This window comes from Erpetoichthys calabaricus, chromosome 5 (genome assembly GCF_900747795.2).
Source record: "Erpetoichthys calabaricus chromosome 5, fErpCal1.3, whole genome shotgun sequence".
In the NCBI taxonomy this organism is placed as follows: Eukaryota; Metazoa; Chordata; class Cladistia; order Polypteriformes; family Polypteridae; genus Erpetoichthys; species Erpetoichthys calabaricus.
In genome coordinates, this window is record NC_041398.2 from 21181175 (window position 1) to 21253263 (window position 72089).

At 43.4% G+C, this 72089-nt stretch overlaps 1 protein-coding gene across 2 annotated transcripts; it reads right to left on the bottom strand.

Annotated features, from left to right (window-relative positions):
• Nucleotides 1-15001: 15001 nt before the first annotated feature.
• LOC114644363 (zinc finger protein 845-like) lies at nucleotides 15002-53086 on the bottom strand. Of its 2 annotated transcripts, XM_028792498.2 has the most exons (3): nucleotides 35842-36240; nucleotides 27454-28001; nucleotides 15002-17879 (listed from the first exon to the last, which is right to left on the bottom strand). In XM_028792498.2, the coding sequence occupies exons 2-3, from the start codon at nucleotides 27860-27862 to the stop codon at nucleotides 16651-16653; spliced, it is 1638 nt and encodes a 545-aa protein (XP_028648331.1). In that variant the 5' UTR covers nucleotides 27863-28001; nucleotides 35842-36240; the 3' UTR covers nucleotides 15002-16650. The 2 variants fall into 2 exon arrangements, with proteins under 2 accessions (XP_028648331.1, XP_051783435.1); XM_051927475.1 differs by lacking the exons at nucleotides 27454-28001; nucleotides 35842-36240 and adding an exon at nucleotides 51646-53086 and having other exon boundaries at nucleotides 15002-17542.
• Nucleotides 53087-72089: the final 19003 nt, after the last annotated feature.

Below are 72089 nucleotides of genomic sequence, written 5' to 3' on the forward strand. Positions count from 1 at the left end.
ATTCAACTGACCAATCATTATTGATAATTGTAAATATTTCTTGAAATTGTTGCACAATTTATATTGAATAATTATTAATAAAATCTTGTTTTTGGTAGTGATAATACTGAGTGTTCTGTTTTAGTGGCGCTGGTCCAATCACCTTGCGTATTAACACTGTTAGAACTGACAGATATGACCAGAGCCTCCATGTATCCACAGGGTTACAAATGGTGTGCACTTTGCTAGAAATCCCACAAGATAAAAGAGCTTGGAAACTGAGCGTCCTGATCAAGGCTTTGCTGTTCTCTTACAAACACACTCTACAATAATATGGTTCTTACTTATCTTTTATTAGGAGTCACATTTTCAATAACACTTGCATTTTTAACTTAAAATACAGGTTTTACATATGGGAACAAAATGAAAAGAAAAAGATTGTATACGCCTGATAAATAGTCAAAACTTTTGAAGCTCCGTATTCTAAAACCATGACTCACAGCTAGGACCTTGTTGTTCTAAGGTCTTGACATTATATATATAGATATAGATAGATATATCTTCTCAAAAAATGAAAGGAACCATTTTAATGAGAGTACAGCATCAAGTCAGTGACACTTGTGGGCTGTTGATCTGGTCAGTTAAGTAGCAGTGGGGCTTGTTCATCAGTTTCAGCTGCTTTGGGGTACTGGGGAGGGGGGGGGGGTGGGCAACAATGAGACGACCCACAAAACAGGAATGAATGGTTTAACAGGTGGAGGTCACTGACATTTTTCCCTCCTCGTCTGTTTTTTCACTTGTTTTCCATTTGTCTATGGTCAGTGTCGCTACTGGTGGCATGAGGCCATACCTGGACCCTACAGAGCTGGCACAGGTAGTCCATCTTCTCCAGGATGGCACATCAACACGTGCCATTGCCAGAAGGTTTGCCGTGTCTCCCTGCACAGTCTCAAGGTCATGGAGGAGATTCCAGGAGACAGGCAGGCAGTTACTTCAGGAGAGCTGGACAGGGCCCCTTGTAGAAGGTCCTTACCCCATCAGCAGGACTCACCAGTTTCTGATCCTTTGGCCAAGGAGGAACAGGATGAGCACTGCCAGAGCCTACAAAATGACCACCATCAGGCAGGCCACTGGTGTGAATGTCTCTGACCAAACAATCACAAACAGACTTGAGGAGGGTGGCCTGAAGGTGGCCCGACGTCCTCTAGTGAGCACCAGGGAGCTCGATTGGCATTTCCCATAGAATACCAGAATTGGCAGCTCTACCACTGGTGGGCACCCTGTGCTTTTCACAGATGAGAGCAGGTTCACACTGAGCACATGTGACAGATGTGAAAGGGTCTGGAGAAGCCATGGAGAATGTTATTCTGCCTGTGGTGTACTTCAGCATAACCGGTTTGGTGGTGGGTCAGTGATGGTCTATGGAGGCATATCCATGGAGGGACACACAGACCTCTACAGACTAGACAACAGTGGGCACCTTGACTGCCATTAGGTATCTGGATGAAATCCTTGGACCCATTGGCAGACCCTATGCTGGTGCAGTGGCTCCTGGGTTCATCCTGGTGCACCACAACGGCCGGCCTCATGTGGTCAGAGGATGAAGGAATTGATCCCATTGACTGCCCCCAAGAACACCTCTGGGTGGGACATTATGTTTCAGTCCATCTGACGCCACCAGGTTGCACCTCAGACTGTCCAGGAGTGATGCCCTGGTCCAGATCTGGGAGGAGATCCCCCAGGACACCATCCGTCATCTCATTAGCAGCATGCCACCAGCCCCCCAAATATTGAAATGAAATTACACCAAAATGGACTCGCCTGCCTGCCGCATTGTTTTTTCCCTTTGATTTTCAGGATGTCTTTGAATTCAGCCCTCTGTAGGTTCATACTTTTCATTTCCAACAAATGATGTGCCATCCTTTTGTTCCTAACACATCAGTCCATAGCAGTAGAGACAGCCAGCAAGATTTTTTTTCCCATTAAGATCTCATGTGCTTTCAAAGTGTTCCTTTATTTTTTTTTATATACTATATATTTAATACATACTATTGAAAACTACATTGATGTAAACCAGATTTTCAGTATAAACCAATGAGAAACGACAATATAAAAATGCCTTATCAGAAATATCATTGCCAAAATAAATTTCCAGCTGTTCAGATTGAATGATTTAATGGTTCAGACTTGACAGACTCAGTGCAGTGTGTGCTACATGACCAGTTAAGTGGTGTCGTGTACAGCTGTACAGGGTGTTATGTCAGGGCCATACTGGAGTATACAGACTCGGTGTGCTCTTAATATGTTGTTTGCTTGGATACTCATATAGGATTATGTCCAGCTCAAATATCTGTCATCTCTATCTTGTTACCAGTCGTGATGCTGATGCCCATCAGTGCCTGCTGTACAGTTGGACTCCTGGCCTCCTCCAGTCTCAGAGACCCTAAAGACAGGCTGACGTGTTCAGCACACCAGTAGGACCTGATGGAGTCAAATGGAGGATAAATGAGATATGAACTACAAACATCTGTCATGTTCTAATCTCTAAATGTAAGTAATATGTATTATAATAAACACATATTTGATGATCTTAAAGAGGTATTTAAAATCCCAAAAGTAATAAAGGTCCAATCAAGTCAAATAATTGAATACTCTGATTAATAGGTGCACAGTCACAAAAACAGCCAAATTATTAGTCTTTTGAAAGCATAATATTTGCTCTTCACAGATCGTTTAACATAGTAAACTTCATTGTAAAAATAATAATTGAAAGGTGACTATTAGCACTATGCAAACTGTGTTTCTTACATTTAACATTGATAGCATAGAGACAGCCAATGCATTCTTTAAAGTCACAATTTTATTGCAAACTTTCTTAACGTTTTATATTCCCTGATACCTGAACGTGAGAGTGTCAAGTATGTGATTTGTAATAATCTGTAATCATAATACAGCTAAAAAATAAACTTAAATACGTGATTCACAGGCAAGAAACTCACTAGAGCTGCTGGTATATTGAGAACAGACATGAAGACCGAAGAATATTGACATCAGCAAACAAAGAACAGATGGTGATCTGCAGGCAAGAAGGGGCTACAATGGAATATTAGGAACTCTGACAGTTTATTCAACGTTTAAAATTGTAATACGTTTATAGCCCGTCTTTAAGGTGACCCGTTAAATGTAGGCGGCTATTTCATTTGGACATTCGAGTAAACACCAACAGTCAAACATTTGTTTTAATCTGACTGATTTAATCAAGTAGAGCCCACATTTAAATCCACGTCAATCCATTAAAATTAGGCGGACACAAATTTGTATTGTTATGTTCATTTAAATTTTCTTCAGACGTTGTTCAGTAACTATAAATATCTCATATGCAAACTTTTATTATTATTTTTTCAGAACCGCTACTTCATAAATGACTGTGGTAAAAATACACTGCAGTCTTAATAATGCACTCGACAAAGTGCTATGGTGTATGATATTGACACTAGTAGACTATCGTCGCAGAGGTAGCCAATTTTATGAATACAGTATACACCCCGTCTCTTACAGTCACTTTATCTTGACCGTCCATCTTTAGAAATCATCTTACACGTCCACCTTTAGAAATTACACCCACCTTTCTTTTTACGTATCCAAAAGGCAATTGGCTAAAGTGGAGCATGAATGACAAATAACACCGATTGGCGATTTGTTGAATAAAACGGTGATTGACCGCGACGTTTAAATTTGCGATTGGCTGATCAGTGACTGACGTGCGCAAATTTAATATATGATTGGCTGAATTCGAAAATGATATTAACGCCCATTTTACTCCGGTCTGCAGCAATATCTACTTGGAATGCTGCCCTCTTGTCAGCATTGGCGTCCTCATTTTGGGAGAGAAACGGTATCTCTAAATGTTAATTCGGTTTGCCGTAGTATTAAGCAATTCACTATGATTAACATAATTAAAAAAGATATTAATTACAAAGAGGAATACACATTTTTAAATAGGCTTAAATTCACTACAAACCTATACAGTTTAAGGTTTCTTTTGTTTGCAGAGAATCTAAATGTCTACACACGCACTTCACCTTCCCGACATAAAGCAGAGTAAAGAAGTTTGTTATTGGAAGAATCTGCCCCCATGTACATCATATTGGGCCAATATTAATATCAGGTTAGTAATACGTGCCTGGTCTTGAGCACTTCTGTTGAAATACAGAAATTCAAACTGTGAAAGTTACTATACCATTTATCAGTAATAAACTTCGAGATATATTCCCACAGCTTTTTAGTGTACTGGCAATGCCAAAAGACATAGGGAACCGTTTTTAATTCCATACTACAGAATGAACAGTTAACAATCAAATCTTTGAATTTTGGAAGAAAGTTCTCTACAGGGAACATCTCAGGTATGATCTTAAAAGAAATTTCCCTTACTTTGTAATTAAATAGTTTTAAGATAACAAACAAAAGTGTCCCCAATAAGTAATATTATCAAAGTTGCTCCAATATAGGAGGCTGAAGTTGGGTCCTTATTCCCAAGGCTACTTATTCGCAACTCCTTATTCAGTTCCAGCCAGCTAATTCAGACGCTTTTGTACAAACTTTGTCAAGCTGCAGTTGAGCTTTTCCAGGCTCAATGTGGGTACCCAAGTCAAAAAGGACAGGCAATGCTGACACGCTCCTGTATCTAATGAATGGGTTTGATGTGATGTTTAAAGGGCACTGTACAGTGTTAAAAAAGCATTGGGCCACCCCAATTGTCACACTTTTGTAAAATGACAGATGCTTTTGTTAAGTTTAAGTTGAGTTTTTCCCGTCCCAATGTGGGTACCTGGGCCAACATGACTGGTATAGTTGGCAAACTCCTATAACTAATGAATGGGATGCACTGTGATGTTTGAATGGCATTTTAAAAGGTTAAAAAGCATTGGGCCACCCCAATTGTCACACTTTTGTAAAATGACAGATGCCTTTGTTAATTTTAAGTTGAGGTTTGCCTGTCCCAATGTGAATACCTGGGCCAAAATGACTGGCATAGTTGGCACTCTAATATATCTAATGAATGGGATTTGATGTGATGTTCAAAGGGCACTGTAAAGGGTTAAAAAGCACTGGGCCACCCCAATTGTCACACTTCTGTAAAATGACAGATGCCTTTGTTAAGTTTAAGTTGAGTTTTGCCCGTCCTAATGTGGGTGCCTGGGCCAACATAACTGGTATAGTTGGCACACTCCTATATCTAATGAATGGGATGCACTGTGATGTTTGAATGGCACTTTAAAGGGTTAAAAAGCATTGGGCCACCCCAATTGTCACACTTTTGTAAAATGACAGATGCCTTTGTTAAGTTTAAGTTGAGGTTTGCCTGTCCCAATGTGGGTACCTGGGACAAAATGACTGGCATAGTTGGCACAGTAATATATCTAATGAATGGAATTTGATGTGATGTTTAAAGGGCACTGTAAAGGGTTAAAAAGCACTGGGCCACCCCAATTGTCACACTTCTGTAAAATGACAGATGACTTTGTTAAGTTTCAGTTGAGTTTTGCCCGTCCTAATGTGGGTACCTGGGCCAACATAACTGGTATAGTTGGCACACTCCTATATCTAATGAATGGGATGCACTGTGATGTTTGAATGGCACTTTAAAGGGTTAAAAAGAATTGGGCCACCCCAATTGTCGCACTTTTGTAAAATGACAGATGCCTTTGTTAAGTTTAAGTTGAGGTTTGCCTGTCCCAATGTAAATACCTGGGCCAAAATGATTGGCATAGTTGGCACTCTAATATATCTAATGAATGGGATTTGATGTGATGTTCAAAGGGCACTGTAAAGGGTTAAAAAGCACTGGGCCACCCCAGTTGTCACACATTTGTAAAATGACAGATGCTTTTGTTAAGCTTCAGTTGAGTTTTGCCCGTCCTAATGTGGGTACCTGGGCCAACATAACTGGTATAGTTGGCACACTCCTATATCTAATGAATGGGATGCACTGTGATGTTTGAATGGCACTTTAAAGCGTTAAAAAGCATTGGGACACCCCAATTGTCACACTTTTGTAAAATGACAGATGCCTTTGTTAAGTTTAAGTTGAGGTTTGCCTGTCCCAATGTGGGTACCTGGGACAAAATGACTGGCATAGTTGGCACAGTAATATATCTAATGAATGGAATTTGATGTGATGTTTAAAGGGCACTGTAAAGGGTTAAAAAGCACTGGGCCACCCCAATTGTCACACTTCTGTAAAATGACAGATGACTTTGTTAAGTTTCAGTTGAGTTTTGCCCGTCCTAATGTGGGTACCTGGGCCAACATAACTGGTATAGTTGGCACACTCCTATATCTAATGAATGGGATGCACTGTGATGTTTGAATGGCACTTTAAAGGGTTAAAAAGAATTGGGCCACCCCAATTGTCGCACTTTTGTAAAATGACAGATGCCTTTGTTAAGTTTAAGTTGAGGTTTGCCTGTCCCAATGTAAATACCTGGGCCAAAATGATTGGCATAGTTGGCACTCTAATATATCTAATGAATGGAATTTGATGTGATGTTTAAAGGGCACTGTAAAGGGTTAAAAAGCATTGGGCCACCCCAATTGTCACACTTCTGTAAAATGACAGATGCCTTTGTTAAGTTTCAGTTGAGTTTTTCCCAACATGGGTACCTGAGTCAAAAGGAACGGCACAGTTGGCACAATACTATATCTAATGAATGGGGTGCAGTGTGACGTTTCAATGGTTCCCTTTGTCATTTATAGCCCTAAGCAAGCAGACAAAGTACCAGAACAAGTGTGAGAAAATTCAGTTGTGGATTATGGATAACTAGTATCCAACAAAGCAAACCAAATGTGGCTTTGCAAACCAGACCACACCACCTGATAATGCTAGATGTGTAGTCTCAGAAGGCACATAAACTTGTAGTTTCACTCGATTCAGTCTGTTCTGTTCTCTTCAGGATGAGAAATGGCAGAGACAGAGAGAGTCATGTGTGTCCAAGTCTCTTCTTATTGCACCGATGAAATGGCTCAAGCATAACCCCCTCATATTCACCAATGAAACTGCTCTGACAGTCTCATCCCCCCAGTCCAGCACTTTCTGTAGTTTCAAATAAAAAGAAAGAAAGGATTCAATTAAGTCTTAAAATTGGTCTTTATACTTCTCTTCTTATCAGTAAAACACTGGGCATGGAAAAAAATCTGTTTTCTCCAGTTTCCTTGGGCTATAAATGTTATACAAGTATAAGGTGTCACACACGTGCCCATGGGAGGCAGCTAAAGGGCTTGAGTGACGGCAGTTCCGAGGCATACCGGGATGTGGCAGACTGCACTGACTCTTTTTCTCCCTTTCCTGTAGACCATTCACGGGAGATTCCACCTGGCTCTCTTGACGTCACTAGGACCGAGCCTATGGAAGGAGACCTAGCCGGCTCCGGCCCCTGTGATGTCACGTCTGGGCTCGAACCAATGGCTGAAGACCTTCATGAACCTGACCCTTATGATCTCACTTCCTGTCTTCCCCTTTCAAAGCCTGCACCTTTTCCCTGTTCCCTTAGTTCTGTTTTGTGCACAGCAGTGCTGTATTTACTTGCTCAACTTTGCAGCCAGGAAATCAATTATACGGGTGACTGCCCCAAACCTTTCCATGACTCTGTGTCGAGTTTCTGACAAAGGCTAATTTTACAAATAAAGACACAGAAAATATTTATCAGCCTATATCTTACATATTGCTCTGTTTTTTACACTGCACAAGAATAAAAATGCTGTTATTCTGACTCGGTAGGAAAACAGATAACTAATTTCTTGAGTTAAACTGGGAGATGCATCCAAAAAGGCAAAACAAACAAAAAACAAAAAAATTACACAACTGAAACCATGACAAGCCATACAAATCACAGTCAAAATTTAGGAAAGAAGTCAAAAAACAGGCAAGACATGAAAATAAACCACAAAGAGAATAAATGAAAGGATCAGAAGGTCATATCCGCAGGTCAGATAAGACTCAGTGCAACCATTGACCTTTTATTCTGCCAACTGATGAATTCAAGCTTACAACCCATGGAGACCACGCCCCTAGAAACACAGGCCACGACCCTAACAACAGTACGCAAAATGGCTTCAATAGCAGGAAAAAGCTATAAGACGAGATGGGTCTAGCTGCACATGTCAGTAGCTCCACTGAATAGCCAATCAGATTGAAGGTTTCTGTCATATGGTTTACTTGATTTGAATCAGATAACCCTCAAAACTAATCTTAACCAGAGTGTAACCAGGTGTCATCACTGACGTATAGAAGAAAGCGACAACCTACTCAATGAAGTGGAGCTCTGGACTCTGCTGTACAAGACCCCAACATTCAGACCTGATCATGACAGCTGTAAAGAAAATTTTGTTTGTAGATGAGTTTCAAATTTCCCTCAGGGGACAAATAAACTTCTATCTATCTATCTATCTATCTATCTATCTATCTATCTATCTATCTATCTATCTATCTATCTATCTATCTATCTATCTATCTATCTATCTATCTATCTATCTATCTATCTATCTATCTATCTATTGCATGGTGCCTTTCACTAGCTGTCTATTTTTATATAGTGCCTTTCTCATCTATCTATCTATCTATCTATCTATCTATCTATCTATCTATCTATCTATCTATCTATCTATCTATCTATCTATTGCATGGTGCCTTTCACTAGCTGTCTATTTTTATATAGTGCCTTTCTCATCTATCTATCTATCTATCTATCTATCTATCTATCTATCTATCTATCTATCTATCTATCTATCTATCTATCTATCTATCTATCTATCTATGTATCTATCTATCTATCTATCTATCTATCGCATGGTGCCTTTCACTAGCTGTTTATTTTTATATAGTGCCTTTCTCATCTATCTATCTATCTATCTATCTATCTATCTATCTATCTATCTATCTATCTATCTATCTATCTATCTATCTATCTATCTATCTATCTATCTATCTATCTATCTATCTATCAAAAATAAAACTACTGCTTTGGTTATTCCATCCAGATCAGGAGTCATTTCAGCTATGGAAAACATCACGTGAGGTCCTAGCACCAAATTAAGGGAATTCTATTGACCCCAAGAATTTTAGACCAGCTGCTCCTACTTTATCCAACATGTAGACCATTGAGACACTTGACCTAAAACAGCTCTGATTCCTGGTAGCAGAACATCTGGATCCTCTGCAGTTTGCCTGTTAGACATACAGTATAAAGTTGTGGTGGTTGCTCTCATCTTCATGCTCCATTGAACCGACTCCCACCTGGACAAACCCATTGCTGCAGTCACAATCATTTTCTTTGAATTTTCCAGTGCCTTTAACACCATTCTGCCTCATCGATGGAGGAAAAAGCTCATGGCTTTGAATCTTGATGCCCCCGCAGCCACACCACATGCCCTTCAGATCAGGTCATCCACCTGAAGCTAAGCCTGCTCAGGCATGGCCAGTATTTGGATGGGAGAACATCTAGGAAAAACTTCGGTTTCTGCTGGAAGAGCAGTAGGTGAGACTAGCTGGGCACACTTAGCTTGTGGCCGGAATGAGGATCTCAATGTCCTTGTGCAGTGACGAGGACACCATGCTGTGAAAATGGTGATGTCCTTCAGATGAGACAGGTCCTGACTCTCCATGGTCATTAAAGATCCCTGGTAATCCTTCTTAAAGATCAGGGTGTATCCCGATGTCTTAGCTAAATTGCCCACCACAGCCTAGTCTTGCCTCTTAATCGTCCTCTGTCCCTAATTGGCTAATTATCTCTCAACCCTTCACCACTTAAGAGCTGATGTGTGGTGAGTGTATTGGCACCAAAATGGCTGCCCTCTCATCATCCAGGTGGATGCTGTACATTAGTACTGAAGTTGCTCCCCACTCACTATTAAAAGCACTTTCAGTTATGAGAAAAGCGTAATATAAATGTAAAGAATTATTATTATTAATCTCCTGGATCATGGAGTACATGACCAACAGACATCAGTTTGTGACACTGTGGGGACTGTGTGTGTCAGAAATGGTGGTGTGTGACACTTTTGCATCTCAGAGATCCATCCTGCACCCCCTTCATGTTCACCATCTACACAACAGACTTCCAAACATAATTCCAGTGCTTGCCATCTACAGAAATCATCCATTATAGGCTGCATTAAAAATGGAGGAGAGTCAAAGTCAAGAAACATCTTGTGGCGCAACCACTTGCAACTCAACATCAGCAAGAGCCGGTGGTGGACTTAGACATGCCAAGGAGCCTCTGAGATCAGCCACCATTTTACGGGGAGGATATGGAAGTGGTGCAGAGCTACAAGTACCTGGGGGTCCATGTGAACAGAAAACTGGACTGGTCTGACAACACGGTGGCATTTGACAAGAGCCAGAGCAGACAGGACTTCCTAAGGAGACTTTCTGGTCTTCTGATGTGCGCAGCAAGCTACTGGAAATGCTCTACCTGTTGACACCCATGTGCCATTAGGAGGCAGCCACAAGAACCAACTGATGGTAATTCCATGCCAGGCCAGAGGGTGGCGAGGTGTACTAATCCTTTCTCTGTTATCTCTGCAAATCAAAAACAGGAAATTCTGCCTGAATCTGGTTCCGGCCTTGAAGATGTCACTTCCTGGTGGTCACCTTAAAACCCACACCACATCCTATTTCTAGTCAATCAAATGTTGGACTTGAACCTATACAGATCTTTGCAACTTCATTTGCCTTTTTACAGCCAGGGCTCAAGTAATACGGGTGGCTGCCCCAGACCTTTTTTTGTGTGTTGAGGCTGTTTATTTTTCATTGTCCATAGTAGCCATGGTAGCCAGTGTGGTGGTCTACGCTGCAGCAAGTTGAGTTGAAAAGAAGCACAATGCCTGAAAAAACAAACTGTGGACCACCAGGTTGGCACAGCCAGCTTAACCTGACACAGACAAGCGTAGGGCACAAGTTCAAGGCCCACACATTTTTAATTTTCTTTTTCCTTGTGGGAAACGCCTTCCCCGTTTCCCACAGGCACAACACAGTCCAAAGCACAGCACAAACAATACTTTTTCTTTTTCAGTTCTCCTTTCCACTACTCCGGTCAAGCTTCATCCTCCTCTTCCCGACTCTGGCTCCCCGAGTAGTGGCTGCTGGCCCCTTTTATAACGCCCCCCCCAGAAGTGCTCCAGGCGCTTGATGACTCATTTCTTTTAGCACTTCCAGGTGTGGTGGAAGAACTGCCCATAAGGGCTCAGCAGCTCAGCACCTGGCGGTGCCCACGGATCCCACACTCCAACTCCCATGAAGCCCTGCGGGTGTCCGAGGCACGGCTGCAACCCGGGGTGAGGGGATTTGCCATCTAGTGTCCCAGGGGAGGTAATGCTCTGTCCACACTTGCTCCCCCAGTCCTCCCAGCATGGAGGCGTCCCGGCCACACGCTACAAAACATATCAGTAATGCCTGCTCCATCACAGTGCCAACCCCGCACACACTAGAAGCTGTTGTAGAAAAGAGGATGGTGGCAAAATCAGATACCATCATGAAAAATACCCTCCAGGTGGCGCTCTCTCTTCAAGCACATTTAGCCACAGGCTCATTCCATCCACGGTGTGCTAAGAAGCGTCTCTGGAGGTCTTTTCAGGCAATTCAATGCTTCCACCTGATGTACTCGTTAAGTTTATTTTTATTCATTTATCAATTGGTTGATTGATTGATTGGCTGTATCATCTGTCCTGAGCGTCTGCATTCTTGATTTTTTATGTTTCTGCTGCTGTATGCTTGTACATTTCCCCATTGAATTCATAAAGCTGATCTAATCTAATTGAAATTACGCCTATGAAGATAATGGCTAAACCAAAGCACTGATGGCCCCCCATTGTAAGTCCCACCTAAATAAACACAGCCAGTCTAAGAGTTGAATTTGAACCCAGGTCCGATGTGCACCTCATACGCTTCAAAGCTGATGCTGTTATTTTGTTATTCACTATCATAAAGGCATTTCTTGTTATTTTATATAGCCCCATAAGAGAGAATGTTACATATTACGGCATAATCATTTTTCTATATTTCCGTTTAGTACTAAGTTACCTCTGGGAAGCATGGTGGTGCAGTGGTAGTGCTAAGGTAAGTAAGGAGAACTGGGTTTGCTTCTTGGGTACTCCCTGCGTGGAGTTTGCATGTTCTCCCCGTGTCTTAATGGGTTTTCTCCCACAGTCCAAAGACATGCAGGTTAGGTGCATTGGCAATCCTAAATTGTCCCGTGTGTGTGCTTGGTGTGTGTGTGCCCTGTGGTGGGCTGGCGCCATCCCCGGGGTTTGTTTCCTGCTTTGCCTTCTATGCTGGCTGGGATTGGCTCCAGCAGACCCCTGTGACCCTGTGTTAGGATATAGCAGGTTGGAAAATGACTGACTGACTGACTTTCCTGTTTTTGAACCCAACTGCATCATAAAAAAAACGGGATCTTCTTCCTCTTTCTTTTAAAAAACAGGATGAATCTGGATGGAACTTGCATATCCCGTAAAATAGAATTAAAATAATGCATTTAAAATGTCACATACATCCTAAGCTAACAGGACTATCGATCAAATTGTGGTCATTTAATTTATCAACGTTTGTCATGTCCCGTTAGCAACTGGGGGTAACCAATCATGTTAAACGTTTTCTAATTCTGTAAAGACTTCCTTTTTTTTGAGTAGTGACTTTAATCAATAGCACAGAGAACACGTTCTTCTTTGCAACACTAACTAATATGACAAGTTTTTGCCTCTTGCGACATTTAGATAAAGAATAACGATTAACGTCTGTCTGTGTTTTATTGCTTAAATTGGGGCATTCCATTTGGGGGGGGGGGGGGGGTCTGTTTCAAATCCTTTTCTTCCATACCAGACAGTCAAATGCATGCTCCTAATTGTGGACCTGATTGTGAAGGCAGGCCCTGTGATGTTGTGGTTAAGGGCTTTGCCCCCTGAGGTTGTGGGTTCAGATCCCACTACTGACACCATGAGGCCCTGAGCAAGTCACGTGACCTGCCCGTGCTCCAATTGGAAAACCGAAAAGACAAGGAACCAAATGTGTTGTAAGTGGTGTAAGTCACCTTGGATAAAGACGTCAGCCAATCTAATTACAGTGAGGGGGTTGACTGGCCAATCAAGCTGTCTTTCTCGGCTTTTCTTTCTTGCTCTGTCTGTGCCCACCTACAGTGGGTATAGAAAAGAATCCCCCCCCCCACTTCGAAATATTCCTATTTTTTTTTTGCTTTACAGCCTTAAATGATAGCACACAAACTAATATTTTTTCCCAGCTTTACTTACTCAATGCAATTTCTAATATCCAATTGAAAGATATCACAGCTACAATTCAGAAAAATTTAAAAAAATCAAAAACAAGAAATACTGAGATGAATAAAGGACCCCCCCCCCCCCCCCCCCAAAACTCAATCAGGTGTAAGTGCCCCCCATTCCCATTGCAGATCCTGGTTACTGTCTTCCTCCCACCTGTGATCAGTTGTAATGAGTGGGATTAGTGAAGCTGTTCCTGGTCCATTCATCCCCTTCCTTGGTAGTGCAACTGACAGCAAACACCTGACTAGGGGTGGCCAGCCACTTTCAAAAGATCTCAGGGATAGAATTGTGGACAAAAATAAGGCAGGAGATGGTGACAAAAACATCTCAAAGGCTTTATCAGTCTCAAGGAACCCAGTAAAGTCCATCATAAAGAAGTGTTTGGTACTACTAGGACCCTCCAAACTGGATGGAAGAGCAAGGAGGACACTGGTAAGAGAGGCTACCGAGAGGCCAATGGCCACTTTGAAGGAGTTACAGGATTTGATGGCACAGAGTGGTCATTAATGGGGTGCATGTGACAACAATTTCACAAGTGCTCCACCATTGTGGCTTGTTCAGGAGGGTCGCACTTCTCAAGAAAGGCCACATGAAGTCTCGTTTGAGCTTTGCCAGAATGCACCTTGAGGATTCTGATGCCAAGTGGAAAAAAGGTCTTCTGGTCAGATGAGACCAAAATCAAACTATTTGGCCTCAACACCAAACGGTACACAAAATGCAGCTCACCATCCACAACACACCACACCTACAGTAAAGCATGGAGGGGGCAGAATCCTATTGTGGGGGGCCCGGGACTCTCGTTAAGGTAGGAGGAAAAATGGATGGGGCAAAATACCATCAAATTCTGGAGGAAAACCTGCTACCCTCTGCCAGAAAGTTGAAGACGGGCAGAATGTTCACCTTTCAACACAACAACAACCCGAAGCACACAGCAAAATGGACCACACGGTGGCTGAAGGAGCAAAAAAGTGAATGTGCTGGTGTGGCCAATCAGAGCCCAGACCTAAATCACACTGAAAATCTTAGGAAAGATCTGAAGATAGCAGACCAGCAACACTCACCACCCAATGTGAACGAACTTGAACAGTTCAACTGTAAAGAAGAGTGGGGGGCAAATATTACACAATCCAGGGGTGCAAAGCTGATAGAGGAGAATCTCAACAGACTCAAGGGTGTCATTAAAGCAAGCGGGGTCAACAAAATGACATTGACATGGGGGGGGGGGGTCCTTTATTCATCTCAGTAGGTCTTGGTTTTGAGTTTTTATCATTTTTCTGAACTGTAGCTGTGATATCTTTCACTCAGATGTTAGAGATTGCATTGAGTAAGTAAAGCTGGGAAGAAATATTACTTTGTGTGTTTTCATTTAACGCTGTAAAGCAAAAAAAAAGGGAATATTTCGAAGGGGGCGGGGATTCTTTTCTATACCCACTGTACCTTCAGGGTTACCAGATTGACATGGAGACTAAAAGTTGAAGTCCTCAGGAGAAGCAACACATTAAAGAGAGTAAAGTTTCTTTGTGCACACCCTGAAAACATACCTGTCACAGTACACACACACACACACACCTCTATACACATCCATACATGGCAGAGAAAAGGAATTTTGTTTTGGTATTTTCTTATATTTATCCTAACGGATGTTTTGAAATCTTCAAAGTAACTTAAATGACAAATAAAAGGGATATGGCGTGGATAAATAACAAGTTGTTGGTCTTTATTTGATCAGTTTAATAAAGTCAGTCACATACCATCTGAGGTGAGAAAGTAACTCCCTCGCTTTAGACTCAATACCTGCTTACCCCAGCTGTCACCATTGCACCCACACCATAATGTTCCTTGTCCACATTCCTACTCAGACTATTTAACACACAAGTGAGACTGGCATCTGCAGTCCCGTGTGCAGTTCTGGTCACCATGCAATAAAACAAAGACATAGCAGAACATGAAGCTTGGCAGAGGAGAGAAATCAAGCACATCCCAGGACTTGAGGAAAGGTCGTACCGTGACAGAGAATTAAACCTGTTTAGCCTTGCGCTGATGAACCTGCTAATCCGGGTCTTTGAGGATTTCAAAGGCGTTGATAAAGTCGATCCAGCAGAATTCCAAATCCCATATTCGGGGGGCACCAATGGAAATTAAAGGGGAGCGTATTTCAGACTGATGCCAGGAAACGCTTCTTTACATGGAGAGTTGTGGGAATCTGAAACAAACTACTGAGTCATGTGCCACCTTTAAGGAGCATCTGGGTGAGATACAAGGACAGCTTACATATGAGCTGAACAAACCAACTTAACTGAATGGGGTTTTCTCATTTGTTAAATTTCTTATGTTCTCAGTTTCCCACAGTCCAAAGGAGGAATTCTGGCCGACTTATCCTTGCAGAACTGCTTCGTCTCACTGATATGCTGGAATATTTTATCATAAAATAATGGCTTTGTATGGATGGATGGATGGAAACTTTATTAATGCTGAAGGATATCATAGCATCTCAGTGGGGTCTGGGTTGGCCCAGTATCTGCATCATTTCCAATAATGCTTCCCTTTGCACTTTGTATCGAGTTACGGTAATTTGTCTGAAGTCGATATGGACCTGAACATTTATTTTTATTAGCTCTACTGGTCCCAGCACAACTTATATCTGCTATTTTTTCCACATTTTGGCAGAATGTGGATTCTTGTGTAGCCCTGATGACTGTCTATTTGAATCCATTGCCACATGAGAGGGGTTTTCTTGTTGAGGGTTTTTGTAGACTTAAAGGGTTATTCTTTCCTCATACTCAAGTCAAGACTGAATCTCATTCTTGAACTGAGACTTTCTATGGCATTATTGTTGTTCAAAAGTTGTACAGCTGGTTTACTACCTGCGTAGTTCCCAGAAATCCCTCATTGTGTACTTTGTAGTGGATGATAGTAATTGTCAAAACATCTTGATGGGCTTTTGATGAGTTCTGTTGATCCCAGTAACACTTACACAAACTTCTCTTTGCTTCTCCTTATATTTCAATCAATCAATTTTCACTCCAGGGCAAGTTCTCTTGTGTTTATTAAGATTCCTTAATTAATTAATTAATTGATTTATTGATTAATTAATTTCTCTCCAGGGTAAGTTCTCCTGCATTTATTAAGATTCCTGCTGTGTGAGAAACACTTGCCACATTCAAAACAATTATGGGGTTTTCTACCAGTATGAAACTCTTTTATGATAGTAAAGGGCAATGTTTTCTGAGAATCCTTTGCCACATTTTGGGAGGAAAAGGTTTCTCTGCTGTACAAATCCTGATGTGACACTGATATTTCTGACAACGCTCTCTATCATTCAGAGCAACAATGAGGTTTTCCTCAAATGTGAATCCTTGTATGTTTATTAAGAGTACTCCTGTGTGAGAATTGTTTACCACAATCCAAGCAACAGTATGGCTTCTCCCCAGTGTGAATTCTGGTGTGGCTTTGAAGTTCACATGACCGTAAGAACCTTTTCCCACATTCAAAACAACTATAAGGTTTTTCTCCAGTATGATGTTTTGCATGTCTCTGAAGATAGCTCTTAAGTGAAAATTGTTTCCCACATTCTAGACAGCTATAAGGTTTTTCTCCAGTGTGATTTTTCACATGGTTCTGGAAGTTGCTTATATGGGAAAACCGTTTGCCACATTCAGAACAGCAATAAGGTTTTTCTCCAGTGTGAATTCTTGTATGGATCTGAAGATTTCTGATCTGTGAGAATCGTTTCCCACACTCTGGACAGCAATGGGGTTTTTCTCCAGTGTGAATTATTTTGTGCTTATGAAGGTGGATGTTTTGGGAGAATCTTTTCCCACATTCAGAACAGCAATAAGGCTTCTCTCCAGTGTGAATTCGTGTGTGCTGCTGAAGACTGCTGTTACGGGAGAATCGTCTGCCGCATTCAGAACAACAGTACGGTTTTTCTCCTGTGTGGACTCTTATGTGGCACTGAAGAGTGCTTATTTGTGAAAATCTTTTGTCACATTCAGAACAGCAGTGAGGTTTCTCTCCAGTGTGAATATTCATGTGTTTCTGAAGACTCCTCCTGTGGTAGAATCGTTTGCCACATTCGGAGCAGCAATGAGGTTTTTCGCCCGTGTGGATTCTCATGTGGCACTGAAGGCTGCTTTTTTGTGAAAATCGTTTGCCACATTCTAGACAGCAATAGGGTTTCTCTCCAGTGTGAATTCTTGTGTGTTTCAGAAGATTGTAGCTGCGTGAAAACTGCCTGCCACATTCTGAACAGGGATATGACTTTGGTTTTGTAGGACTCAACTTATGATCTTCACAGTCAGATTTGCTTTTCAAAGTTGTTCCACACTCTCGGTCGGCATGCACAGCCCCGTGACCTATAGTGTTCATTTGTTGTTGATCAGTACCAATGACTTCTATCTGTTTTGGATCAATGGCAGGTAGGGAATGACGCTGGAAAGATGCCGCTGTCAAATTCTCTGGTCCTCTTGTTGATTTCTTCCCCATTGGTTTGTCTTTTTTGTGCTGCAGTCTGCACTGAAGAGAGGTCTGAGCAAAGGAAGATGGGGAGAAGCTGTCATTTTCCTGGAAGCCTGTAAAAGCAAAAACAGTTAAAAAAGTTTTAAACTGAATAAACTATTAAAGAGATGTGCAGCAAACTGACTAGTCTCAGTGTGTCCTCAAATGGGTCCCCTACAGCCCTGCCCACTGTGTGCTTGAACTTTGCCCATTTACCTAATGTCTATTCAATTTCCTTTCATACCTCATAGATGTATCTGACATTTGAAATCACCGTCTGGTGTCACCAAGTGTGGATGTGTGTGCCAGTGTGCCCTGCGGAGGACAGGAATCCATTGTCAAGCCGATTCCGATCATTCTTCAAAGTCTGTCGGAGACCCCAAGGGAAGTAAATGGACGGATGGGATCTAACAAATGATGCAGTGTGTCTGTCATGATGATTCAGTCAAACTCAGGTTGAAAGCCCCTCCATGTCTAGTGGTCACTATTGATGTCTCCCATTATGCCTCGTTTTCTCTTGGTGTGATTAAGCTTTGTCTTATTCCATCCAATCTGTTGACTGTGATATATTTGTAGGGAAACAGAGAGGGGCTTAGTGAGCAGATAACCTGCAGCAAATACAATTAGGGTCGTGAATTTGGGTTTTCTAGTCTGTGTTCCAATGTATCTGATGGCTTTTAGATGTTTAAGTATCAGATATTGAAAAAAGTATATATGCTGTGAGATATGGCCAACCATTCATCCTGGCCAACACCCCCAAACAGCCAGATGGAGCCCTCCTTGCAGCATGGAGATGCTCCGAATGCCAGCAGGGAATTATGACAGTGGACTTTTAATGCACAGCCCTGCTGGATACCATGGGGGCCACCAGGAGTCGCTGCAGGGAGGCCCAGGGACTATTATGTGTCCTATAACCCGGAAGTGCATCTTAGTCACAGCGACAGAGGGAATGACGTACTTCCGGGATGAACAAGAAGAGTTTTGATCTGACCAGGAAGTGCTAGGAAGTCACATGGACTGAGGGTTCAGAAGCACTTCCTGGTCAAGGAATGTAAAAGGACTGTGGGAGATCCCAGACGTGGAGCTGAGCTGGGTGGAAGGGTGGCAACACTTTCTGGGAGAGTGGAGGACTGTTTGATTAGTGATTATTGTAGTGTTTGAGTATTGTGAAGAGAAGGGTGCTTTGTGCACGTTGTTGTCTAAATAAATATAATATTTGGACTTTTACCTGGTGTCTGGCGTTTGATCAGAGGGTTCAAGGGAGCGATCGCGCCCTCTATCTGTCACAATGCTGTAAGAGATGGCTGGCAGCTCAACCCGGTTGGGACGCTCCTAAGATGGAAGGCAGCTTTACTAGGACACTGCGTCCCCCAAGACGCTAAACGGCAGCTCCCCTGGACTACAGCGGTGTCCCAGGTTCCCGCAGGGCACTATGGAACATGGAGTTTGCAAACACAGTCCTGCTGGGTGCCAGAGGACACTGTGGGAAGATGTTGGGAGTCTAAGTGCTCACCTTGCCCAGTTGTACTAGCATATCATGTGGGCAGAAACCCAGAAGTACTTCCAGGCTGACAAGAAAACTAAAAGTTCTCCATCTGACCCGGAAGTGCTAGCAAGTCACAAGGACAGAAGGAAGTACTTCCAGGTCAAGGACTATATAAAGAGCTGTTGGAGACCCAGCAAGTGAGCCAGAGTCGGGAGGAGCTGGGCAACGTTTGCTGGGAGGTGTGGAGGAGAGAATTGTGCTGTGTTTGGAATAGTGGGTTTATGGTGGCTGTGGTGCTATGGGCACCGTTTTCAAGAAGGGAAAATAATTCAAAGTCTTCTGGGTGCTTTTACTTTGTGTCCTACATCTGTCTGATGGGTTTCACGGGGCAACAGCACCCCCACGTGTCCACAATGCAAATATGTGTCCTTATATTAGGGTGCCACAGTGGGGAAGTGTAACAGCATCCAGGTGTCAAGTCCAACACTTATTGCTTTTCCATGTGGACTTTGCATGTTCTCCACAAAAGCAGTTTTCAACCTTTTTAACGTAAGGACTGGTTGAAGTATGAGAAACTCTTCATTGACTGTGTAGGTGGAAATCGAATGGCTGATGTTTTGAAGCGTCCAGATTGATTAGCACGTGACCATCGGCTCCTTTGTGACCCCCTGAGCAAGGCCCTTAACCTGCAATTGCGCTGTCCCAGGTATTACGTCAATCTGAATCCAGTCCTGCAAGCAGGTCATCTGGAGAACAAGAAGTGTTATGCCAGGCTGCCGTTTGTGGACTACAGCTCTGCATTTAATACCGTCATTCCATCCCAGCTCATCACTAAACTCCTGAATCTGGGGCTTAGCTCTTGAGGAAGAAAAAAAAAAAACATTATTACCTGAAATAATTATAAGTATTTAACTCACAATACCAATGACTGTATTTTCTATTAATCATGCTGCAGAGAGCTATATGATTTTTTACTTCTTTAGGATTTGTTCTTCATTTAGGTAGAAAAAGAATTAAGCTTGTGCACAGAATAGGAGACTGGTTTGCATTCTTTTATGAGAAAATGCTGACCTCTTGATACTAACAGAACACCCTGTGGTATTATAAATCAATGTGATCGTTTCTGAATTCTTGTTTAAAACTATAAGAAACATGTCACTTATGAATTGATAAATAAGGATTTATTAATCTAACCAAACAAAATCTAATGAAGATATTAAAGCTATAAGAGTGTAATTTCTTTATATATAATGTACTAAACTATAAGAAACTGCTTTAAACTGGTCTTGTGTGTGTGTGCTGATAAGGGCGTATTTCCTAGGAATGCGAGTGCCCTGATAACTCTTTATTTTGGTAAGAAACTCCTGCACTCCTGAATGTAATAAATCAGGATGTAACCGTAACTTACAGCAATCTATGTATGACCTCAAAATAAACTGTATTGTTTTTCTCTCTTTGGTTTATGAATAAGCAAGGGAATATACAGTTAGGTGTCTCTGTCCAAATATTTATGGACCTTTTTTCTAATTTTGGTTCTGTACATTACCACAATGAATTTGAAATGAAACAACTCCGATGCAGTTGAAGTGCAGACTTTCAGCTTTAATTCAGTGGGGTGAACAAAACGATTGCATAAAAATGTGAGGCAACTAAAGCATTTTTTGAACACAATCCCTTCATTTCAGGGGCTCAGAAGTAATTGGACAATTGACTCTTTGGCTATTTCATGGGCAGGTGTGTTCAAGTTCGTTGTTATGTCCTTATCAATGAAGCAGATAAAAGGCCTGGAGTTGATTTGAGGTGTGCTGCTTGCATGTGGAAGATTTTGCTGTGAACAGACAACATGTGGTCAAAGGAGCTCTCCATGCAGGTGAAAGAAGCCATCCTTAAGCTGAGAAAACAGAAAAAACCCATCGGAGAAATTGCTCCAATATTACGAGTGGCAAAATCTACAGTTTGGTACATCCTGAGAAATAAGAAAGCAAGCACTGGTGAACTCAGCAACGCAAAAAGACCTGGACGTCCATGGAAGACAACAGTGGTGGATGATCGCAGAATCATTTCCATGGTGAAGAGAAACCCCTTCACAACAGCCAACCAAGTGAACAACACTCTCCAGGGGGTCAGCGTATCGATATCCAAGTCTACCATAAAGAGAAGACTGCATGAAAGTAAATACAGAGGGTGCACTGCAAGGTGCAAGCCACTCATAAGCCTCAAGAATAGAAAGTCGAGATTGGACTTTGCTAAAGAACATCTAAAAAAAGCCAGCAGAGTTCTGGAAAAAAATTCTTTGGACAGATGACACCAAGATCAACCTCTACCAGAATGATGGCAAGAAAAAAGTATGGAGAAGGCGTGGAACAGCTCATTATCCAAAGCATAGCACATCATCTGTAAAACACGGTGGAAGGAGGCAGTGTGATGGCTTGGGTGTGCATGGCTGCCAGTGGCACTGGGACACTAGTGTTTATTGATGATGTGACACAGGACAGAAGCAGCCGAATGAATTCTGAGGTGTTCAGAGACATACTGTCTGCTCAAATCCAGCTAAATACAGCAGTCACATTGATTCATGATACAGATGGACAATGACCCAAAACATACAGCCAAAGCAACCCAGGAGTTTTATTAAAGCAAAGAAGTGGAAAATTCTGGAATGGCCAAGTCAGTCACCTGATCTTAACCCAACTGAGCAGGCATTTCACTTGTTGAAGACTAAACTTCAGACAGAAAGGCCCACAAACAAACAACAACTGAAAGGCCTGGCAGAGCATTAAAAAGGAGGAAACCCAACATCTGGTGATGTCCAGGAGTTCAAGACTTCAGGCTGTCATTGCCAGCAAAGGGTTTTCAACCAAGTATTAGAAATGAACATCTGATTTCCAGTTATTTCATTTGTCCAATTACTTTTGAGCCCCTGAAATGAAGGGATTGTGTTCAAAAAATGCTTTAGTTGCCTCACATTTTTATGCAATCGTTTTGTTCACCCCACTGAAGTAAATCTGAAAGTCTGCACTTCAACTACATCGGAGTTGTTTCATTTCAAATTCATTGTGGTCATGTACAGAACCAAAATGAGAAAAAAGTGGTCTCTGTTCAAATATTTATGGACCTAACTGTATATGGACAGGTGCTGGCCCATGGACCAGCAGTTGACCAACATTGCTCTACATTACTTTTCCTCCTAGAAAACTTTTCTTCTTCTTCCAAATCCCCCAAAATGTGCAAGTTAGGTGAACAGGTGACTCTACGGCCTCAGATGAATCCGGGCCTGAAACAGACTGACACCTAGTGGAGGGCTGACACTTCAGGGATATCCTGCCACATGTAACACTGTGCTGGATTCAATGTGTCTGTGAATATTATGGTATGTCACAAATTCTGTATACAGAACACTGGATGAGCTTACCTTTCCCCTACATATTTTATAAAAATACACCTAAAAGGAAATAAATGTGACCTGGGCAAAATTTGGATGGATGTATATATACGTTTACAAAATCCACTTTCAGAGCAAAAGTCCATCTTTAAGGACTTGATGTTGTTTTAGAAGAATTAAGTGGATGGCATTGGTGAGCTTTGTTGGTCTGAATGGCTCGTTCTGGTCCAGATTGTTCTAATGTTCCAAGGACATGATCACCCAAAACTGAATCTACATCAGACAATGGCCTATTGATTTTGAGATAAATCACATCAGTAGATTTTACTGCACAAAGATTGTTTTAATGTAATATCCCACACAAAAATGAAATTTTATTTAAATGTTTTTTATCCTGTGTGATTTATAGGGATGGATGAGGGAAAAAAAAAGAAAAAAAAAAGTAATTTCATGTTTCCATGCGGAACGAGAATAAACAGTTGAATGGAACCCAACAATCACCAATGTCGAGCAACACAAAACACCGTGAAAAGTGTCCATGAGAGAAAAAGAAAAATTCTCACGTTACTTGTGCTGCATAATCCATAAGTGTGTTATCTATCAGAATGCTCAAAATGTGGAAAAAGTGTGCATTTCTTGCTTAATTATTATTATTATTATTATTTGTTTCCAGCAAAAACAGCACAGTGCAACATATTCCCACAGTTCTGTGCTTTCAAATTGAAGGCACAATTTTTGACCAATGAATGAGAGGAAGAGGCGGGTCTTCAACCAGACACTCATTTGCATGCGTGTGCACGCGACGTCCTTCCTCATTGTCGTGATGGTTTTCCAGAAAGTGATTTAGTTAACAATATTTTAGTAAAAATCCATTTTTGGGATGGTGTGAGTAAATAAATGGATGACTTTGCATCTGGATTATGTGATACACGTAGGGTGATATTTTTTCATGAATGTTTTGATATTGTTTACTGTTGTTCTGCATTGGTCACCTACTGTGATTGTTGAATCATAAACTTTCTTTCTGAATGAAAATGTGACATTATTATTTTTTCTTTTTTCTTGGCTGTCACTATAAAGCACACCAGGGAAGTAAAATTTAAACAAAATATTGTTATTCAGCAGAGTATTTCTTTAAGACCTGTTCATGCCTTACCTGTGCACAGGTAATGAAATGCACATTGTTTGAACAAAATAGGATTCCTTCTTTCCTTTAAACATAACACAATATGGGCCTACAATCACTCACGGATAAAAATCACAGCTTCGTTGAGCCTGGTGGCACCACCCTTCTAAGATGTGATGAAATCTAAGTGATCAACGTCAACCTCAGCGTTAACGTTTGCCATGCATCACACAATGCCCATATCTCTGTTATATGCTATTTGGTAAGGAATTCAAAAAACAGGTGGTAGTGCTTCTAATGTGCCATCTACTGGAATGAAAAATACAATGCATTTTTTTGCTAAAAATGTTTGTGATGCTCCATCTGTTGGAATGTCACATGCAATGTATATGTCTCTGTTCTATATCATGTGGTATGGGGTTTATAAAAGCAGTGCTAAAGTTTTTTGATGTGCCATCTATTAGAATGACAAATGTAATGCATCCATCCATCCATCCATTTTCCAACCCGCTGAATCTGAACACAGGGTCACGGGGGTCTGCTGGAGCCAATCCCAGCCAACACAGGGCACAAGGCAGGAACCAATCCCGGGCAGGGTGCCAACCCACCGCAGCAAATGTAATGCATTTTATTCCTAAAAATGTTTGTGATGCGCCATCTGTTGGAATGTCACATGCAATGTACAGTATATGTCTCTGTTCTATGCCATGCTGTACTGGGTTTGTAAAAGCAGTGCTAATGTTTGTGATGTGCCATCTATTGGAATGACAAATGTAATGCATTTTATTCCTAAAAATGTTTGTGATGCGCCATCTGTTGGAATGTCACATGCAATGTATATGTTTCTGTTCTATGCCATGCTGTACTGGGTTTGTAAAAGTAGTGCTAATGTTTGTGATGTGCCATCAATTGGAATGACATATGCAATGTATATGTCTCTGTTCTATGCCATATGGTATGGGGTTTATAAAAGCAGTGCTAATGTTTGTGATGTGCCATCTATTGGAATGACAAATACAATGCATTTTAATGCTAAAAATGTTTGTGATGCACCGTCTGTTGGAATGACACATGCAATGTATATGTCTCTGTTCTATGCCCTATGGTATGGGGTTTATAAAAGGAGTGCTAATGTTTGTGATGTGCCATCTATTGGAATGATAAATGCAATGCATTTTATTCCTAAAAATGTTTGTGATGCGCCATCTGTTGGAATGATACATGCAATGTATATGCCTCTGTTCTATGCCATGTAGTATGGGGTTTATAAAAGCAGTGCTAATGTTTGTGATGAGCCATCTGTTAGAATGGCAAATACACTGCTTTTTGTTACTAAAAATGTTTGTGTTGCACCCTCTGTTGGAATGACAGTAACTTATCAACTGGACAGACACACATAGACACTTATCCTTTTATTAAAGTGGAAAGTCATGTGCTGGACACTATTTGAGCTCGGTCAACCCTTTTACATCTTATTACTTAGCTCAGCTATTGTTAGCTGTCACGTACCCAAGCAGCTTGTCACTAGTTGTAGCATTGCCACATAAATACTGTATGTACATGGTTTGGTTTTTTTTTTTCTCTCTTTGTAAAATCCCGTTGCCATTTGAGAATACGGTAGATAAGATGGGCGGGTTGGATAGAGAGGACCTTTTGGGAGGTATGGGGCTGTGATTGCAATTTCCGGGTGTGCCATGGAAACGGACGCACTATTTAAATAGGGGCTTAAAAAGGCAGGAGGAGAAGGAAGAAAAGACAGCCCGAGTTTTTTATGGTGGAGGAAAAAGATATGACCCATGTGAGTCCAGGAGAAAGATTGTTTTCGGGGAGCACCACAAGTCCAACGCAGTCTGGGGTGGCCACCTCGAAGATTCCGGATACGCTGAGGGAAGTGAACTTTATCGTGAAAGGGATCGGAGGCAGTGTGAGCCGTAAACCTTTTATTCGGGGATTAGCATGTCTAAGAAACTGAACTATGGGGAAATAGGAAAATCGGAAAAAGCAGGTTAGGTGGATTGGCGATTCTAAATTGGCCCTAGTGTGTGCTTGGTGTGTGGGTGTGTTTGTGTGTGTCCTGCGGTGGGTTGGCACCCTGCCCGGGATTGGTTCCCTGCCTTGTGCCCTGTGTTGGCTGGGATTGGCTCCAGCAGACCCCCGTGACCCTGTGTTCGGATTCAGCGGGTTGGAAAATGGATGGACGGATGGATGGAAAAAGACTAAATCGAATGGATGGTGGGGAATATTCTTGGATATATAATTTTATGCCTTTTGTTTATTGTCTATATTGGAAGTGGGGGAGATTTGGGGGAATTGTAGAAAATGTATTAATAATTTTTTTTTTTTTTGTTGCATCTTTTCTCTGTGTGGTTTAGTAAATATCGCTTTTATTATTATAAGTCATCTTTCTGCGCTGTGGGAAGGGGCTGAAGGCAGTTTGGGGTTGACTTGCAATCATCAGTATAATTTTCACTGTAAACTTAGTGAAGTGTAGCGGATACAATTGGTACACGCGGAGAAAACAGTATAAAAGACTTGGATAGCAGCCAAACACCTCGAAGCCAATGAACAGATGGATGATAACGTCATCCGTCCTGAAAATTCTTCTAGCACAGTCTGGCAGACTGCATACATCAAGATCCCATCCATCCATCCATTTTCCAACCCGCTGAATCCGAACACAGGGTCACGGGGGTCTGCTGGAGCCAATCCCAGCCAACACAGGGCACAAGGCAGGAAACAATCCCAGGCAGGGTGCCAACCCACCGCAGGACACACACAAACACACCCACACACCAAGCACACACTAGGGCCAATTTAGAATCGCCAATCCACCTAACCTGCATGTCTTTGGACTGTGGGAGGAAACCGGAGCCACCTTGGTAATTGTCTTGCCATTTGGCTTTCTTCGTCTGTAATGCCACATAAATCGTCATTAAAAAAAGCTAAAATTATTTACTCTTATGTGATTTCTTACGGGCGGCACGGTGGCGCAGTGGGTAGTGTTGCTGCCTCGAAGTTCAGAGACCCGACTTCACTTCCCAGGTCCTCCCTGTATGGAGTTTGCATGTTCTCCCCGTGTCTGCGTGGGTTTCCTCGCACAGTTCAAAGACATGCAGGTTAGGTGCATTGGTGGTCCTAAATTGTCCCGTGTGTGTGCTTGTGTGCTGGGTGGGTGTGTGTGTAGGTGTGTGTCCTGCGGTGGGCTGGCACCCTGCCCGGGGTTTGTTTCCTGCCTTGTTGTGTTGGCTGGGATGGCTCCAGCTGACCCCCGTGACCCTGTAGTTAGGATATAGTGGGTCAGATAATGGATGGATGGATGATTTCTTACCGCTCTACCACTATGGGAGGGAAATCGCCTTTTTACATTATTTCAGGTTACTTAAAACGCCGCAATTAAAAAGAACTTATTCCAACTAGGGAGTTAGCAACCCCAAGGGGAAATACTAGTCCAATTTAATTAACTGTCCATCCCGCTCTCACTTCTACCTACTAAACAAACAACAACTGGTATAAGCCGTATGTGTTCTCCGTGTCACGTTCCTTTATGTTTAGCTACATTACACGGCTGACTCTGCACTCTGACCACCAAAGGTCATGCGAAAAGACAGTTTCCCCTCGGGGATTAATGCAGTGTACCAAATACAGGGTGCTTACTTATTTCTGCATGCCTAGACGACTGCTGCTCTTCTGCTTCTTTCCCATTTCCTTCATTGATTTCCAATTCAAACTCAGATTTCAGCTCCATAGAATTTGGCTGGATTGGCAGGTGTCCCACATTAGTGACCCTGGGCTGAAAACTGGAAGGTGACTCTTGACAAATATCTTGCTTGAAAAATTTCCCACTTTCAGGGTCATGCAGTTCAAGACTGACCGAGAAATTCCCTGAATCCTCAACTTTCACCTCAACGATCTGCCCCTCGGACGACTCCTCTTTAAAATGTGAAATCCTTCTTTCACAGTCCTCCGTCTTCACAGACAAATCCTCGGGGGCACCCCACTCACAGTCATCTTGTTTAACGTGTGCCAGTCCGTCACCCGTACCATCAGGTTTGGCTGAGGCCATTGCTCCGTGTAAAACTCTTCCCTGCTTCAAAGTGTCTACTCTTCTAAGATTTCCTGCTCACATAGACGGCTGTGGAATGGAGGCCATTAGACGCCTCACTGCAGGACCATGTGACCTGGAAAGGAGGCGCCTTTTTAACCTGTCAAAATAAAAGTAACAGAATTGAGATAGATAGATAGATAGATAGATAGATAGATAGATAGATAGATAGATAGATAGATAGATAGATAGATAGATAGATAGATAGATAGATAGATAGATAGATAGATAGATAGATAGATAGATAGATAGATAGATACTTTATTAATCCCAAGGGGAAATTCCCATACTCCAGCAGCAGCATACTGATAAAGAACAATATTAAATTAAAGAGTGATAACAATGCAGGTATAACAGACAGACAATAACTTTGTATAATTTTAACATTTACCCCCCGGGTGGTATATAGTTTTATATTTATCCATCCATCCATCCATCCATTTTCCAACCCGCTGAATCCAAACACAGGGTCACGGGGGTCTGCTGGAGCCAATCCCAGCCAACACAGGGCACAAGGCAGGAACCAATCCTGGGCAGGGTGCCAACCCACTGCAGGACACACACAAACACACCCACACACCATGCATACACTAGGGCCAAATTAGAATCGCCAATCCACCTAAGCAGCATGTCTTTGGACTGTGGGAGGAAACCCACGCAGACACGGGGAGAACATGCAAACTCCACGCAGCGAACCCGGGTCCCCAGGTCTCCCAACTGCGAGGCAGCAGAGCTATCCACTGCGCCACCGTGCCACCCCATTTTATATTTATATTATACATATATATATATTAGTATATAGGTATACATAGATGACTTATATAGTCATCTTAACATAACTTGAACACATTTCAAGGGTTCATTTTCAGTTTTGGCATGGCGTCTCTTCCTTTCCCATATGGAGACCCAAACCATCAGGGTCCCCCAGAGAAAGAGGAGGAACCCAAAGGAGGAAAGCTGGCTCCTCCGATAAGGGAGGATATGAGACTGGGAGCTCGCGTCCAGTGACGCACCGCTCTCTGCGGTGTCAGAGGGAAACCCCGAAGGCAGCTGAGAAGACAGGGGTGCGAGTGGTCCCGTCTGATGTCTCAGTCTGGGGGGGCACGGAAACCTCGGAGGGGGAGCCAAAGTGGCGGTCGAAGGGGGGAAGCGTTGTCTGTACAAAGTGAGGAGAGATGCCAAGTGGTGTCGTCAAGGCAACGTCTCCACCCCTTTTTCTAGCTTTTGTGTTGCAGATCCGGGCCCTGGACAGGAGTGTGTCGGCTCCCCGTCGTGGGTGACCTGCCCCTACGGGTCTCAGCTAACGGAGAGGCAGTGTGGTGGGCAGCTGTGGACACCGAGAAGGACCGAGAGAGGGACTATGCCTCCACCAGACAACAAGAGGACAGCCTCCCTGGTTTGTACGAGGGCCACGGGAACTGAGCTTGGAAGCTCAACCCTGTAGGGGCCTGCGGTCACTGCCAGGGGGCACTCAGAAGACCGTGAAGCCCAAGATGTCAGCACTTCCACCGCACCCGGAGATGCTGGCGGAAGTATTACCAGGGACACCTGGAGTGCTTTTGGGTGCCCATGCGGCACTTCCACCACGCCAGAAAGTGCCAGCGGAGGTTCATCGGGAGGCACCTGGAGCACATCTGGGTGAGCATAAAAAGAGGCTGTCTCCCTCCAGTCATCAGCTAGAGTCGGGTGGAAAAGGACGAAGTTCAGAGGAGAGGAGTGGAGGCGGTGAAGACATTACTTTGGAAAAGCCCGGACTTGTGGATGTGTGGTGCAGGAGTACTTGGTTGTGTGCGGGACTTGGACTTTTCTACATAGTGTAAATAAACGTGTGTGGTGCTTGAACCATTGGTGTCTGCCGGTCTGTGTCAGGGCTGGGCTTCCACTATTATATATATGTGAAATATATATTAGATATAGATAACAACGAGACGACCCCCAAAACAGGAATGAATGGTTTCACTGGTGGAGGGAGGTCACTGACATTTTTCCCTCCTCATCTGTCGTTATCCATTTGTCTACGGTCAGTGTCACTACTGGTAGCATGAGGCCATACCTGGACCCTACCGAGTTCGGTGGCACAGGTAATCCAACTTCTCCAGGATGGCAGGCACATCACTACGTGCCTCCCAGAAGGTCTGCTGTGTCTCCCAGCACAGTCTCAAGGGCATTGAGGAGATTCCAGCAGACAGACAGGCAGTTACTTGAGGAGAGCTGGACAGGGCCCCTCGTAGAAGGTCCTTAACCCATCAACAGGACCCACTGGTATCTGCTTCTTTGGGCAAAGAGGAACAGGATGAGCACTGGCAGAGACTACAAAGTGACCTCCAACAGACAGGCAGAACACTGGGGTGAATGTCTCTGACCAAACAATCAGAAACAGACTTCATGAGGGTGGCCTGAGGGCACGACATCCTCTAGGGGGCACCGTGAAGCTCAAATGGCATTTGCAATTGAATACCAGAACTGGCAGGTCCACCACTGGCGGGCGCCCTCTGCTTTTCACAGATGAGAGCAGGTTCACCCTGAGCACATGTGACAGATGTGAAAGGGTCTGCAGAAGCCATGGAGAACGTTATGCTGCCTGTGACATTGTTGAGCATGACCGGTTTGGTGGGTGGTCAGTGATGGTATATCTGGGGAGGCATTTCCATGGAGGGATGCACAGACCTCTACAGACTAGACAATGGCACCTTGACTGCCATTAGGTATTGGGATGAAATCCTTGGACCCCTTGTCAGACCCTATGCTGGTGCAGTGGCTCCTGGGTTCCTCCTGGTGCACCACAATGCCCGGCCTCATGTGTTTGTGAGAGGATGAAGGAATTGATACCATTGACTGCCAAAACCACCCACCCCCACCCCCGCTCGCCTGACCTCAATCCAACAGAACACCTCTGGGTGGGACATTATGTTTGGGTCCATCCAATGTCTCAACCTGGATGATGAAGGCATTGATGCCATTGACTGGCCCACACACGCCCCAGACCTGAAACCAAATTGAGAACCTATGGGACATTATGTATCAGCACATCCAACATGGCCAAGTAGCATCACAGACTGTCCAGGAGCTCAGTGATGCTCTGGATCAGATCTGGGAGGAGATCACCCAGGACACCATCCGTCATCTCATTAGGACGTTGTCAGGCAGACATACAAGCACGTGGTGAAGGGGTACAAACTACTGAGTACGATTTGGAGTTGCTGCAATGACATTTCAGCAAAATGGACTCTCTTGCTTGCCTACCACCTCATTTTTTCCCTTTGATTTTTGGGGGGTCTTTGAATTCAGCCCGCCCTCTGTAGGTTCATCATTTTCATTTCCATCCTTTCGTTCCTCACACATCACCATATCAGTCCATAGCAGCAGAGAGAGCCAGCAGGATTTGTTTTCCCATTGAGAGCAAATGTGTTTTCACAGGGTTCCTTTAATTGTTTTTCAGCAGTTTTATTTTGCCAGTGGAAATAATAAATGATGAATGAATAAATTAAAAAACACAAAGATATACACACAAGGGTACAAATTAATGATTGTTAAAAATGTATCAAGAAATAATAATATGCTACTCAAAAGAAAAATGAAGGGGACACTTAATCATCCCAGTCTAACACCAAGTCAGTGCAGCTTCAGGGATGTCAGTCTGTCCAGTTAGGAAACACAAGCGACTGTGAATTAACGTCACCTGCTTTGGTGCAAAGGAAAGTGACAACAACTGGAGAGGCAACAGCAGGATGCCCCCAAAAAAGGCAATGGTGGCCACAGGCAGCTGCTCTCTCCGATTCTTCTCTAGTTTTGCTAGTGTCCTTGTCACCACTGATAGTATGAGGTGGTACCTGCAGCCCATTCAGGAGATATGAGGAGATGGGTCATTAGATGAGGAGAGCTGGACAGGCCTGTAAGAAGGGCATCAACCCAGCAGCAGGCCTGGTATCTACTCCTCTGTTTTCCAGGAGCAGCACTGGCAAAGCCCAACAAAATAACCTCCAGCTGGCTACTGGTGTGCACCAAACCGTCAGAAACAGACTCCACGAGGGTGGCACGAGGACCTTATGCTCACAGCCCATCACCCTGCGAATACACAGTCCTCAGCTCGGCCATTGGCACCCCATTCTCTTCTCTGATGAGAACACATGTGACAGACGTGAAAGAGTCTGGAGACGCCGTGGTGAACGTTTTGGAACCTGCAACATCACAAAGACTATGACCCGTTTAGTGTTGAGTCAGTTGTTTGTCCGGGGTGGCATATCCTTGGAGGGTCACACAGACCTCCATGTGCTAGACAATGGTACCCCTGACTGCTGTTAAATGCCAGGATGAAATCCTCAGAGCCATTGTCAGACCCTGGATTCCTCCTGGTGCAGGACAAATGCCCAGCCTCATGAGGCCACAGTGTGTAAGCATTTCCTGGATGGTGAAGGCATTGATGCCATTGACTGGCCCACACATGCCCCAGACCTGAAACCAGATTGAGAACCTCTGGGATATTATGTATCGGCATATCCAAGGTGGCCAAGTAGCATCACAGACTGTCCAGGAGCTCACTGATGCCCTGATCCATGTCTGGGAGGAGACCTCTCAGGACACCATCTTGCATCTCATCGGGAGCAGGCCCAGATGTTGTTGGGGGGCACACACTAGTGAGTCACATTACGAGTCGCCGTGCTGAAATTCACACAAGTCACACCAGCCTGGGATTTCAATTTTTGACTTTGATGTTTGGTGTGACGTTGAATCAGAACTCAGTGGGTTGGCGATTTGGGTTTCCATTGACCGTCGTTCACTTACATCCTTATGTTCTCAATGAATTACACAGCATTACTCAGGAAAGATTTTCCATTTCAATATTTCACTCATTGAGATCTCATGTGTGATTTAAGTGTTCCCTTATTTTTTTTCAGCACTGTATTATGGTTTCCAGCAGAACAGGACTTCTTATATACAGGGTGGTCCAGATCTAATTATGAACTTTTCATTACGCTATAACTTAAGTTTATTACATAGGAGAATTCACAAAAAAAAAATATTTTTGTTGCCGATAGATGGCAGCACCTGCCCTGCATTCGTTTATTGCAATATATTTCGAACAATTCTTTTGTCTTGCATTGTTTTCCTGCATTGCATTAAAAGTTGCACAGTTAGACCTGGACCACCATATATAAAGCCGAATGTAACAATCTCACGGTCTTGTATGTATGTTATCATCCAGTTGACACTTAGTAACCACAAGGGGGCGCCAAAGAGCCTCAGACACAGCAATACAGTACAGTCCACAAGATAAGAATTTAAATACAACCAGTAACGGCGTACGTGCAGTGAATCCCCTTGACTTCTAGTTTTCTTCCTCTTTCTCTGTACGTGACTTATGGTAAACGTACAGAGAAAGAGGAGGGAAACTATTTGTTTGCTCAGAGGTTGATGTGCTTGATGCTTCCTGAGCAGCTCTTGTTTTCTCCACCCTAGCGGCCCGCTTCTCTTCTTCCGTCGGCATCTTTTCGCGTTAAAATTGATTAAGTCAGCGTTTGTGTTGCAATTACTTGGTACATAATTTTTCACTTAAGCTGGTACTTAAGTCTTCAATCTGCCTCAAGAATGATTTAAGACATGAAGAGCTAAGGGAAGTGATGGCGAAGCCGGTAGGGAGGAGAAAGGCGCCTGTACGCATGCGCCGCACGGCCGCCCTGCTGCGCGCTGCCGAGAGTTGATTCTACAATAAAATAAAAATAGTAATAAAAAATCATCACCCCAAAAGCAGACGTCACGTAGTACATGTGTACCAAATTTCAAGTTAATCGGTCAAACCGTTTGCGAGCTACAGGTGATTTAAAATCCTGGACAGACAAGCAGACACCCAGGATAGCGTATTACATATGAAGAAAATGAAAACGTCTCCACTTCGCTTATAAACATGTTTATATGTATAAAACATCATTCCTTCAGATGCTGATCAAGCCATAGGGAAAAATGTTCTTTGTTCATTATAAAAAAAATAAAAGGAGACAATTTCTTTCAATTATAAAATGCTGCTGTTATGTGTGTGTGCGTGTCAGCTGACGTATTGAAAAGGCTCTAAATGTGAAGGTGCATATTTGTTATGGACATTGTTTAAATGCTTTCCATGAGCTGTTAGGTGAGGGGTGATATGGTGGTGCAGTGGTTGGCACAGTTGCCCAGCAACAGGAAATGAAGGTTCAAACTTGGCATATTCTACACGTGGAGAAAAAGAAACGTAAGGAAAAGTGTGTACATGCTTTAACTAGTAGATGCTAAATAATAATAATAGCGTATTATATAAGAAGATAAAGAGTTTTCATTCCACAAAGCACTTTCCAATAAACACCTCCCCAACAATTAGCCACAATCTTATATATAAGGAAAAGTGTGTAAATGCTTTAAATAGTAGATGCTAAATAATAATAGCGTATTATAAAAGAAAATAAAGAGTTTTTATTCCACAAAGTACCGTCCAATAAACCCCTCTCCAACAATTAGCCACAATCTTATATACAGTATACAGAAGACTGCACGGTCTTGTACGGATGTTATCATCCAGCTGACACTCGGAACGTTTCTGGTGTGCTCCGCAAAAGTAACCGACAGTTTTATCATTAAAAATCCGGAGTATTATTTGTTTGTCGTTTAATATTTGTTAACTATATTTTCATCTTGCATTGTTCTTATTGTAAGAATGTTGTAGTGGTATTAAATTAAATCAACCTAATAATATTAATTTAATGAACTTTTTTTTTCGTCGTCAAAAATTCTGCATGTAAAAACGTATTGCTACACCACAAAACAAAATGTAATCTGTCAAGTTGTATTATTTCTTTAATTATATTTCTCTCAAACAATTTAAAAAAAAATGTTATTTTCCTCCCAGGCAACGCCGGGTATTTCAGCTAGTTGGTTATAAAGGTTTGTCTTTAAATGTCATTGCAGATAGCACTTCGGTGACAAGAAAAAAATAAATCAGTCCTTTATTCGCCATATAAAATTTCTTGTATTAGGAATTTGTCACTTTTCGCATAACCCAAATCACTCTCCAGAGGGGTTGAGGGGTCGGAGTGCAGGGTCAGCTATTTGTATAGCTCCCTTAGAGGTTGAGGGTCTTGCTGAGCGCAATGGAGTAGCATTCCTTCTGTCACTGTCAGGACTCGAACCGGCAACCTTCGAGTTACCAGTCCAGATCCTTTAACCACAGAGCCACCACTTGGTGTACTCTTCTTATTATTATTGCTATTTTATTACACTTCCGTCATACCCTACACGTTTCATATTTGGTGTACAGAATTGAAACTATCCCTAAAAAGAACGTTGTAAGCGCATCAAACTCATTGATGATGAAACTAAACACTTTCTGAAAAGTGGCATTTCTCGACAGCCCTTTAACGAAGTTTACTGCCCGCTTTCCAACACAAAGTTCCGCATCTAAACGCCAGCAGCACGTAATACGTCCGTGAAATCTGATGGTGGCCTTCGCGCCGGCGTTGCGCGGGACTGAAAGGGAGAGCGAACGGCTGCGCGTGCACGTAGACAGCCAGGACGCCACGGCGCATGCGTGAAATGAAAACTGTGTAACGGCGAGTGAATAGATCCGTGACAATCAAGCCCTAATGCGCCTGCACACGGAGCAGCTATATCTTCATAACACCCCAAATCCGAGTCAGAACATTTCCACACCAGACCAACTGGAAGTGAGATCCCACAGTACAAAACCATGCAGGTTAGATAAATTGGCGATCCTAAATTAGTCCAAGAATGTGCCCTGCGATAGCCTTGCGCCCTATACTAGCTGGGATCGGCTCCAAAAGAACCTCTTGACCCTGTGCCGGAGTAGAAAATGAAAATGTTAGAGAAAGGTTAGAAAATGAAAAAAAACGAATGAAATTAATATTCGCTGTGCCGCTGGAAAAACACTGTAAAAATGACCAAAACACAGAGCTTACTGTTCAAAGTCGAGCGGTGCCAGTCACCTTCTAAAATGTTCCCGTTTTCCCCTCGTCGCCGAATATTCCCACCCGTGTGTCCGACTTTGTGTCACCTTCCGCAGTTTTGCTTCTTCTTCACCCGGCAGAATAAATCAGGAGTGGAAGCCGTGCGCTGCACAGAAGAAACATTGCGACATGTGGAGACGTCATCCACATGCGACGCTAGGCTCACGGCCCCGCCCACCCACGCATGTTAGCTTCCGCTTGTTTTATGTTTGTCATCAAGTCGAGGTAGGATTACGATGTGTTAGCAAATGTAGGGACGGATGATCCACAACCTGTGCCCGACAATAAAATAAACACAAGTGACATGAGACGGCAGACAGCGATAAATAAGTCCCAGGAGTTCACGATCCATTTTTTACCTCATATAACGCTGCTGCCTTGCAGTTAGGAGACCCGGGTTCGCTTCCCGTTTTCTCCCTGCGTGGAGTTTGCATGTTCTCCCCGTGTGTGCGTGGGTTTCCTCCGGGTGCTCCGGTTTCCTCCCACAGCCCAAAGACATGCAGGTTATGTGCATTGGCGATTCTAAATTGTCCCGTGTGTGTGTGCCCTGCCCGGGGTTTGTTTCCTGCCTTGCGCCCTATCTTGGCTGGGATTGGCTCCAGCAGACCCCCGTGACCCTGTAGTTAGGATATAGCAGTTTGGATAATGGATGGGGGCGGCACGGTGGCGCAGTGGGTAGCGCTGCTGCCTCGCAGTTGGGAGATCTGGGGACCTGGGTTCAATTCCCGGGTCCTCCCTGCGTGGAGTTTGCATGTTCTCCCCGTGTCTGCGTGGGTTTCCTCCCACATTCCAAAGACATGCAGGTTAGGTGGATTGGCGATTCTGAATTGGCCCTAGTGTGTGCTTGGTGTGTGGGTGTGTTTGTGTGTGTCCTGCGGTGGGTTGGCACCCTGCCCAGGATTGTTTCCTGCCTTGTGCCCTGTGTTGGCTGGGATTGGCTCCAGCAGACCCCCGTGACCCTGTAGTTAGGATATAGCAGTTTGGATAATGGATGGATAACCTCTGCTGTACAACCGAGTCTGGCACTTGTGCAGTGTACTTGTGTACTCCGTGATTGTGTGCCCTTTGAAATCCGCTCAACAATATAAAGGTTAAATGTGCAAAAACGTGAAATCGGTATATAAACTTTCGTTGCATTTATCACGTATTTCTGTGAAGACCTACGATGTTACCTATGATAAAATAATCACATTTGCTAAAAAATTAAACTGAAGAAATGTTTTTGGAAAAATTGACAAGAGTTGAAAATTTTTGTAGGTGAGACACCTCAGAGTAAACCGATTTATCACTTCAATGTCACGTAAGACCTTCCGTTTGTACCCGACGTGTAATGTTAACACTCACCTTGTCAATTCCACTTAATCCAATTCAGCCAACCCAGAATGCACCGGGCACAAAGCACGAAACAGCCCTGCCCCCAGGACTCGCATTACACTGCCCACTCACTTAATGGTCAGTTTGGAATCGTCGGTGAAAGTGACCTGCACATCGCCGGTGATGTGGGAGGAAAGCAAGAACAGGAACAAGATCAAAGCAAACAAAGTTTAGATCGCGCTCTGTTTAGATGAGGGTCTTGCCAGCAACGATTCTTAGCCGCTAATGAAAAGCAGGGGTTCACAAACTTTTGGACGTCAAGTACCACCTGAGGTTAAGTGATTTGCGTTGCGTACCACCCGAATTTTTAGCAAAAAAATTAAAAAGCAAGTACTGCAATGAATGATTAATTCTTAATTAGGTAATATACAGCAAATTCACGACACTGACTACAACCGCCCCGAAATCTGAATAAAAGTTAAAGAATTGGAAGAAATTATGTATAAAATTAATGAAAAAATTTGTGCATGTACATAAATTGATACATTCTGCCCTGAAACTAAATCCTGCCTTCGGCCTGTATGTGACGCAGTTCCCGAAGACGAAATGGTATCGGCTTTGTGCTTAGATCTAGTGACTAAACGTTGCGATACAGCGGCAGTTAACGTATAACAACAAACGCGAGCGGTTTCTGTGAGGCAGAGTTACCGAAGACTGAATAGTGTCGGCGTTGTGCTTTCATCTAGTGACCAAAAGCTCAAACAATGAAGAAGTAGAAGTTGACTTCCGCGAAACGGAATTATGGTAGCGTTAAATGAACTAAATACTGATTCGAATACAGTAATAGGTTTTATTTATTCAGATGACGAAATTTCACACCACACTAAATTTGGGAATCCACATATTATTGTATTGAAACAGTTTCATTGGTTTTTGCTCACAACAGGCTTGTCATAAAGGGTTTTGCACAGATAAATTAAATTGCAGGGACCGCGATGCGTACCACCTGAAAAGGCTCCGCGTACCGGTACCACAGTTTGGGAACCGCTGATGTAAAGAACAGACAGAGACGTGACACAGCCCCTCTACTGCTTCATACTCACATCCATCAGCAGAGTGAGGCCAACGAAGAAAACACAAAATTAAACAAGCCATGAAGGCGCTCAGCCTCCGGTCATCCCACATGTCCATCCCTGTCTCAGCTTTGCCATGCGAGGTCTCAATAAAATAATAATAATAATGCATTTTATTTATAGGGACACTGTACATTAGCAGTAAAAAAAAAAGTTTAAACAAAGACAAAGCAAGATAAAAACAGAGATAAAACGACAATAGCATTCTTGTTAATAAGCTTTCCTAAATAGAAAAGTCTTTAGCTGTTTTTTTAAAACGGCCCACAATCTGCTGTGTTCTTAGGCTCTCTGGTAGAACATTCCAGAGCAGCGGCTGCAGAGGCTCGGTCACCCATTGTACGAAGTTTGGTCACAGGGGGTTATTAGTAAAACTGAGGTTTCTTCTAGTGGACTGTAATATAAGGAGTTCCTTCAGATATTGTGGAGCATTTCCATGGATACACTGATGAGAAAACGAACAGAGTTTGTATTCGATACGGAGATGGATAGGGAGCCAATGAAGTGACCGAGGGATTGGTGACATGTGTCCATATTATCCGCACCCTCATCAGGATTCTTGCAGCACTATTTTGAATTTGTTGACACTTTTGAAGGCTCTTGTTGGATATCCCAATGAGGAGTGCGTTACAATAGTCCAGCCTGGATGAGACAAAGGCATGAACCAGCTTCTCAGCATCACAGAGGGAGATGGAGTTTGGCTATGTTATGGAGATGAAGGAATGCAATTTCACAAAGGTGATGGACATGTGTATCAAATGACAGATGGGAGTCTAACTTGACACCCAGATTTGTAACAGAAGGGGGAGAGGGTAATGGTACGGACAGAAAAGGAAATACAATTTACTGAGGAACGAAGTGCCAATTAAAAGAGCTTCAGTTAAGGTGCTGTTGAGCTTGAGGAAGTTCTTGAACATCCAGGCCTCAATCACATCCAAGCAAGAGGAAAGAGTCGATGGAGGTGTAAGAGAAGTCGAATCCAGTCTCACATAGAGCTGCGTATCAATGGAATGAAACTCCATGCTTGCAGATGATGTGACCCAGGGGTAGCATATAGATATTAAAGAGGGGCGGCCCAAGGATTGATCCTTGTGGGACCCCACGGGTGACAGTGTGGGTATGAGATTTAGCATCCCCCCAAGGCCACATACTCAGTCCTGTCTGTAAGACAGGACTCAAATAACTCCAAAGCAATGGCAGAAAGTCCAATTGTATAGTGAAGATGATGAAGGAGAACATTATGATCTACCGTATCAAATGCTGCTGTGAGGTCCAGGAGGATAAGGAGTGATGGAGAGCCCTGGTCAGCAGCCATCAGGAGGTCATTGGTGACTTTGACCAGGGTGGTCTCTGTGCTGTGAGAAGATTGGAAACCAGATTGAATTTTTTGAGGTGATCCTGAAGCTGAACCAAAACAACCTTTTCCAAAACCTTAAACAAAATCGGAAGGTTGGAGATCGGATGATAGTTTGCTATCACTTCAGGATCCAAGAAGGATTTTTTTAAATGAGGTCTCATTTTTGCGGTTTTCAAGGCCAGTGGGACTAAGCCACTCTGGAGAGAGTGAATAATGATACCAGCAATAGGAGGACTTACAGTGCATCCAGAAAGTACTCACAGCACATCACTGTTTCCACATTTTGTTATGTTACAGCCTTATTCCAAAATGGATTAAATTCATTTTTTCCTCAGAATTCTGCACACAACACCCCATAATGACAACATGAAAAAAGTTTACTTGAGGTTTTTGCAAATTTATTAAAAATAAAAAAAACTGAGAAATCCCATGTCCATAAGTATTCCCAGCCTTTGCTCAATACTTTGTCGATGCCCCTTTGGTAGCAATTCCAGCCTCAAGTCTTGTTCAATATGATGCCACAAGCTTGGCACACCTATCCTTTGCCAGTTTCGCCCATTCCTCTTTGCAGCACCTCTCAAGCTCCATCAGGTTGGATGGGAAGCGTCGGTGCACAGCCATTTTAAGATCTCTCCAGAGATGTTCAATCGGATTCAAGTCTGGGCTCTGGCGGGGCCACTCAGGGACATTCACAGAGTTGTCCTGAAGCCACTCCTTTGATATCTTGGCTGTGTGCTTAGGGTCGTTGTCCTGCTGAAAGATGAACCATCGCCCCAGTCTGAGGTCAAGAGCGCTCTGGAGCAGGTTTTCATCCAGGATGTCTCTGTACATTGCTGCAGTCATCTTTCCCTTTATCCTGACTAGTCTCCCAGTTCCTGCCGCTGAAAAACATCCCCACAGCATGATGCTGCCACCACCATGCTTCACTGTAGGGATGGTATTGGCCTGGTGATGACCGGTGCCTGGTTTCCTCCAAACGTGACGCCTGGCATTCACACCAAAGAGTTCAATATTTGTCTCATCAGACCAGAGAATTTTCTTTCTCATGGTCCGAGAGTCCTTCAGGTGCCTTTTGGCAAACTCCAGGTGGGCTGCCATGTGCCTTTTACTAAGGAGTGGCTTCTGTCTGGCCATTCTACCATACAGGCCTGATTGGTGGATTGCTGCAGAGATGGTTGTCCTTCTGGAAGGTTCTCCTCTCTCCAGAGAGGACCTCTGGAGCTCTGACAGAGTGACCATCGGGTTCTTGGTCACCCCTCTGACTAAGGCCCTTCTCCCCTGATCGCTCAGTTTAGATGGCCAGCCAAGTCTAGGAAGAGTCCTGGTGGTTTCGAACTTCTTCCACTTACGGATGATGGAGGCCACTGTGCTCATTGGGACCTTCAAAGCAGCAGAAATTTTTCTGTAACCTTCCCCAGATTTGTGCCTTGAGACAATGCTGTCTAGGAGGTCTACAGACAATTCCTTTGACTTCATGCTTGGTTTGTGCTCTGACATGAACTGTCAACTGTGGGACCTTATATAGACAGGTGTGTGCCTTTCCAAATCATGTCCAGTCAACTGAATTTACCACAGGTGGACTCCAATGAAGCTGCAGAAACATCTCAAGGATGATCAGGGGAAACAGGATGGACCTGAGCTCAATTTGGAGCTTCATGGCAAAGGCTGTGAATACTTATGTACATGTGATATCTCAATTTTTTTATTTTTAATAAATTTGCAAAAACCTCAAGTAAACTTTTTTCACGTTGTTATTATGGGGTGTTGTGTGTAGAATTCTGAGGAAAAAAATGAATTTAATCCATTTTGGAATAAGGCTGTAACATAACAAAATGTGGAAAAAGTGATGCACTTTGAGTACTTTCCGGATGCACTGTATGTCTGATACTTTCGCTTTTACCAGAGGAGTAGGAAAAGGGTCCAATGAACACGTTGAAGGTCTCATCCTCTGTATGATGTCCTCAACTTCTTTAACTGTGGTACAGAGGAACTGGGAAAGGCAGCCCATTGGCTTTGATGTAGAAACATCCAGCGATGGAGGGCTGGAGGCAGACAATAAAACAAGCACAAGGGACAAGAACTAAAGTGAGGGCATGCAAGAAAAAGGAAGCCTGCTCTGGAAGTAACTGACAGAAACATAAAGAGAGCACACATACACCACAAGGACAACCACTGAGTGCAGGATGTGAACCCGGGACACACAATCTGTGACACACCAGTACTAACCCCTGAGTCACCACGCTACACTTTTTTCACTTTTGAGACTGCAGATTGTGCTCTTGCTGTGAAGTGACTCACATGGAAAGGTAAAAACTGTTAAAAATCACTTCACAAACCACTTTAAAACGTTCCGTAAAACTACCCCCTATATACACTCACCGGCCACTTTATTAGGTACACCTTGGTAGTAACGGATTGGACCTCCTTTTCCATTCAGATCTGTCGTAATTCGTGGTCAACAAGGTGCTGGAAACATTCCTCAAGGATGTTGGTCCATACTGACATGACAGCCTCACAAAGTTGCTGCAGATTTGTCAGCTGCACATCGTTGATGCGAATCTCCCATTCCACCACATCCCAAAGGTTCTCTACTGGATTGAGATCTGGTGACTGCGGAGGCCATTTGAAAACAGTGAGCTCATCGTCATGTTCAAGATACCTGTCTGAGATGATCTGAGCTTTGTTACGGTGTGTGTTATCCTGCTGGAAGGAGCCATCTGGAGATGTGCACACTGTGGTCGTAAAGGGATGGACATGGTCAGCAGTAACATTCAGGTAGGCTGTGGCATTTAAACGATGCTCAGTTGGTACTAAAGAGCCAAAAGAACAAATTCCCCACACCATTACACCACCAGCAGCAGCCTGAACTGTTGATACAAGGCAGGATAAAATCCATGCTTTCATGTTGTTGACCTGACCATCTGCAAGTCGCAGCAGAAATCAAGACTCCTCTGACCAGGCAACATTGTTCCAATCTTCTATTGACCAATTCTGCTGAGCCCGTGTGAATTGTAGCCTCAGTTGCCTGTTCTTAGCTGACAGGAGTGGCACCCGGTGGGGTCTCCTGCTGCTGTAGCCCACCTGTTTCAAGGTTTGACGTGTTGTGTGTTCAGAGCTGCTCTTCTGCAGACCTCGCTTGTAACGAGTGCTTATTGGAGTGTTTGTTGCCTTTCTATCAGCTCGGACCAGTCTGCCCATTCTCCTCTGACATCAACAAGGCATTTTCAGCCAGAGGACTGCCACTCACTTTATATTTTCCCTTTCTCAGACCATTCTCTGTAAACCCGAGAGATGGTTGTGCATGACAATCCAAGTAGATCAGCAGTCTCTGAAATACTCAGCCCAACAACCACACCACATTTCAAGTCACTTCAGTCCCCTTTCTTACTCCATTCTTTCAACTTCAGCATGTGGTCTTGATGATGTCTACGGGCCGAAATGCACTGAGTTGCTGCCATGTGATTGGCTGATTAGATATTGGCATTAACAAGGAGTCGAACAGGTGTACCTAATAAAGTGGCCAGGGAGTGTAATAAAAAATGGGTGGTGCATCTGGTCCTTCCAAGCAATTTGATAGGTGATTGGCTCAATGGTAGGGGTGATGATGCGATTAGGAGAGAAAGCTGCGGGCAAGAGCGACTGAGACACATGAGGGTACAGAGGAAAAGTGTAGGAAGAACACAACTTACCAAGCGAAGCTGGGGCACTAAATACTGACAAGGGACCAACCTAGTCAACTTCATAAATACTAACATGGGACCACCCAGGTCACCTTCCTAAATGCTAACATGGGACCACCCTAGTCACCTTCAAACATTGGAAGTATTCAGACAAATATGAAATATGTTTTCACAGCAGCGTCCTTTGGTGACAGTCACAAAGCAGACAGGAAACAAACAAAGCACCAGGAAATGACAGAATATGAGAGAGAAGGCACACAATGGGCCTCCGGCTGCTACCTTTGTCTGAAGTGCTTCTGACTGCTTGCATAGATCCAGTTTTCTTTCTTACTTTTAGATAGTTTGCTGTGTAGCACCTGTAGTCATATTCATCCCAACAGACGGGTACCTCGCTAGATTTCACGCATTGTGAGTTTGCAAACGTAATTAAGCGCATTATAGGATTTCCCAATGCAATTGGTGTAGGCATAAATTTGAAATATGTCATCTGTGAAGTATATCTCATAAAACGTACTTTTTACTTAAATTAATAACCACATCCACATTAAGCACATGAGCCGATAAAGGAAGAAACATAAGACTGCCATGCAAGCATTATGACAAAAAGATGGATTAAGAGAAGTGGAAAGCACTCTTGGGGATGCCATAACCATGCATTTTGTTAGCTGGCGCAAAATGATCTCCTACTTTGGAGTGAATTGTATCCCTGTAATGACTTGCATGTTCATACGATGGTGCCCTGGACCTGAAGAAACACCTCGAAGCCAATGGACGGATGGGTGACGTCACCACCTGCTTTCTGAGAATGCCGTCCGCATGTGCTTGGAGGACACCGACAGACTCCATTCCTCGGGTCCCCACTCCTGGACCGGATTTTGTCGCTGGCTTCATTTGTCTTCTATCTGCAGTGTCAGCCTGTCACAACACACCAGCAACTGCAGGTGGTGCTGCTTGTAGTCGGGACCGATCGGGACCGTAGTCGTCCCAGCAACGGATTTTATGTGCGCGAAAATAAATCTACTTTTATCATGAAAATTCGTATATTTAGGAAAACACTTTACCAGGCCAAGTTTGTTAATCACAAATCTGACATCCTCAGAGTGAACACTTGCACAACAACAAACACTAATCCCACCTCTTTGGGGAAGCTGGTCTCCGCGTCTCAGTACCCGATTGGATTTTTCGTGCGTTATGTTTTAGGTCTTACCTCATTTACCGAAATCCGATTGGATCGGCCGCGCGATATTTTATAGGTCCCGCCCTCTCTGTCTTGTGTGACGCGTCCGGCGGCCTTTGAAGCATCGCACCGTGCCCCGCGCATGCGCACTTCACCAGAAGACACACACACCCGGACACATGGACGCACACAGGGATTTTATTAAAGAGGACTAGGGGACTTCGCTCACCAACCCCCGTGTTTGGTTTTCCGGATACACACTTTTAAGATTTTTTTTTCTTTGAATTGTTGCTATTTCATTAGTTTCACTTTTATTTCAGAACTTCTGTAAAGACAATATTTGGAATCTTTCGAGTCCCAATATGCTGAATCTTTTAAATGAGGTCCGTGAGACACGTGTTTAATGACTTTGTACCATAATTCAGGAGAGGTTTCTCGGTTTGCAATTTCAGCACAGACAAAGCGATCGACATCATCAGCAGTTAATAATTTTTTTTACAAAGTAACCAATAAATGCATGTGAGGTAAAACACATTTTTGAAATTCTCTGACTTAAACTTCAAAGCTTTACAATATTTCCGTACTTCTGACATTCTACCTATGTCCATATATCTGATCTTTATTTGCCTTTTAGTTATTTCTCTGAGTAATAATTTCTCTTTGTTTGTGCTAATGCGATGTTTACTTTTATTTTTTTTTTGACAGTCGTTTTTTTCTGCTTTCATATTCTGTATCTCGCTCTGCATGTGTTTCGCGGCTACGTTTTTTTTGAGTCTTTTGAATTCCAGTTTTCATTATCTCTAACCTGCTGTGCATGTGTTTGGCCCCCCTTGTTTTGTAACCTCTTTCTGACGTTTTACTTTGTTCTCTACTCTTTGTCTTTCATTTCTGACCTCGCTTTGTCCTGATTTTTTTCCCAATGACACCTGGTCCGTGGTGATTATTTTCCCTTTTTTGAGCAATAATTTCCGTTTGCTTGTGCTACTGCGATCTTTACTTTCTTTTTAATATACTTTCTAATTTTCCTACTTTCATATTCTTTATCTTTCTCCACATTTGTATCGCGCATACTTTTTTTTCTTTTTGAGCCTTTCGAATTCCACTGCTTTCATAATCTGCTCTGCATGTGTATAGTGCCAACGTTTGTGAACGTCTTTATGAAGTTCTACTTGGTCTTTTACTCTGTCTTTTAATTCTGAGCCCGACTGGACGTGCTTTGTTTCAATTCCACTTGTTCTGGGCTGATAATTTCTTTCCTTATTTTCTGAATTTGCACCTAGATTATTTTATGTTTTTTGCTCTTTTACCTCTCCAATGCTTTTGAGTCTCTTTACTCTGCGCTGCTTGCTTCTTCGCTTATTCGTCGACGTTTCATTTATAACGTATTGTCCTTATACGCTTTATATGAGCAGAGACCCTGGATCTGTGTGTGCTCAAATCCTTTACATGACTGAATGTTTTGCTGCTCCCAGGTCTTATTTAATTTTGGTTGTAAGTAGGACATGTCTTGAAAGAATCTCATGTTCTACGTCATCACGAGACGGTCCTGGGTCAATCTCTGGGCACAAAGTCTCATGTTTAAGGTCCTTGCTGGTCTTTTAACTGTCTTCCGTGATCTTAATATGAACATCATGTCTCGATGCCCTATTGTTTCTCTCCAGGATTGTTTTTTTTAATAATAGAGAGATAATTCAAAAAACAAACAGTGTTCAAAACTGCAGTGCTCAGAATCATCCTCAAATAAGTAAATAATCCAGAAAAACAAGGTGTCTATGTGGAGGTTTAAAACAAGCAAAATAAAAAATCCATTAAAACGAGGTCAAAACACTTCTTTAACAAGACATTAGCCCAGGTCCACTCCTTTAAAACAACCGTCTCCTCAGCATCCTCCGAGAGCAACTTCTCCCAACCATCCAACAACAGTTTGGTGACCAACAATGAACAATCCAGCATGATGGAGCACCAGGTCATAAGGCAAAAGTGACAGTTAAGTGGCTCAGGGAACAAAACTTTGAATTTTGGGGACCATGTCAAGGAAACTCCCCATTGAGAACTTGTGGTCAGTCCTCAAGAGGCGGGAGGACAGACAAAAAACTTCCAATTCTGACAAACTCCAAGCATTGACTATCAAGAATGGGCAGCTGTCATCAGTCAGGATTGGGCCTAGAAGTTGATTGCCAGCCTGCAAGACATTGCAGATGTCTTGAAAAAGAAGGAAGGGCCAACACTGCAAATATTAACTCTGTGCATAAACTTCATGTCATTGTCAATAAAAGCCTTTGAAACATCTGAACTGCTCGTCACTCTACTTCAGTGTACCATAGAAACATCTGACAAAAAGATCTAAAAACACTGAAGCAGCAAACTTGGTGAAAACCAACACTTGAGTCATTCTCAGAACTTTCTACATAGTTCTGTACATACAGTTGGGAAGTACTACACTGCAGTCATTAACGAACCCATTCCTAGGGAGTGTGCGCTCTCTGCTGGATACAACTGGCTGTGTGAATCAAAGCTCGAGTGTGAATGAAGAGAACAATTGTTTGGTTCTACCTCATAGAGCATGGTGTGGTCATCTAAGAGAATGATAGGCTCGACAGAAGATACATTTTAGGGTGCCAACAAACACATCCACATTTACTTAAAGGACCAAACAAAAAAAAAAAAACACTTGATGGCATGAAAATGAATCAAAACCATGACAACAAAGTAACATGGCATGACAAATTCTAGATGTTTCTTCATCTAGGACGCTTTAGTCAGAAGTGATACCTCCTTCTGGACGGTCATGCTTTTGTGGCCCAGGGAAGCTCATGGGCAGAGTCAGTTGTCCTCACTGGGTGGTTTCTCAAGGGTGGAGTCAGTTGTCCTCACTGGGCGGAGTCAGTTGTCCCCCTGAGAAACCGCCCATGATTACTTGCAACACCAAATTGGTTGGATTAGCTCTCTAAGGCTTGAACTTCATAGACCGGTGTGCCCAATCATGAGATATAAAGGTATTTAAGGTGGTCAATCGCAAGTTGTGCTTCCTTCCCTTTGACTCTCCGCAGAAGCGTGACAGCATGGGATCCTCAAAGCAACTCTCCAAAGATCTGAAAACAAAGATTGTTGAGTCTCCTGGTTTAGGGGAAGGCTACAAAAAGCCATCTCAGAGGTTTAAAGTGTCAGTTTCAAATGTAAGGAATGGAATCAGGAAATGGAAGGCCACAGGCACAGTTGCTGTTAAACCCAGCAGGTCTGGCAGGCCAAGACAAATACAGGAGCGGCATATGAGCAGGATTGTGAGAATGGTGACAGACAACCCACAGATCACCTCCAAAGACCTGCAAGAACATCTTGCTGCAGATGGTGTATCTGGACATCGTTCTACAATTCACCGCAATTTGCACAAAGAACATCTGTATGGCAGGGTGATGAGAAAGAAGCCCTTTCTGTACTCATGCCACAAACAGAGTCACTTGTTGTGTGCCAATGCTCATTTAGAAAAGCCAGATTCATGGTGGAGCAAAGTGCTTTGGGCTGATGAGACAAAACTGGAGTTATTTGGTCAGAACAAAAAGCGCTTGGCATCCCAGAAGAAGAACACCGCATTCCAAGAAAAACACCTGCTACCACCTGTCCAATTTGATGGAGGTTCCATCATGCTGTGGGACTGTGTGGCTAGTTCAGGGACCGGGGCCCTTTTTAAAGTTGAGGGTCGGATGAATTCAACCCAATATCAACAAATTCTTCAGGATAATGTTCAAGCATCAGTCACAAAGTTGAAGTTACGCAGGGGTTGGATATTCCAACAAGACAATGACCCAAAACACAGTTGGAAATCTACAAAGGCATTCATGGAGAGGGAGAAGTATAATGTTCTGGAATGGCCGTCACAGTCCACTGACTTGAATATCATCGACAATCTATGGGATGATTTGAAGCAGGCTGTCCATCAAATTGAACTGAATGGAAAGATTTTGTATGAAGAATGGTCAGAAATACCTCCATCCAGAATCAGACCCTCATCAGAGGCTACAGGAGGACAGCGTCTAGAGGCTGTTAGATTAGCAAAAGGAGGCTCAGCTAAGTATTGATGTCATATCTCTGTTGGGGTGCCCACATTTATGCACCTGTCTAATTTTGTTATGATGCATATTTTCTGTTAATCCAATAAACTTAATGTCACTGCTGAAATATTACTGATTCCATAAGGCATGTTGTATATTAAAAGGAAGTTAAAAGCCAATGAGAAACAAAAATCCAAAGAATTAAGAGGGGCTCCCAAACTTTTTCATATGACTGCATGCAAGCGTCAGGCCCAAGCGTTACCTTGGCAACAGTGTAGATGTGCCTTCTCCTAACCTCATAATGGCATTTCGTAAGAAACGCTTCTCATCAGCACCAATGACGAGGTGACTCTGTCAGCAGGCAGGGAAATTGAAGCACTCACTGAAACCTAAAGTGATTCCGATGAATCGGAAAGTGATGTGCGCATCCCTCGCACATGTGCAGTACAAATTGATATTTGTATCATTATTATACTTTCGATACTTCCGATTTTGTATCTTTAGTGTTTTATGTTAGAAAGATGAGATTTAATAAAAATGTCATTTTACAAGCCAAAAAATGCAACGCCATTCAAATTTTTTTTTTTTTTTGAGAAAACAAAGCTAAAGACATGGCATGTGTGTGTACAAAACTTCTTCTCTTCACGTCCTCCCTCAAAACACATGGCTGATTGCTGCACTCGGGGCAATTCACCCTCACACACCCGTTTATAGAGGTACATGAAAAAGCATTTGCCCCCCTTCTTGTATTTTGCACTATTGCACTTTTTTCCAGTAAATGGTTTTAAGACCCTCAACTGAAGTCTACTGTAATATTTAACATAGTGGGCATGCATTTGATCCTAATTTCTAAATTAATTACAGAAAGTGAAGTACTGTCTGAGGTGAAAAAGTGATCCTCCCCACCATGGACTCAATGCCTGGTGACCCCAGCTCTCCCAGTTACAATTCCACCCCAGCGTTTCTTGCCCCGATAACACAGTGAAGGAATTCTGGCCCACTCGTCCTGCAAGAACTGCTTCAACTCGGTGACAATTTTAGATGATCAAGCAGCATCTAAATGGGGTTTGGGTGGGCCATTACAAAATTCTAACTCGTTTTGGCTTCCACTCTTTTCTTGGAGGTCGGTTCGTGGGTTTCACATTATCTTCTTGATTCACAATCCGACTGTTCTTCTACTTAAACTTGAGGTCATGACTGGGTGGTCTCACGTTATCCCAAAGAAGCCTCAGATACTCAGATGAATTCAAGGTTCCTTCACCAACTCATTCTGATCATCAAGACACAACACATCTAGCAGGTTGAAATGACTGTCTTACTGTGATGTGCAAGTCCTCTTTCTTGCCCAAAAACAGAGTTTATGTTGGTCCAAAGGTTCCTCTTTTGACTCCTCAGTCCATCACATGCTCTTCAAGAACTCCTGAGCATCATCCAAACTTGAGGTCAGTCATGGCTTCATCATGTTCATGTGGGCGTAGGCTAAAAATAAATTAGTATTATAAAATAGGAGCTGGTCATTTGTATCATATTGAGAATTCTGTGATGGTGACGATGGGTAATTTGGGTAATCGCTTGCACATTCCAAACAGCACAACGTTTTATCTCTGGGTGAATTTCTTGTGGTGGCTCTGAGGATAGGGATCTGTATTGGCAATCGGAAGGCTGCAAGTTTGAACACCAGAAGTGACTCTACTCCGTCAAGCAAGACCCTTAACCTGCAATTGCTCCGTCCTGGGTATGACGTTAATCCGCATCCAGCCCTTCAAGCAGGTCCTCCAAACTGCAGGGAGAACTTAGGGCTTGGTGGCAGGATTGGCACTCCAGCCACTGTTCAGTGTGGTGCCAAGGTGTCACTCGTTTCACGGCTGCACTTGGATCCAAATCTCGGTGGTCTGTCATGTGGTGGGTGAGGCAACGTGCTGTAATCAGCGCATGATCCCAATCTCTGTTAAATTTCTCCACAATGGTTTGTGTGGCACGCGGCTGGGGGTGGTACGCAGCTGGGACGCCCAGGAGGACGGCTCATGCCTCCTCCAGACCACAAGGGGGCGACCGCCCTGGTTATATTGGGAGCCATGGGTACAGGGCTTGGAAGCTCAACCCTGTAGGGGCCCATGGTCACCGCCAGGGGGTGTCCCCATGCCTGGAGGACTTGGGACCCCAGCACTCCGCCACACCAGGAAGTGCTGGGGGGAAGAAGAAAAGAGACACCTGGAGTGCTTCCGGAGAGACAGCCGGCACTTCCGCCACACAGGGGCGTGTCAGCGGAAGATTGCCAGGAACCACCTGGAGCACATCCGGGTGACTATAAAAGGGGCCGCCTCCCTTCAATCAAGGCTGGAGTCGGGTGGAAGATGACGAGGTCTGAGAGAGAGAGAGAGAGAGAGAGAAGAGAGGAGGAGGCAGCCTGAAGGCATATTGTGGACAGAGGCCTGGACTGTTGGGGTGATTGGTGCTGCGGCACCGGGTTGTGCAATCAATTGACTTTGTAAATAGTGTACAGAATAAACGTGTGTTGGGTGACAGAACGATGTCCGTCTGTTTGTGTCCGGACTATTTCCCACACTTGGTTTGCTTATTTTCAAAAACAGGAGTGAACTTCACACTCGAGTCCAGAAGTGATTTTCTGCACTGGTACCGTTGTTATTCTCTAGGATTTGTTCATGGTCTTGGCATAGTATTTGTATTGTCCCTAAAAGTGCCTCCTTCTTCGTAAGGAGTAATGATAACTGGTAGGGGGTCCCAGATGGGTCCGGGATTTTTTTTTTTTTTTTTGAGAAGACCCGTTGGTACCAGCACTACTTGAACAATTTCAGTTATTTTCTCCAGTGTGAATTCTCATATGGCTATTAAAGTATCTGTTGTCTGGGAAACGATTACTCAATTCAGAAACACTATAAGGCTTCTCACCAGTATTAATTCTTTTGTGCCTGCGAAGGCGGCTGCTGTTTGTTTGAGAATCTTTTGCCACATTTTAAACCCCTATATGGGTTTTTCTCCAGTATGAATTCTTGTATGTCTTTGGAGACTGCATCTGTCAGAGAATTGCTTGCCACACTCAGAACAATCATAAAGTTTCTCTCCAGTGTGAATTCTGATGTGGCGTTGAAGATGGCATCTATGCAAGAACCTTTTTCCACACTCCGAACAGACATGGGGTTTTTCTCCAGTATGAATTCTTTCATGTTTATGAAGAGTACTGCTGTGTGAGAATCTTTTGCCACATTCTGAACAGCTGTAAGGCTTTTCTCCAGTGTGAATTCTTGTATGTCTTCTAAGACTGCATCTGTCAGAAAACTGCTTACCACACTCAGAACAGCAGTAAGGTTTCTCTCCAGTGTGAATTCTCATGTGGCTGTTTAGACTGCTGCTATCCGAGAAGCACTTTCCACATTCAGAACAACTGTGAGGTTTTTCCCCCGTATGAATTCTTTTATGGCTATAAAGTCCACTGCTGTATGAAAATTGTTTACCACATTCAGGACAACAGAAAGGCTTTTCACCAGTATGGATTCTGGAGTGTTGTTGAAGATGGCTTCTGTGTAAAAACTGTTTTCCACAATCAGTACAACAATAAGGCTTCACTCCAGTATGGATTCTGGAATGTTGTTGAAGAAGGCTTCTGTGTAAGAACCGTTTGCCACATTCAGTACAAAAATAAGGCTTCTCTCCGGTATGGATTTTGAAATGGCATTGAAGGTCACATCTTTGTAAGAATCGTTTTCCACATTCAGAACAGCAATGCGGTTTTTCTCCACTGTGAATTTTTGCATGTTTTTGAAGATTGCTACTACTAGAAAATCTTTTGCTACATTCAAGACAGCAATATGGCTTCTCACCAGTATGAACTCGTATGTGCTTCCAGTAATCGGTGCTGTCAGAAAATCTTTTTCCGCATTCAGAACAGCAGAATGGTTTCTCCCCAGAATGAATCAGCGTGTGCCTTCGAAAACTGCTACTACTGGAGAATCGTTTGCCACATTCTGAACAGCAGTAAGGTGTTTCTCCGGTGTGGATTCTTGCATGGGCTTTAAGGTTGCGTGCTTGTGAAAAACGCTTGCCACACTCTGGACAGCAATGGGGTTTTTCTCCTGTGTGAATTCTCATGTGACTATTCAGACTTCTGCTTTCTGAGAAACGCTTGCCACATTCAGAACAGCTATGAGGTTTTTCCCCAGTATGAACCCTTGCATGTTTATGAAGATCACTGCTGCATGAGAATCTCTCTCCACATTCCGGACAACAGTGAGCTTTCTCTTCCGCGTGAGTTCTGCATTCAAGCTCTGTTGGTTCAACCACAGAAAGAGAACTGCACTGTAAAGATGCTGGGGTCCAATCTCCTAATTCTCTTGCTGATTTCTTCATCTTCTCATTGTCCTGTGTCTGTGACAGTCTGCTCTGAAGAGAGGTCTCCACAAAGGAAGATGGAAAGAAGCTTTCATTCTCCTGTAAACCTGCAATAACACAAACAGATTAATTAAATGCTTCTTAATATACAGTATAACATATTAAGAAGAGACAAGTGGCATAGTGTTTGGTGTTGAGTGCCTCACACCTTGGTTTAATTCCTGCTCTGTCCACTCTGTGTGAGTATGTTCATGCTCTCCTGGGGCCTCATGTATAAATGGTGCGTACGCACAGAAATGTTGCGTACGAACCTTTCCACGCTCAAATCGCGATGTATAAAACCTAAACTTGGCGTAAAGCCACGCACATTTCCACGGTAACTCATACCTTGGCGTACGCAATTTATCCGCCCGGTTTTGCAGACTGGCGGCACCCAGTGTCAAAGCAGTGCTACTGTTCCTGTGTGGTTACCCTTTCTTAGATCCACATCCACGGCGGCGGCTTTATCAAATACACTGAAATTAACCGCATATCGTTCATAAATTTAATGCATCTGATTGTAATTAACCTGTAACAATATAATGGTCCACAGAATGGTCAAACTACTGTTCCTGTGTGCTCATCCTTTCTTTCTTAGCTCCACATTCCTGACGCGGCTTTATAAATACACTGAAATTAACTGCATATTGTTTATTAGTGTAATACATCTGATTGTAATTAACCTGCTGCAATATAATGGGCCAGGGAATAGCCATAGTATTCCAAATACCAGAACTGCTTTAGCGTTGTTACGCTCACTGCATCTTGTTCTTCTTTTTGCTGTTCCCGTTAAGGGTTGCCACTGCGGATCATTTTTTTCCATATTACTCTCACTGCACCACTCGGAGTATTTATATCACTGCATCTGAGTGTGAATCACAGCAGCAGATGATCGGAAAGAGAATTATCGGTATACAGTTTCAAGTACACACTACCTCAACCACGGCAAAAAGCGTCAAACCCTTTCCTGTACGGACCTCGCATTTCAGAAACAGTTTCATCCCACGAACTATAAACGCACTCAATCACCTCACTGTAAACTTGCACTACAGTTATAATATTGCACAACCTGCGCTACTTTATAAAGCGCGTATGATGACAATATCATTTTTAAGATGAAATGCAGCAAAATATGTTGCTTATAGTATACAGATAAAACTTTAACTTCATTTAAATAATCTGTATTGCTAATAATTCAACATGTGAGGACACGGTGCCGCAGCGCTAGCTAGTTCACGGATAGCTCCTGCCTTGCGCTGTATTCTTGCTGGTGCTGACGCGACACTGGAAGGATAGACGAATAGAATAATTAAACATGTACTACGAAGATATTTCAATGTTCCTTAAAAGTTTTGAAGAATCGGCGTTCTAAGCTTACAAATGGCTTCACGTCTATTACAGAGCTGATTGTGTGGCGATTGGAGAAAGAAAAGTATGGACAGGAATTGGAGGTTAGTACGTTTGAAAGAGACAGTACTTCTGTAATAAATTATTTCATCGAAGGTCGCACATGGTGCAACAAGCCTCTTGCGTGAGATATGAACAATCACTGCGCCACCGTGTTCCCATGTTTAATAACATGCTTTCATTCCTATCATCATGAAAATGATATCACGTATACATCTCAGTATTTTAATTATTCAGAGAGCTGTAATATCTCGAATGTAATGCATTCTGTGTCCTGTCGGAGAAAGAGAAAGAACGGAAGCACGTAGTGATTCACACACATAGAGCACATAGAAGATCAAACACAGAAAAAAGCATTTAACATGCTACTTGAGAAACTAGTAAAATAAACGATTTTAAGAAATTTCGAGATTAAAGTTGACATTTTGTGCTTTTTTCCCACTGTGTGCCTATGTTTTTTGTTTGTACCCTAATACGCTTTCATATGACACTCAGACGGTGGGCTACAACTCGCCTTTTCACAGCGACTTTGATATGTGATTTCGGGCACTGTGCGACTTTGTGAATTTGATCTTTCGAGTTTTTCCGACACTCTGTCACTCGATCAACTTTCTTTTGTTGATTATACCACTGTTTAAACCAACAAATAGCATGTTTTTCCTTTGCCTCCACTTGGTATTCGCTGAAATTCTTATATTTTCCTCTGTGCTTTTCCCATTGTCTTTTCACAGAAGGCTATTTATATTGATTTGCATATTCAAAGAGGCGTAATTCTGGGAGGAGTTGGGGCGGGACAGAAGGCGCGTGCACGTGCGTTACTTTTCACGCAAATCGGGATTTATGTAGTGGAAGAACGTGAAAGTATGCGTGCGCACAGATTCCTGCATCTGGATTTTTCTGTGCGTACGCACAATCCCGCTTTTGTGCTTACGCCATGTTATAGTGTGAGTTCTACGCACGGCGTTATACATGAGGCCCCTGGTGTCTGTTCAGTTTCTCCTTCTTCCTCTCATACCCCACAGACATGTCTGCTGTGTTACTCACCATGTGACGTGATGGAGTGTGGATGTGTGTACCAGTGTGCTCTACGGTCTTCTTAAGATTGGAGTCTTACAGTGGAATTCATTCACTCATTCAGCGTTCTGGCGGATATAGCCAGGACACCCGGCTCCCCGTGGATTACCATCCCCAGAGGCCGACGATGAAGGTGGTGCAGAGAGAGGAAGCAGAAGCAAGGCTGCAGGGCCGGAGCGCTAGCCAGACTACGGAGACCGCCTCACAAACCTCCGCTTCCAAGCCTTTTCTTCGCTAACGCCAGATCTATTGTCAACAAGATGGATGAACCGAGGTTTCAGGTTGCATCAGACCGCATGATCAAGGATAGTAGCTGTGTGAGGGATTGCCGGCCATTTATTCCGGCCAACACCTCCAAGCTGCCGGATGGAGCCCTACCTGCAACATAGGGATGCCCCGAGTTCCGGCAGGGCATCATGGACTATGGAGTTTTAATACACAGCCCTGCTGGATAACGTCGGGGCCGCCAGGAGTCGCTGCAGGGAGGCTCACAGAGTGCTACATGCCCTATAACCCGGAAGTGTGTCATAAACACATGACCGGAAGGAACGATGTGCTTCCGGGGTGAAGAAGTGGAGTTTTTATATGACCTGGAAGTGTTCCTAGTCACGCGGACAGAGAGGGCGAAACACTTCCAGGTCAAGGACTATAAAAGGACTATTGGAAATCCCAGACGTCGAGCTGAGCTGGGTGGAAGGGTGGCAACGCATCTGGGAGAGGAGGATTTGTTATTATAGTGTATTGATTATTGATTGTATGAGTAGTGTGGAGTGGAGGGTGCTTTGTGCACATTATTATAAAATAAATAATATTTGGATTTTTACCCAGTGTTTGGAGTGGTACCTGAGGGTTCAAGAGGTCGATAGGGGCTTCAACTGCGACACCTGGCTTCATTCATGCATACCGGACTCGGCTATTGAGCTAACAGGACTAGAGACTCCTGTAAGAGCAGAGGAGGGTATGCGTGTGTGTACATCAATAATAACTGGTGCACGGACGCAGTGATAGTGGATAGCCATTGCTCCCCTGACTTGGAGTACATGACTGTGAAATGTAGACCTATCTATTTACCACGGGAGTTCAATGTGGTAATGATCACTGCTGTTTACATATCACCAGCTGCTAATGCTAACTTGGCTCTGAGACATTTATACAGCAGCATTAGCAGCCAACAGAGCCGTTACCCTGATGCAGTGTTCATTATCGCAGGGGACTTTAATCACGTGAATTTAAAAGCAGTTCTCCCCAGACTCCACCAGCATGTAAAGTGTGCTACTAGAGGAGCCAACACACTGGACAAGGTCTACTCAAACATCAAGCCGGGCTACAGAGCTACACAGCTTCCACACCTGGCCCAGTCTGACCACATGTCACTGCCGATGATTACTACATACACCCCTCTCCGCAAATCTGCTCTTACCACCACAAGATCCATCACAACCTGGCCTGATGACTCCTCTCTGCAGCTGCAGGACCGCTTCAACAGGACTAACTGGGACATTTTTGAAAGTCCAGACCTGGAACTCAACACCGACAGTGTATTGTGTTACATCAAAACCTGCATTGACACTGTCACAGTGGAGAAACGTATCCGTGTCTATCCAAACCGGAAGCCCTGGGTGACAAGAGAGGTTCAGCGGCTGCTAAAGGAAAGGAACACTGCCTTTAGGTGTGGTGACAAGGCCGTCTACAGCATGACACTGTCCAACCTGAAGAGAGGCTTTGGAAAGGCTAAGAGGGACAACAGGAGAAGGATTGAGGAGGACCAGGACAGCAATAACAGCAGGCAGGTTTGGCAGGAAGTCCAGCACTTCACCAACTACAGGACCAGCCATGGAGCTGCTGAAGATGACGCTTCAATGGCAGAGGAGCTGAACCACTTCTTTGCTCGCTTTCAGATGGAACCACCAGAGGCAGCTGTTACACACGCAGCAGCAACTCACAACAACATCACCCCCTCCCTTAGGGTGGAGGAACACGAGGTGAGACGCTCGCCCCAGGCTGTCAATCCTAGGAAGGCAGCAGGTCCCGACGGTGTCCCTGGAGATGTGTGGAGGAGCTGTGCACAGCAGCTGGCTGGGGTCTTTACAGAGATCTTTAACCTGTCACTGTCTCAGGCCTCAGTTCCTCCCTGTCTGAAATCCTCCATCTTACTCCCTTCACCAAAAAAAATCACCCATAACCTGCTTGAATGACTATCAGCCAGTAACGTTCACCCCAGTGTTGATGAAGCGTTTTGAGAAACTGGTCCAGAGTCATATCATGTCCTTCATCCCTCCCACCTTTGATGCACACCAATTTGCTTACGGGGCTAGCAGGTCTACTGAGGACGCTGTTGCTGCTGCTCTCCATGCTACCCTGTCCCATCTGGAGCACCAGGGGAGCTACGCACATCTGTCTTTATTGATTTTAGCTCTGCTTTTAACACTATCCTCCCTCACAGATTGGTGTGCAAGCTGCTAGCTCTGGGACTCCCGTATTCCACCTGTCTATGGATTAAAGACTTCCTGACAGACCGCACACAAAGGGTTAGGGTGGGCCCTCACATCACCTCGGCCATCAGCATCAGCACCGGCTCTCCTCAGGGGTGTGTGCTGAGCCCTCTGCTCTTCACGCTGTACACACATGACTGCGCCCCCGCCCACCACAGCAACACCATCATCAAATTCACAGATGACACCACTGTGGTGGGGCTCATCTCTGGGGAGGAGGAGTCCACCTACAGCAGGGGTCTGCAACCTTCACTATCAAAAGAGCCATTTTGCCACCTCTTCCTCCAAAGAAAAATAGTCTGGAGCCGCAAAACATAACACAGCTTATAAACTTTTAAAAGTTTTAATCTTTTTTTAGATTTTACATGTTACAACCACGGAATACAACAAACAGAAGTGCAGTGTGCATGTGTAGGCCTACTTTGAAATAAATTTAACTGAACTCTGCAGGCCTATTTGAGTCCTTCCTATACCTGTATAAAATTAAAATAAAAACTAGCCCACTTTAATATAAATAAAACATTTAGCTGTAGCTTAGCAGCTTTAAAAAAGTAAACATAAAATTCCATTTCAGTGTGCCCTCATCCTCTTCAGGTTTCCCTCTCAGCCAGCAATCAACTGAAGCACCTGAACATACAAAAAAACCGACATCAGCTCCGGGTCTGAAATAAATGTGTTTTTTTTTTTTTTTTTTTTAAATTAGCCTATTAAATGCTATTGTTCTCACCTGTTTAATGTGACTTCTGTTTCTGAAGTTCGCTGCAGATCATCTCTAGCACTTTCAGCTACTTTTTGTATGAAAATGTGCTATATAAATAAATGTTGTTGTTGTTCTATGTCGGGGCTATACGATGTGACTTTGACCTTCACACAGGACTGCAGGCTCATGTGTGAGGTGGGAGCGATATTTGGACTTTATGAAGTTCATGCTTGAGAAAACTTGCTCACATAAGTATGTTGAGCCAAAGATGGACAGGACTCCAAATGCATATTTTTTCATGTTCATATACGTTTCGGGAATGGCACTCCATGTATTGAAAACAAGTTTGTCGGGTTTGGGGAGGTTTTCAATATCAGTCCATTTGTGCTCTTTAGCGAGAGCAGCCTTCTGACGGGCGACTTCTTCAAGATCCGCTGTCAGGCATTTGAACTTGGACACCCATAAATCTTTATCCGCTATGCGGCCAGTTCAATTTCTAGATCGGGCTTACTTACTCCTGTGAATGCGGATGTGTTCAGCAGGGATGGGTCGATGTCCAGGGAAGGAGAGTGTTTTTTTTCTTTCTGAACTCACTGAATCTTTCTCTAAATGCAGCTTGCATTGCAATAATTGTACGGTGGAAATAATCACAATTTATGTGAATGTTCACTGCTTTGAACTCTCTCAGGGAGGGGAAGTGAGAGAGTGTACCTTTCTGTACATCTCTGGCAAACACTGTCATCATGCGCTCAAACACCAAAACATCCTACGCCAAAACATTTAAAGTCAGAGAATAGATGCTCTGATATTTTTATGAACGATTCTTTCATGTATTCTCCGTCTGTGAACGGCTTACCCCTCCTTACGATCTCTTGAGCTGCCACAAAACTAGCAGCTGTAGTTGACTGTGTAGAAGTGATCCACTTTTTGAAAGTATGTTTGCTCTGTTCAGCTTTCCGTTGCAGTTCCGAAATTGCTCTCTTTCGCTTATCTTCACTTGGGTATTTTTCAGTGAATGCTGAGGGCTTGTTTTGAAAATGTCTTTCAACGTTACATTTTTTGTTGTTCGATAATTTATCGCCACATATTAAGCACACCGGTAAGCCAGCGTCGTTGGCGGTGAAGGCAAATGCTTCTGTCCACGCAGAATTAAACTCTGTTCTCTTCTGGGATTTTTCATTTTTGGGATTTATTCATGTTTAGTGCAGGGGTCGCACACTCCAGAAGCCACCTGCAGGTAAAGGCGAGGGCTATAGACGTAGATGTGACGCATATTTTAGTTGACAAATTATAAATAAAAAATAAAAATTAGATGTTAAAGTGTATAACAGTAGTAGTAGTAAATAAACATTATATATATTACATATATTATATACAAATTAAATTAAGAAATTGCCGTTATTCATTTTCATGTTTTTTTTTTTTTTTTGTCAAGGCCAAAAGGAGCCATTACAAGGAGGCTGAAGAGCCGCATGCGGCTCCAGAGCCGCGGGTTGCCGACCCCTGACCTACAGGGACGAAGCATGGAAGATCACTCCATCCTGAAGCTCATTGTGGACTTCAGGAAAAAGAAAACGGACATCAAACCACTCTACATCGGAGGGGACTGTGTGGAGAGGGTGTCAGACTTCCGCTTCCTGGGAGTCCACATCATGGAAGACCTGTCCTGGGGTGTGAACACAGCTGAGCTGGCAAAAGAAGGCTCAGCAGACACTTGATTTCCTGAGAGTGTTCAGGAAAAATAACATCCCCCAAAATCTGCTGGTGTCCTTCTATCGCTGCTCTATTGAGAGTATCCTGTGCTAACTGCCTCTGCATGGGGCTTTCCAGCTGCACAACAGCGCAGAGGAAGACACTTCAGCGGATCGTAAAGACTGGCCAGCAGATCATCGGCTGCTCTTTGTTCTCTCTTGATGATCTGCACGGCTCTCGCTGCCTCAGGAAAGTGGAAAACATCTTGAAAGACTCCTCACACGGGCAGCACGGTGGCACAGTGGGTAGCGCTGCTGCCTCGCAGTTGGGAGACCTGGGGACCTGGGTTCGGTTCCCGGGTCCTCCCTGCGTGGAGTTTGCATGTTCTCCCCGTGTCTGCGTGGGTTTCCTCCAGGCGCTCCGGTTTCCTCCCACAGTCCAAAGACATGCAGGTTAGGTGGATTGGCGATTCTAAATTGGCCCTAGTGTGTGCTTGGTGTGTGGGTGTGTTTGTGTGTGTCCTGCGGTGGGTTGGCACCCTGCCCGGGATTGGTTCCTGCCTTGTGCCCTGTGTTGGTTGGGATTGGCTCCGGCAGACCCCCGTGACCCTGTGTTTGGATTCAGCGGGTTGGAAAATGGATGGATGGAAGACTCCTCACACCCCCCTCATGACATGTTCCAAAGATAGAGGAGCATCAAAACAAAGACTAAGAGACTGAATGACAGTTACTACCCTGCTGCTATTAGGGCACTGAATGCCACCTCATCACCTCCAATGCAGCAGTGCAATAGATGCCATCTTGTGCAATAGTGTTCATGTTAAATAAGGTCTAATGTTGAATGTTTGTGTTCTACCTTATTTCTTCTTATTCTTTTGTAATTATATTTATTAATATTTTGACACCACAGGGACTGCACCTAATTTTGTTGTATTTGTTACAATGACAATATTCTAATTCTGATACGGTGGACTCTACCGTCCATTTTTGGGCTCACTTCAAATCCTGCCAGTGACCTCCAGGAGAAGAAAATGGATGAATGGGATCTGACAAGTGGAGTTGGTGAAGATGTCTGTCATGAAAAAAAAATTAGCTGCTTGCAAGCTACTCAGGGTTAATAACTGACAAAGCCGTTTTCCTCCAAGGGCTGGTTCTTCATACAGGCGTCTGTCATAAGACAGGGTGCAGTAAGCCGACCAAAGAAAATTTCCAGTTTCTTTAGGAACGCCGCGTCTATTTGACACAGGAAAGATGACCTTCCCTTCATTAGGGTCTATCTGACAAGTAAAAAAAATAAATAAATAATAAGGCCCATTACTGTAATAAAATAAAATGCTTGATTAAACGATATTATGTTTTTTGATTAAGTAAGGGGAAGGAAAAAGAAATGATAAAAAAAAAAAAAAAAAAAAAAAATCGAAAAATGTTAATTTGCTCTTCTGCCTTGCAGCGTAGAATCCAGGTACTCATCTGTGACTGATTAAAAATCCAATTGATTGAACTTGTCCGGTCTTCCCTCGGTCGGGGGGTGGGTTTACTTCCACAGAGGATTCAGCCAAATTGTAATTCAAGCCTGGCATAGGCCTTGGCATCACGTATTCCCTGAAAACAGTCTCTGAAAATGACATGATTTTTTCAGTAGTTGGCAACCTAAACTTATTTTTTTTTAACCTCTGGCAGTTGTTTGCATAATTTTGTCCCACCTGAGGTTATACACTAGACTTGATCTGCTTAAATACACACACACACACACAAAACACATATAGTGATATGCGGGGCAGGAAACCCAGCACTTTCTGCTGTCCAGAAACGGTTTAGTCTCAAAGAAAACACACTCACGTGCAAAGGCGAGTCAGAGGGATGCGGGATTAGCTGCATGCAGGGCCGGCTTAACAGCATTCATTACAGACCACCAGGCAAAGCAGAACACTGGGACCCCTACCTACACATCCACTCAGCAACTAGATTAGCATGGGCACCCCCGAGCAACTACCCAGCGTGCCCATGCGTTAAGATGGCCCAGGCTGCATGTTGACGACTTTAATGCACAGCTCTCAAAACCTCACAGCAATAAAACTCTTTCAAAGTGTCAGTCCTGTTCATACACCTGTAGGGGAGCTTCGGTCTTTCAAGCCCGTCTGAAAAACTGGCGGTCCCATCCCCCTCCAGAAGAACAGTCCTGAGGAAGACTCCTTTGAATTTTATTCACTTCAGGAAGACAGAAATGGAGTCAAGTTGAATGGGATTAGCTTGCTTGGCTTTCCTATTTTACTCATTACTGAAAAAAGCACTCCAAAATGTATTTCTATAACTTAATAGCAATGACTTGAGACTTTATTTTAATTTACTTAATATTTTCAGCAACACTATACCTTCCCTATAACTGTGCTCAGGAAAAGTGGGTCTGCAAAATGGATGAATATATGATATATATAATATATTAGATGATAAATTAGACTGGACTGCCAATACTGATGCTCTCTGTAAGAAAGGACAGAGCCGGCTATACTTCCTTAGAAGGTTGGCGTCCCTCAACATCTGCAATAAGATGCTGCAGATGTTCTACCAGACGGTTGTGGCAAGCGCCCTCTTCTACGCGGTGGTGTGCTGGGGAGGCAGCATTAAGAAGAAGGATGCCTCACGCCTGGACAAACTGGTGAGAAAGGCAAGCTCTATTGTGGGCACGGGGCTGGACACAGCTTGACATCCGTGGCAGAGTGACGGGCGCTGAGCAGACTCCTGTCAATTGTGGAGAATCCACTGCATCTACTGAACAGGATCATCTCCAGACAGAGGAGCAGCTTCAGCGACAGACTGCTGTCACCGTCCTGCTTCACTGACAGACTGAGGAGATCGTTCATCCATCACACTATGAGACTCTTTAACCCTTTAACCACCAACTCCCTAAATATTCCCCATGCCAGGAGAAATCTGAACAATTTTCGTTTTTTTACTTTACATTTATTCAAGCAGTATTTACCTGCTGAAATACCTGCTGAAATGTTTCAAATAAATGGTCAATCAAAGGACGTAGCTTGAACAAGCGGTCACGGTTTGGATCTTTCATATCTGGCTCAGATAACGGGCAGCAGTCCAGTTGAGATGCTGGGGATACACCCACTCATCGCCATCATCCGATGCGTCATCATTCACAGTATCATGCAGCGCACGTTGCTGATCATCATTGTCGCTAAAATCTTCTTCAGAACTGCTACAATCATGATCAGAATTATTGTCCAAAATCGCCTGCAAAACCTCACTTGAAGTCAGTTTACGTTTCACCATATTCACAGCTTTCACTTTCGAATCACATCACGTGAGCGGCCAATACAACCGCAGAGTTGTCGAAATACAACGTAGTAATAATACCCACGCCAAACTGTCAGTTATACTACGCGCCAGGCATTCACATAACCACAGGCAAATGTGCCGGATAATTCCGGCAGTAAGGCGTCAGCAATAAAGCTACGATGCCGGATATATCCGGCAGAGGGCGGTTAAGGGGTTAATTCCACTCGGGGTAAACGTTAACATTATACAAAGTTATTGTCTGTTATACCTGCATTTTTATTACTCTTTAATTTAATATTGTTTTTTGTGTCAGTATGCTGCTGCTGGAGTATGGGAATTACCCCTTGGGAGTAATAAAGCATCTATCTATCTATATATAGTGGCAGGCGGGCGGGCGGGATGCCTCTTTGACACTGGATCTGGGGGAGCAGCCATGGGGTGCACTATGTCCCCCAGAACACTTGGTGGCAGCCCCCCTGGATTGTATTGGGGCTACAATTGTGTTACACCCAGATGTGCAGCCTAATTAGGCCAATTACCACTTGGAGCACTTCTGGGTGAGCTATAACAAGGTGTGGTGTGGTGTTTGGGTGTTTTCTTTTGTGTGTGTGTTTTGGGGACTGAGTAGGGCCTGCGGGACACGGGGAAAAACGTGCCCCATATGGCTGAAGAACACAAAGAATAAATCTTTGTTTATTTTTACCTGTGCCTCCATTGTCAGTCTGTCTCAGGTCAATGCTTATATAGCGCTTTTGCCACTATATTTGTTATATATATATAGTTTACTGTCAAATAATGCAGAGTACGACACACACATCTCCACTGCATCCCCTTGCGGGGATCAAATCTCGGACGTCAGCGCCAGAGGTGAAGTTCCTTTACGTTGCACCACGGCGTGTGATTCGTTTATTTGACAGCCTGGAGATCAGAGTAATTACATTCATAGCATTCGTAGTCTGAAACACGATCTGATTGTATGGGTGGTTACCTACCAGATACCACATGTGGTTGGTCTGAAAACGTCCACCACGCCCTCTCAGTCATGAGACACGTGTCACGTACTCTTTGCATTATTTGACAGTAAATTATATAACATTCTATGATCTGCTTCACGCGACTCAGTGGGCGTGGCGGACGTTTGCCGACCAACCACATACATTACCTGGATGGTAAACACCCATACAATCAGATCGTGTTTCAGACTACGAATGCTATGAAATATAGATATTTATATATATATATATATATATATATATATTTATATATATATATATATATATATATATATATATATATATTTATATATATATATATATATATATATATTTATTTACACTGTCACACACGTGCACATGGGAGGCGGCTAAAGGGCTCGAGGGAAGGCAGTTCTGAGGCATGCCGGGATGTGGCAGAGTGCACCAATTCTTTTTTTCCCTTGCCTGTAGACCATTCCCGGGAGATCTCACCTGGCTCTCATGACGTTACTTCCGGGACTGAGCCAATGGAAGAAGACCTTATCGGCTCCAGCCCCTGTGATGTCACCTCCGGGCTTGAACCTATGGCAGATGATCCTGAGCCAGACCGATACGACCTCACTTCCTGTCTTCCCCTTTAAAAGTCTAACCGTGCCACACCCCGGCATGCCTCAGAACTGCCTTCCCTCAAGCCCTTTAGCTGCCTCCCATGCGCACGTGTGTGACAAGACATACATACACACAGGGCAAGTCAAAATTATGTTAACACTTGAATAGTGAAAACAATTGATTCACAAAACATACTTCATATGTGCAAGATGATTTACAGGAATGTCTCAACCTGTTTGCCATTGTGTTCAACACATGTACCATATGTACAATTTTTGTGCCACATAAGTATATACATAGCAATACCATTAGTGTTAACATAATTTTGACTCACCCTGTATATTATATATACACACACATATATACAGTCCCACACTAAGCAGAAGCACAAACTCAAATAAAGACAAATCAAATGTCTCTCTTCTTGATCTCCTTCACTCCTCTCCAGCAAGTTTAGTCCCTCTCCTCCCGACTCTGGCTCCCAGAGTAGTGTCTGCTGGTCCCTTATCTAGGTCACCCAGAAGTGCTCCAGGTGCTTGTTGACCCACTTCTGGCTACACTTTCGGGTGTGGAGGAAGAACTGCCCACACAGGCTCAGGGACAGCTGCAGCACATCTTGGCAGGACCCTTCGGATCCCAACAGGGCTGTAACAAACTCCAATCCCCATGAAACCCTACGGGAGTCTGAGGTATCGATGCCATCCAGGGGGTTTGCCATCTAGCGTTCTGGGGGAGGTGATGCTCTGTCCACACTTGCTCTCCTGGTCCATTCAAGGCAGAGGCATCCTGGCCGGGCAGGGGCCCCGGACTCTATGACAATATATATATATTAGTGCTTGCTGGCTGGCCAGGATGCCCCAAGTATGGAAGGACCAGGTGAGAGAGTATTTGGAAAACCGTTTCTGCCCATTACCGCAGCCTCCTTGGCTGGCAGCGGGGCTCAACCCAGGAAACTCAACCCTGCTGGGGCCCGTGGCCATCTTCAAGATCCGAAAACATTTTGTGTGGAGGCCCAAATCCCACCTGAGCAATGCAGGTGACGAGTTTCTCCATCCAGGAGGCATCTTGAAGCTATCACTAACAAAGGCTTTTCTACTAAGTCTTAAATACATGTCAGTAAGCGTTTTCAATACTTCTTCCCTGTGTCATTCCACTTTATTACACAAGACTTATGGACTTACTTGTTTTGATTTCTTTGTTTGTTTGGATTACTTGGGTTGTTGGTGTAAATTTCATATCAATAGCCCCATTAGAAAGATATGACACGTTCAGTACTTAATTTTCCTCACGGTATATCAAAAAATTCACTCTTTTAACACAATAAGATTCTTTAAGTTCATCAAACATAATAAAACACTAGCCAGTTATGCACTACAGCCATGCAATGTGAATCCCTGAGGGTGATTGTCATTGATGAGGACCCGCACGGCTGGACCAGGCCAAGGGGACGCCCATATAACACCTGGCTGTGGCAGATAGAGGGTCAATTATGGATGGGGGTGGGGGACTGGATCACATATCGTCCTCAAAAGGTGGCGCAGTGGTAGTGCTGCTGCTTTGCTGTACGGACACTGTGGAAGATTGTGGGTTCGCTTCCCGGTTCCTCCCTGTGTGGATAGCGCTTTGAGTACTGAGAAAAGCGCTATATAAATGTAATGAATTATTATTATATCTCCTTTTGGGGGGGGTGGGAGGTTGGATGGCAACCAGGATCCTGTGCTGTTTAGTCATTTGGTGGATGCTGCAGTGCGCTGTACCAGTGTCTGCTCCCCAACCTGACCTGACCTGTGCTATTTCACAGGGCTTGACTTTCAGTCTTACATAGTAAAAGTCATTAGATATTTTCTTTCCTTTGAGTCAGCTTTTTTCAATTTATAATTTATTTTCCCACCACACCCTTCAGCAGCTGCTCTCTTTCCAAATGTAATTTACACATGCGTCCCGCTCTCATTTCCACCTACTAAAAACACCAAGACAACCACAGAACTCATAAAAGTTCACTTTCTTTAACTGTTTAATCCCGTCACTTACCTATTCCAACACTCCATGGTGACGGCTCCTCTTCTCCTTCTCTCCTGTTTCCCTCACCGATTTTCTCCTCAAACTCTGATTTCAGCTCAATACGATTCGGCCAAGTAGTCAGTTGTCCCGTATTACTGAACCACGGCTGTAAACTGGAATGAGACTCTTCACAGATTTCTTGCTTAAAGATATTCTCCGATTCACGCTTTTGCAGCTCAAGACTAACCGACCCATCTTTAGTGTGCTCAACTTTAATTTCAAGAGTCTTTTCCTCAGATTTCTCCTCTTTACAAATTATAATTCTGTCACAATCCTCCAGTTTTACACACACATACTCTGGCGCGTCCCAGTCACAGTCCTCTTGTTTAATGCGGGTCAGTCTCACATCCACGTCCTCATCTTTGGCGGAAGCCATGCTCTGTGTGAAATTCTTCTCTTCTCACACGCACAGCCCTGGCCTGGCAGCCATTAGACACCTCACTGTGCGACCAATATTAATCAGGAAGGAGGCTCTTTTGTCCCTGCGGAAAATAAAACTGATAAAATCACTTTGTACAGTCATTAAAAGTAACTTGAGTGCATGTAAGGGTTCATTTCCAGTTTATTTATCAAACACACAATATGCCTTAATTAGGTTTTCATGAGAGATGGGGAAAGCTGTGCACCTTCTGTGTCAGCGTAAGAAGGTCTCAACACACTTGGAGTGAAAACCTATTGAATAAGGAAGACGAAGTCCAGCTGACCAACGCAAGGACAAGAACAAGGGAAGGATGAAACAAGTTAAAGATTCAAACTTTATTCACTTTAAACCGTTTTATACTTGCAGTATATGTCAAAGGTGGTCCAACTGCAACAGTGAGAGATCCAAACCTGGATTTGATCTCAGCTAAGAGCACCATTTTAAAGAGACTTGGGCCATGACCTGGTGATACATCACACCTTAATCACAGTGAAACCTAAACTGAAGAAAATAAATTCAGCACAAACATGTGTTGCATCACACTTGAGAACCACTTAAATTATTAACAGGCCCTAAAGCCTCAGTGAGCCTGCCTGAATGGCCATTGATGCTCCTCTTGGCAGCTGGGAATCGCTCCACCAAGAAAATGACTCCTCTTCTCAATCCTCCTTTTTCTCTCTTGCTCCTGCCAGTTGACTCAACGGCCCAGCTTGACTCTCTACTCCTGACTTAATATAGACTTCTGGCATAAAAATGGCAGTAATACCCATCCCCATGGCACTTCCAGCACAATCCCCACAGTCACTTTCAATGGGGAGGGAACAGCCCTGTTTTTGCTCCCGTGACCTACTCAGAAATTCACAACAATATTAAATCAATCAGGAAAGTTTAATCAAACAGATACCATGAACTTGAGTTCAAAAAGAAGTCGGAAAAATAAGCAGAACATTAAATAAAGAGAATTCAAAACAAATTAAGGTAAAAGTGTAAACCCCAAAAGATAACATTCACACATTTGATCATATGTATTTAAAAATAAAAGTGAGAAATGAAGAAAATGCCCATACTAAAAAGTTAGAATGAAGAATTAAATTAACTTGAAAAACTATATGTGCTTTAAAAAAAAAAAAAAAAAAAGGAAAAAAAGGAAAACTAAAAAACACACATAAAGTGTTATTTATGTATTTTTCTTCTATATATTTAAGACTAGGTAATGCAAAAATGATACTTTGAAAATAATAATGTGAGTGAGCTGAACAGTCCATTCTGTCCTAGTTTATGATCTTCTACCACTTGAAGTCTTGATAAGTTACTTGGGTATTTTGATAGGAATCTTGTGTGTATATATTGTTATATAAATATATATATATAAATATTCTATATTATATATAGTGGCAGGCGGGCAGGGTCCATGCCCAGTCGGAACACCCCTGCACACTATATTAATGAGGAGCAGTCCTGGACAGTGCAATACCTCCCCCTGGACGCTAGATGGCCACCCCCCCGGGTTGGAGCGATGCCTAGGTTTCCCACAGGGCTCCATGGGAACTTAAGTTGGGTGCAGCCTTGTTGGGTCCCACAGGCACCGCCAGGGGGTGCTGTGTTTGAGACTCCCGAGCCTGTGTGGGCAGCATATTCATCACACCTGGAAGTGCCGCCGGAACTCGGTGATCAAGCACCTGGAGCACTTCTGGGTGAACAATAAAAGGAGTCAGCGACCACCACTCAGTGGCCAGAGTTGGGTGGAGGAGTGGAGGTGGTGGAAGAGAAAAGTGCTTTTGTGTGTTGTTACTGTGCTTGGGGACTGTGTTGTGGCTGGAGGGATTACAGGGAAGATGTGCCCTCCAGCTGAAGAAAAATAAAAGTTTATTAATTTTACATGTGCCTCCTGTGTCTAATCTGTATCAATACATATCATCCTTCTTACAATATTACCGTATATAATATAGTGGGTTTCAAGTAGGGAGGATGATGTCCTTCAGGAGTAAATCCTAACTGTCTGGCAAGCAGGTGATTAGATTTAGATGTGTTTATAAAGAGTCCACCTTTAATGTTAGATTTTCCATAGCACGCCACAGATGGTGGTCACAGTTTTTAGAGGTATTCACCATAGAAACAGATGGCCCAGCAGTGGTAGTAGTACTAGGGGAGGAATACGCTGGCTGAGATGCAGAGGTCATATTTAATAATTCTCTGGTTCTCTCACAACAACAATACTCTATATTTTGTGCACCCATTTCATGAATTTTAGATTGCAACATGGCAGTTGTGCTTGAAAGTTTGTGAATCCTTTAGAATTTTCTATATTTCTGCATAAATATGACCTAAACATCATCAGATTTTCACTCAGGTCCTAAAAGTAGATAAAGAGAAACCAGTTAAACAAACGAGACAAAAATATTATACTTATTCAATCATTTTGGTAAATAAATAAATGACCATTACGTATTTGTGAGTGGCAAACGTATGTGAACCTCTAGGATTAGCAGTTAGCTTGAAGGTGAAATTCCAGTCCGGTGTTTTCAATCAATGGGATGCCAATCAGGTGTGAGTGAGCACCCTGTGTTATTTCAAGAACAGGGATCTATCAAAGTCTGCTCTTCACAACACATGTTTGTGGAAGTGTATCATGGCAGAAACAAAGGAGATCTCTGAGGTCCTCAGAGAAAGAGTTGTTGATGCTCATCAGGCTGGAAAAGGTTACAAAACCATCTCTAAAGAGTTTGGACTCCACCAATCCACAGTCAGACAGATTGTGTACAAATGGAGGAGATTCAAGACCATTGTTACCCTCCCCAGGAGTGGTCGACCAACAAAGCTCACTCCAAGAGCAAGGCGTGTAATAGCTGGCAAGGTCACAAAGGACCCCCAGGGTAACTTCTAAGCAACTGAAGGCTTCTCTCACATTGGCTAATGTTCATGAGTCCACCATCAGGAGAACACTGAACAACAATGGTGTGCATGGCAGGGTTGCAAGGAGAAAGCCACTGCTCTCCAAAAAACCATTGCTGCTCGTCTGCAGTTTGCTAAAGATCACGTGGACAAACCAGAAGGCTATTGGAAGAATGTTTTGTGGATGGAATAATAGAACTTTTTGGTTTAAATGAAAAGCGTTATGTTTGGAGAAAGGAAAACCCTGCATTCCAGCATAAGAACCTTATCCCATCTGTGAAACATGGTGGTGGTGGTGGTAGTAGTAGTATCAAGGTTTGGGCCTGTTTTTCTGCATCTGGGCCAGGACAGCTTGCCTTCATTGATGGAACGATGAAGTCTGAATTATATCAGAGAATTCTAAAGGACAATGTCAGGACATCTGTCCATGAACTGAATCTCAAGAGAAGGTTGGTCATGCAGCAAGACAACCACCCTAAGCACACAAGTCGTTCTACCACAGAATGGTTAAAGAAGAATCAAGTTAATGTTTTAGAATGGCCAAGTCAAAGTCCTGACCTTAATCCAAATGAAATGTTGTGGAAGGACCTGAAGGGAGCAGTTCATGTGAGGAAACCCATCAACATCCCAGAGTTGAAGCTGTTCTGTACGGAGGAATGGGCGAAAATTCCTCCAAGCTGGTGTGCAGGACTGATCAGCAGTTACCAGAAATGTTTAGTTACAGTTATTGCTGCAAAAAGGGGGGTCACACCAGATACTGAAAGCAAAGGTTCACATACTTCATACACTTATTTACTCACAAATATGTAATATTCAATCATTTTCCTTAATAAATAAACGACCAAGTATAATATTTTTGTCTCATTTGTTTAACTGGTTTCTCTTTATCTACTTTTAGGACCCGAGTGAAAATCTGATGATGTTTTAGGTCATATTTATGCAGAAATCTAGAAAATTCTAAAGGGTTCACAAACTTTCAAGCACAACATGTGGGATCTAAACCAGCAACAAAGTGACGAAATTTCTCACCATTTTGTGCATTAGTGTCATAATCTGGAAACGCCTCAAGAACAAGACGTGCTATTTCAGCTCCAGAAACTTCTCCAGATACTGTCATTAGGTTTTCGTGGAGAAGCATTAATGTAGGTCTGAAAGAAAGGCAGGAATTGTTTTAACCCAAAAACTTCCTTCAGCTTAGATGAAACCGCAGTGTAATCTTGTTGTAAAGCTGTGGGGAGACTATCCCAATACAAAAATGCGGTTTCTGATAAACGTGTGGGAAGTAGAGCTAACAACACTGGTTGTAACTCAGAAGCAGTTAAAGGGTGCAGTGCTGCAACAGCCACTTGAAACTGCTGAGCCCAACTTGCAAAAGTTTCAGACCCATCACCTTTAAAAGCAGGAGGCAATGTAATAGGACACAAATGGGAAGTGTGCGGTAGCTGAGCCTCTGTCATTCTCCAAAAGTCACTTAAAATATCCCCCGAGTTTGCAG

Coding starts and splice junctions, on each gene's coding strand:
- LOC114644363 (XM_051927475.1), bottom strand. CDS start 52,961: ATGAAGAAATCAGCAAGAGAATTAGGAGATTGGACCCCAGCATCTTTA. Junction 17,543..51,645: donor GATTGTTCTGAGTGTGGCAA/GCAATTCTCTGA, acceptor AGAATGTGGCAG/GCAGTTTTCACGCAGCTACA.